This window comes from Brachycentrus maculatus, unplaced genomic scaffold (genome assembly GCF_059751285.1).
Source record: "Brachycentrus maculatus isolate JH-2025_06_01 unplaced genomic scaffold, ASM5975128v1 h1tg000173l, whole genome shotgun sequence".
Lineage (NCBI taxonomy): Eukaryota > Metazoa > Arthropoda > Insecta > Trichoptera > Brachycentridae > Brachycentrus > Brachycentrus maculatus.
This window is the reverse complement of record NW_028280926.1, coordinates 578,108-650,196: the sequence shown is the minus strand read 5'-3', so window position 1 is coordinate 650,196 and position 72,089 is coordinate 578,108. Positions and strand designations below refer to the sequence as shown.

The 72,089-nt window shown below is 30.1% G+C and overlaps 3 protein-coding genes and 2 non-coding genes across 5 annotated transcripts; 3 read left to right on the top strand and 2 right to left on the bottom strand.

Moving 5' to 3' along the window:
* The first annotated feature begins 8,801 nt into the window (after window positions 1–8,801).
* LOC148308186 (uncharacterized) lies at window positions 8,802–20,796 on the top strand. Its single transcript, XM_088262151.1, has 3 exons — window positions 8,802–9,293; window positions 14,911–15,115; window positions 20,545–20,796. Exons 1-3 carry the CDS (start codon window positions 9,092–9,094, stop codon window positions 20,690–20,692), a joined length of 555 nt encoding a protein of 184 aa, XP_088118277.1. The 5' UTR covers window positions 8,802–9,091; the 3' UTR covers window positions 20,693–20,796.
* A 4,826-nt stretch (window positions 20,797–25,622) lies between these two features.
* Window positions 25,623–30,363, top strand: LOC148308185 (uncharacterized). Its single transcript, XM_088262138.1, has 3 exons — window positions 25,623–25,888; window positions 26,962–27,867; window positions 28,703–30,363. Exons 1-3 carry the CDS (start codon window positions 25,755–25,757, stop codon window positions 30,039–30,041), a joined length of 2,379 nt encoding a protein of 792 aa, XP_088118264.1. The 5' UTR covers window positions 25,623–25,754; the 3' UTR covers window positions 30,042–30,363.
* Window positions 30,364–30,703: 340 nt separating this feature from the next.
* Window positions 30,704–30,775, bottom strand: TRNAQ-UUG (transfer RNA glutamine (anticodon UUG)). Its single transcript has one exon. It is a non-coding gene; the product is annotated as a tRNA-Gln (tRNA).
* A 7,298-nt stretch (window positions 30,776–38,073) lies between these two features.
* TRNAF-GAA (transfer RNA phenylalanine (anticodon GAA)) lies at window positions 38,074–38,146 on the top strand. Its single transcript has one exon. It is a non-coding gene; the product is annotated as a tRNA-Phe (tRNA).
* Window positions 38,147–45,167: 7,021 nt separating this feature from the next.
* LOC148308182 (uncharacterized) lies at window positions 45,168–56,174 on the bottom strand. Its single transcript, XM_088262136.1, has 3 exons — window positions 55,528–56,174; window positions 46,378–46,700; window positions 45,168–45,606 (listed from the first exon to the last, which is right to left on the bottom strand). The coding sequence occupies exons 1-3, from the start codon at window positions 55,688–55,690 to the stop codon at window positions 45,451–45,453; spliced, it is 642 nt and encodes a 213-aa protein (XP_088118262.1). The 5' UTR covers window positions 55,691–56,174; the 3' UTR covers window positions 45,168–45,450.
* Between the last annotated feature and the right edge of the window lie 15,915 nt (window positions 56,175–72,089).

Below are 72,089 nucleotides of genomic sequence, written 5' to 3'. Positions count from 1 at the left end.
TATGACAGGTCATAATCCTTGTAATTACCAAGACTTATCTCATATTCTTTTTCATCTATGTTGTGATGTCAAAAAATATTAGTCTTAGACTTAAACAGCCAGTCTATAGAAGAAATTTAATATTAGTCTGTAAGTATAAGATTTTTTTTTCGATATTTAAATCCAAATGTGATATGATATATGGCAAAATAGTGTTAACATACATGATAACTTGATGTTTCCGAACCTAAGCTTTAACTACTAGACAACCTTTCCTTACACAATACTATACGATGAAGGATATAATACTTTACATACAGTAATACATTACTAAAATCTTGGGATGTAAGCTGATTTTGATTATTTTTATATAGGTGTTATTGCGACTGTCGTCCACCCAATTAAAAAGGTCCTTCTAGATCTAGACTTCCCCGGTTGACAATTTTATTATCAGTATACATGATAACTAACATTTAAATAAATAAATACCTAAGTATTTATTCTGAATACTTAATAAGTAAAAATTACAATAAATCTTCAATAATCCTTGGGGCATCCATAGTACAATCGTGTGATGTGTGTTAAAGTACACCAATTATTTGTAGTTTATACTATTCTCGTAGCGTAATAATAGTTTTGTTCCTTAATGTGATTGATCTCCAAGCATCGTCTTGAAATAATTAATGGTTCATTATAGCCAAGGCATCTACGTTTATTTGACTTCTTTCAAGGCTAGTGGAAAAATAGAATTGCTTTATTTATAAAACCTCAGAAAATAGAATATATAGTTAAAGATGACTTGAATAAGCGTTACAATAAATATTGGTAAAAAAAACTTAAGAGAAATTATTCGTATGATTACGGGCAGGTTTATATGACGATGAAACAGCAAGCAACTGAACAAATTGTGGACAAACGAGTATATTTATTTAAAAAATGACGCATTAATAAATATGAAATATTATTTACAATAAATAAGATGCCTTATGAAAAAAAACGAAGCTTTACCAAGGGTTTGTATTAAGAAAAAATATATTTATATAAATATATATATATATATATATATATATATATATATATATATATATATATATATATATATATATATATATATATACATATATATATATATATAAAAATATTTAACCTATATATATATATATATATATATATATATATATATATATATATATATATATATATATATATATACATATATATATATATATATATATAAATATTTAACCTCATAAATGGGGTTCTTCTTCTACAACTATGCCTAATATGTTGCATGTGATGTGATACAAATTTTTTTCAGGAAATTTCATAAAGGCAATTACAATTTAAATTATTGTCTCAATCACGATCACGGACATAATGAAAAAGGAAAATGTGTTTATCCATAATTATTTCATATCAATATTATTTTCGTAAATCACCCATTTTGGTATATCACTGATCTGACTTCATTAAAATATTAAAATGCTTTTTATATTGATAGCTTGTGGACAAATCACCCTTTTAAGTTAAAATGAAAACATACTATACAGGTTATAAAAAAGATAAAAACATGCTTCATATCGTATCACAGTTTGTCCTGCATACATAATAGATAAATATCGACATTTTTCTTTTACTGTAATTTGGTTGTTAGTATAATTATTATTTTTCTATTGTACATTGTACCGAGAGAAAAATATACAATATACAATAATTAGTCATTTATAAATAAAACCAAGCAACGATTTCCTTCTTTCGTATAAATTTCATTTTTAAATAATCGGTTATTGCAAATTGGTACATTTGCCGACATGATTTGATTTTAAAATAATCTTGTGATAATAATCTCACTATCTAAATGATAATGGAAAGAAGTCATTATTTTTAAGTACTTGAAAACACGTGTAATGCAACACTTTAGGGTTGAAATAGGTGCATTTATTAATGTACATATAGTGAAATAAAATGGATAACGATTTTATATTAAAAGACATTAATGACGTTATTTATTTTGAACAAGAATTAAAAATGAAATGTTATTTAAATTTTTATCGGAATATTGTATTTCATTCTGATATTTTTAGAAGACATGTCATTTTTATGAAAAAATACATAAAGATATACAATGAAACTAAATGATCCGCAAATATATTTCCCCACACATACACTTTACATTCCCTTTTTATAGCGAGTGCAAATGAAACTTGTTTATGATTTTCCCTTTCCCTCCTTATTACTACACATAATACACGCCTTAGCTTACTAACTCCCTGGTAATTTTCATAAAGAAAAAGACATTGTAAGGGAAGTAAATTTTAACAATTAAAAAAAAAATGTAGATTTGTTGTGTTTTGTTGATTTTGTTGATTTAAAAAATTAATTGCAATAATCGCACAACCTCTAAAGTAGACCGCTAAAAACGCACTGTTGCCAGAGTCGAAAATTCGACCCTCCGCAGTTTTGAAGTAGAATTAGAAGTCGAAAATTCGACTCTCAGCACGTAAACGGTTAAATAATGTCCGAATATTCTTAGCTCGTAATTTATTTAAAAGTTATTTATTTATGTTAATCGTGTTTATGTTTAAGTTCATGTGTTTAACAAAATTGTCCTAACATCATATGTAAATATAGTACACAATACTAATAATATTTTTAAGTTAATTTTTTTTTTTTAATCAAACACATTTTTTTAGTCTACTAAGTTGTATTTCATGAAAAAACACATAAAAAATTATATTGTGACAATTCAAACAAATATTAAGATTAAATGGACTGACAATCCTTATATGGCTATACAATTCTAGGTACTTAAGAATTGTATAGCCATACAAGGATCGTCAGTCCATTTAATCTTCACATTCGTTTAAAAATGCCATAACTAGGCGAAACAATTGTCACAATATTATTTTTTAGGTTTTTTTTGTTGGTAAATATAACTGTGTAGACAAAAAAATCTGTGTTTGATTTAAAAATTAATACATGGATCAAAATGAAGTTCTACAATTTAAACGCCAAATCAATAAATAAAATTGCAAAATGTTAACAATTTTCATGAAACATTTTTTTAATCGCAAATATATTTAGCGCCATCTGTGAGCCTGAAAATTGTTAAGGCTCTGTAAGAAAGAGCGACACCTGCTTGTTGAATCTCACAAGTTTTCTTGTTTGTAACATTAAAGACAATGAAATATAGTTTCGTAAATTAGTCAAAAGAGTTCAAGAAGGTTGTCTGCAATTTATAGATATATATATAAAGGTAATTACTAGATAAAACCAAAGAGTTTCATGTTTAATCAACAGATGTTTTTTCAACTAAATACATATTTGTACATAATAATGTAAAATTATTTAATTAGTATGATGATATGTTACATAAAGTTTTCGATGCATTTATTCCTGAACGAACCAACCGACCATTACTTTTATTTAGTATTTCTGTTAAAAATATGGCCTTTTATTGAAAATTCCATTAAAAAAAATAACTCTACATATAAAATCATAATTATTCAAGTCAATTACTATAATTGTAAATTTTCAAAGGTAATAAATAAATATTTTAAGAATTTAAATTTTATTTCTGTATTTTCTTTATACTTTTTTTCCTGTGAGAAAAGTCAAATTGACTGTTAGTTTTTATGATTAATACAAAATACTGTTATTATTTTTAGGTTTTTCGATTCCTGACCAATACTGGACGAAAATAGATCGTTTCACTCGCTGAAAATGTCAATCACTCATGATATATGTACATATGTATATATTACATTAAGGAAATCCTTTTTCCTAGTGAGAATTTTTTTAAATGAAAAGAAATATAAAAAATGGAAGAAAACAAAAAAAAACTCTTTTCATATATTTTTTTAAATTAATTGTTAAAAATAGTAATATCAGAACATTTCTTCAAATTTAAGTCAATTGATTTAAATTGCATTGCGAATTAGAACGGGAATCTCATCGATAAAACTTTCTCTGTATTCATCTGTTAGATAAATAGTTACATTATATTTTAATGTATCAATATATTGTTACCGGGTGATCACAACATATCCATTTTTATTTTATTTTTATTATTAATAATAATTTGTTTATAACATACATAAAGTTTTTCATTGCATTAATATATTTAACGATCAGAGATGACACTTTTTATATCCGATGCAGTGTCCTGTGCACTATTGAATACGGATGAGGGCTTGAAGAATATGAATAACCCCTTTATCACAAAATATTTTTTAACCTCGTTGGCGACTAAATTAAACATATATGTAAACGTTGTATTTTTTTCGTTTCTCATGGTACAAAAAAGTATCACGATTTATTTTATTTAAAAAGTATATACAAACATACTATGTATTTAATTTAATATTTTACATATGATCAAATCCAGCCATATAAAATGATGATTTAACATTAAAAGTTGAAACCTTAATGTAATAAATGTTTTTTTTTATCTATTCAGTAGAATCCGAATCAAATACAAAAAAATTGTGATCACCCAGTATATTCGTATCCATTTCACAAGCATTGATGACAGCTTCAAAAATTGAAGCTGTTTATATAAAAACGTCATACACGCATAAAAAAAACTAGGTATTTAATGACAGTTTTTAAACACTCGTCCGTTCCTCATTCAATTCAAAATAAGTATTAGCTTTATATTTTTTTACTGTTATTTTGTCATAATTTTATTCATACTTATTGACTCAAAATATTATGCACCAAAACATCTTAATTTAAATAATAATTAGGTTGACAGTTTTCGCATAGTTATATTTAAATACTTTAATTTAAGTGATCACTTTATACATGTCGCTCACTCCTTTCAACAACGTCATATATGAAAAATCGTCAATTTTCAGTGGGGCATGTTTTCGGAATGCCCAGAAAATGTACTAAATCTTAGCAAAAGCGGTATATTTTTAACTTAATATTTACCCGCTACAGGGCAGAAAGTGTTGTTTTTGCATTTTGAAGAAAAGGTATTGTTAAATATTTTTTTTTTTAAATACTTAATATTTTTCAGAAATCAGGAGAAAAAAATTTAGGTTTTACTTAAAAAGATCTGTTACATAGTAAAAAGTTCAATAAATTGCTTGATATTTATTTTTAATACATTTTATTATATTTTTAAACTTTCAAAACGTTAACGATCTCTTGAAACATGAAGTTTTTTTTAAATATTTAACGTTGTTAAAAGGAGTGAGCGATGTATAACATTCACCATTCTACGTATTCTAAAATCACACTACTGAAATTTCGGATATTGTATACATCATTAGACGTGTTCATGTGAGTTTTCAGCTCGGTCTTTGATTAAGTTAAGTAAGCTTTTTATTTATCTGAGACCTTCATGAAATGTGTTGGCATTGACATGATTTTAGCTTTCATTAGGAATTATGAAATATATTCTGTAAAAACACAATCTTCCATATTCTTTTACAACTATTTTTGCTTGAGATGTCAATATAAATAATTCCTATGCGGACTAACCCAGATTTTTTTTCTTCAATTTCCGTACATAGTTATCTTAGTTAAGATTTAAATCCCCCATATGTAGGCTTGTCTTATTTATGTACATATGCAAATATGTAGTAATATTCCCATTTAACTTGCATTACAAAAAAAGTACTGAGAAGTTTTTCCACACTCGTCGCTTCAAAGCATTATAATATTCAAGGCAAACAAACATCCGTAGAATTCTAATTAGGCACTACTAATACAATATTCAAAAGAAAGTGAGGATATGTGCTTATGTTACGTCATTACACATACATAACGTAAGTATTGTGTCACTAGAACTAACATAAGTGTGTATGTAACATATATAACATCGAGGCTTGAGTATTACATAGTCTAGAACCGACGCGGAACGAATATCTTAGTGTTAGTGCAACGACGTACATTTTATAGGCACGATTCGATGGATATTGTTATTTATGTATTACGTAAAAATCATAACAAAAGATTCTTCTTCTTTTTTGTCTGGCTCCACAGTGAAGTGGTTTTCAAGTATGGTTTTTATGTATCGGACTCGATTCTCTCTTCCTGGCTCCATCCCAACTTTGTAGTCTGTTGGGGTCAGCTCTCCTTTATCTCAGGTTATAGGTCCTTCTGTTTTAGGCAACACCACCTAGGCCAGGCCTGGCCAACCCAAATAGCATCCCGGGCCGCATCGATGACTTAAAATTTTCCCAAGGGCCGCATACAGACATTATAATTTTTTATAACAATGAATTTCATAGTAATTGATTTTTTGTAAGTACATATTATAAATAATTTGAATGCGGAGGTAATCAGAAAGTAAAATCATGGTAATTGTGAAGAAAGAAAAAATTACTAAGAAAACATTAAAGAAGTGAGTAGGAAACATACAATGAACCAGCAAAAAAAATATTGGTATGGTAATAAACATTTTGAAAAAAATGTACGATCAATATTATTAATTAGGACACATATCGCTCACTTCTTTCAAGAACGTCATAAATCAAAAATCGTCAATTTTCAGTTGTGCATGTTTTTGGAATGCCCAGAAAATGTACTATATCCCAGCAAAAGTGGCATATTTTTGACTGAATATTTACCCGCTACAGGGCAGAGTGTTGCTTTTGTATTTTGAGGAAAAGGTTTTGTTTAATTATTTTTCTTATAAACTAAATATTTTTCAAATGGAGAAAAATATAAACTTGTTGACTCTATTAAAAGTGCATTTAGAGAATAGGAGAATGGATGGCTGAAAACAGATTGACGTTAAACCCGTCCAAAACGGAACATCTCTGGATAGCCACACCTAAACGACAGAATTTGATTGATAACACGACACCACTCAATCCAAAGAGTACCATTACACCGGTTGTCAAACTGCTGGGCGTGTTCTTAGATTCTGATCTCTCCCTTGAGACTCAAATTAGCAAAACAACAAGTACATGTTTTTGAATCTGATGGAAATGATAAATAAAAAAAACACATTCCATTATGTTTGTTAATCAATAAAAATATTTGAAATCGACGAAACAACAATGCGAATGAAACCTTTAAAATTTTAAGTGATAGCGGCTGTCAAGAAGCACTCTGAGACCATGAGCAATGTTTAGTATTGCGCGTGTTACTGTTACTTTCAACAGATGGCGCAGCCATTGTGACTAATGTGTGTTTAAAAAAACATGTTTTTGACTGCTGCATCTATATAAAAACACGTATTTAAATGCAACGATGTCAAAATTTCCTACCAATAAGTGTATTACTCTGGAAGATATAAGATTTTGATGCCCTATGCACTATTGGGTGTGCATAAAGGTTAGAAGAATAGAACTACGTCTTTTTACGTGCATTGTGCATTTCGATTCCTCAGCCATACATTCGTTTACACATAAGTGTATGGTAGAGGCGTGTGTTGTTGTGGTGTGTATAAAATCGGATATTATGAAATATATTTCCCATTATGATACGTGTTGTCCGGATCAACTGGTTCGACCTTCTGCATTAGTTGACCATTAAGTTGGGAAACTCTTTGGAATCGGTATGTCAAAATAAAGACCAACTCGCTCAGTGGCGTACGGTAAAAAACAATCATATCAATAAAAATAACGTTAAAAAATAGCATAACTAACTTACTAACTTACAATGACGCCGCTTAACCACTGGGTTGGCAGAGAGAATAGAACGCCATTCTACTCTGTCTTTGCAAACATTCTTCGCCTCTTCCACATTCATGCATCTCTTCATACATCCCGCCGATTATTGCGACTCCTGACTCGGCCGCATTCAAGTATTTGACATACCTGATCGTGCCAAGTTTTCCTCGGTCTTCCTCTGCTTCTTTCCCAACTACATTCGCCTCATAATTTTTTTTACCATTATTTCCGTACTCATACGTTCCACATGTCCAAACCATCTCAACGCACCTTTCTTAATTTTATTTATAATGCTTGTCTCAGACTTGCACTTTTTCCTTATTACACCATTGAACATCTATCATACATAAGGGTTGGAACCAGGACTCTGTGTACTGCTAGTTTAGCTCTCTCTGATAGGATTTTATTTGCCGTAACTGATTTCAGTGCACCATTCACTCTGTTCCCAGCATTCTCTTTCCTTTCTATATCTTCATTATTCTTTCCATCCCTAGAAAACATACTACCCAAGTATACGAAGTACTCTAACTGTTCCAAAAATAACATCGTTAAAAAAATTAAAAAATAACGAAGTTGTTTACAAGTATATTTATAATACTTGGAACAAAAGTTGTTCTGGATCCAAACCATAATTTATAAAAGTGAAGCATTATGTGTAAGCCAAATTAGTTGGCTTTCTATTGTCACTGCCTACCCCTGCTGAAAAGCGGCGCGATAGTTAGCTAGTTAGTTAATTAATATAAATAATATCTGCATACTAAAAGACAGCTTTTCTTAAAATATTACGCTGATGGTTTTTCAGGTTATTCAAAGTGGTAAAATTCCCGTATTCACAGAAATATCACATAACTTATCTATACAAATAATATGTTGGCTTTAAAAGTTAGCCTTACAAAAAAACTTGTGTATTTACTTCTACGTCATTGGAAACCTATGGTGAGCCGACGAAAACATTGGCACGTAAAGTTTTTACTTTCACCTACCAGCCAATGCAACATATTGTACCGGCAGGAAATAGGCTCCGAGTAAAAAGCTCAGTATATTCATTACATGGATTTTTACAACCGTTGTTTTAGTTGAAACTTTATGAGGAAGTGGCAAATATTGTATGCGTTTATTGAGTAACTCACTCCAAGGAGTACAGCTTTGACGCCGGTGCTTGCGTTCAGTAATTTGTATGAATCTTGGATCAGATACTCTTGCATTAGCTCTGCGTATGAATACTTCGTAAGGTTCTGTTCGCCTGGTATTAAAGAAAAATTGCGGTATTAAAACTACATTTTTTATTATTTAAAAAATTGTCAAAAAACAGAAACGAGAATTTTTGAAAATAAATGAAAAGAAGTGTAAACTTGTAACCGATAAAAATTTATAACAGTTTTATGAATGTTTTTTGTCTTTTTATGATTAAAAATCTTAAAAAAGCGTCGAATAAAATATAAATTGTGCATTGAGTGAATTCCAATTTTCGTTTTTTCAAAATGAAAGTGTCAAGCGTGGCTGTGTTTTCTGTGATCGGACTCCAGATGATAATGGTGTTCCTGGTTTTGGAAGTGCCACAAACTGCAGTCGCCCAGGATGACTCCTTTGCACTTCCTGTGCAAATTGTCGGGTTTCCGGTTATCATTCTGGCTGTCAGATTGTCAAATTTTGTGAAAAAATTGGCATATTCGCTTAACCCGAGTAAGTGTTACTTAAGTACGATAAAAAATTAAACAAATACATATACTCGTATGTACAAATAATGTTTTGATGCGAAGTGCAAGAAAAAGCAGCTGAGGTAACCATTGTCGTTATGTCAGAAACAGGACACCTGTCTTGCGTTTATTTTAACTATTTAATATATTTTTTATTGCTAATTAATAAGTAAAGCTTTTGATATTCCATTTTTATTTTATGTGTATATTTTTTTTTCTTCTGACCTATTTTTATCATTACCATTATTTAGCACTTTTTAGGCTTAAAAATTATTTTACTGTTTTTTTATCCTTATGGTGATTAATATGATATTTTTAGCAAAAAATTTTATGATTTTTTTATTTATTCTACCGTATATTTCTGACTGCTTTCAAAAGAGGAAATATTCTTTTCTTAATTTCATATTTGTTTAAAAAATAAATAATTACAACGATTTATTGTACTTGAAAATAAAGTTATTGTATTGTATATATTTTCAAATTAAGTATGAAAGTATTTAAGCTTATAAATATTTACAAGAAATTCCTAAAGATACGAAACGACACTATATGAGTATGATATTTATCAAGAATATTTTTCTATAAAATGTCACTGGATTTTGTAACATAACATTTTGTAACACATTTGAAAAAGAGTTTAAATGTCAGGCTCAAAGAACTTATTCTACAAATTATATTGCATTTTATGAAACAATATATTTGATACCATATACAAATACATGTTTTAAATTTTCTTAAATCTCATACAAGCAATGAAATGTTTTTGGGGGCAAATTTACTTTTTTATTCTGCATTCATTGCTTGAAGATGATTTCGTTTTCAGAAGATTTTCAATATTCAATATACATGTTTGTATGTATGACATAATAAACAGAAGTGGGCAATAAATAGTTTACATCAAAATACTCAATGTTAACGATGTTTTATACAAATACCTACTCTAAAGTATTTTAATTGATTATTCAAAATAAAACACCTTGGAATACATTTTATTCAATTATCAATAATTCCATTCCATGTGCACATTCCATTAGGATCCTTGGACAAAATTTTGGTATGGAAACTAATCATTGTACTGTTTACATGCATTTACAAGAAAATCAGTCGATTAAAAATGAGCATTTCAATTTATTAATATTCAATGGTTTTTACACCACATTATGGCATTCTAGTAAAGAGTCACTCAATATAGTAATTATGTGAATTTCTCACATATATACTATAATATATATCAGACTTTCGATTAGTTTCTTATGCATTTTGATCAAGTAGAAACCAATGCTACTTTCTAGCAAAGATGCAGACGTCTGAGGTTTGTTGTGTTAGCAGAGATTACTCGGCTGGGGAAAATATCAAAGAATTATGCTTATACTTATATATATATATATATATATATATATATATATATATATATATATATATATATATATATATATATATATATATATATATATATATATATATATATATATATATATATATATATATATATATATATATATATATAATATATATAAATATATATATATATATATATATATATATATATATATATATATATTATATATATATATATATATATATATATATATATTTATATATATATATATACAGACATACATACGTACATACTACATTAGCCATTTCATATATGTACCTACTCAATAATGCAGAAGGTACTGTGGACGTAGGATGGTGGAGTATTATTTTCACGAATTTTGTCGAAAACCTAATCCTTACTCAACACTTCCTCAACGATTCTGTAAACTGTCACTCCATTTATCCGCAAGGGTAGGCAGAGAGAATATATCTCCACGCCAATCTGTCCTTACAAACAATCCTCGCGAACATACATCTCCTCATACATACCCGCCGATTATTCCGACTCCTGACCTGACTACATTCAAGTATTTGAGACACTTGACCATTCCAAGTTTTCCTCGGTCTTCATGCTTCTATTACCAACCCCATTCAACTCATAAATATTTTTAAAAAAATAAAAAGTGAATTAAAATAGTATTTCTACTTTAACGCTATTAAAGTCATTTTAACGGAATTATATAAATCACATCACTCACTCATTTAAAGAAAGTCATAAATCAAAACACTTGATTTTTCAGGAGAACGTTTTTAAAGTTTCAAAATATGATACAATGTATTAAAAATAAATATCAAGCCACTTACTGAACTTTTTACAGTGCAACAGATCTTTTTAGGTAAAATCTGAATGTTTTTTCTCCATTTGAAAAATATTTAGTAGGTATATTTAAAAAAACTATCAAACAATACCTTTTCTTCAAAAAGCAAAAACAACACTTTCTGCCCTGTAGCGGGTAAATATCTGGGCATTCCGAAAACATACACAACTGAAAATTGACGATTTTTATATGTGACGTTGAAAGGAGTGAGCGATAAGTGCATTAAAGTAGAAACATTAGTTTAATACGTTTAATACCTAAATCAGGTATTTTTCATGTTTATGAATGCATATATTTTTTTTGCACTATGAGGGGTTGATATTACATCGTTTATTATTTGTCATACCTACGTAGAATTTCAAAAAATAATTTTTTATTGCATTTTATCATTTAAATATTTCAGATACTTAAACTGCAATCTTATAAAAATAAACATGTGCCATACGTAATATTTAAGGAAATTTATGCATTGCATTTGAGTTTTACAGATTACTCTGAAATATTTCGTAATATCTGTAAAACGTCGAAGGTACTATTGAAAATGTTGTAAATTGTATACAAGTCAAAAATATCAACATTTATTTTATTTATTTTATGGGACATTGGATTATTGACCCTACGGATGAGATGTCAATTAAAGATGTTTCTTGAAATGAAACATGTATCGTTCTTCCTTTTTTTATGAAAGAAGATGGAAGTCAGAGCAATCCAGGGTTTGCGACCTGCTTAAATGGCGACTTAAACGATCACTTTATACACTAGTGTAACGTTCACCATTCTGCCCATTATTCCATATCCGTATTGCATTCATTCTTAAAACCTGTATTTATGCAATGGTCTTTTGCCATGGGATGCTCAGACTTCCATCTTCTTTCATAAAAAGGGATGAACGATACATGTTTCATATCAAGTTGAGACACTTTTAAAATTTATTATACCTTTTATATGATTAAGTAGTTTTTATGATAAGGTTAAAATAACGCAACCAGTTGCAATATACTTTTTTTTTAACAATATAATTCCTTTTCAATAATTTTTATTTATGATACATACTTTCTGGCGTTTCTCATGTATGTGATTATAATCCGAGGATTCTAACTGCTCAAAAAAGCTTCTTCATCTCACTAATAGATGTCTCTTGTGAAAATTTAAGTGATTCTTGTTCAATGTTTCGAAATTGAATCATGTATATAGAACTTCTAAGAATTGTAGTAGTGTGGGGCGAGTGTTTTTGCCTAAAATTTTCACTCATAAGAGTAAATCCATTCACGAGTAGGCATAGGCTATGAAACTTAAAAAAGTTGAAGCCTGAGTAGAGTCACGATAAGCGGTGTTGCATAAGCCGTAACTAGATTTCAGAATCACTTGGACGTTAGGTAATTTTAAAAAAAATGTAGTAGTGTGGTTGTCAATCATGGGTAGAATTGGTGAATGTTACACGTATGTGAACTGAATTGATCACTTAAACTAGCCTTTGGCGGTTGTAAACTCCGTAAATTCCCAGACTTCCATATTCTTCTTTATCTATGTTGAGATATAAAAAATAATAAAATGTAATTCCCGCTATAAACGATGCACTGCAAATAACTGGCGCTAGTACTGCACTCTCCGTCGTGTGAAAACTATTTAATTAGTGAAGGTACGAGTGCAAACAATGAAATTTGATGTATTTATGATTAACATTCGCATTTAGCATTGTCCACAGCGGACATAACGGATGTTTAACCTTGACATAGTACTAACCAAAAACGAGTTATTCGTTTGTATTTTTTTTCAAACACTCGTATTACAAAAATTTATCGCTGGCCTGAATCTTTGTCCTTCAAAACATGAACGACCATAAATTTATTTGAAAATTAAAAGTTTCTCATTGAAGAATAAAATCTAAATTTATGTTTTTTTGCTTCATTAAATTAATTTGACAGTCAATTTGTGCTAATATTTTTATATTTTATTTGCAAGTTCACTCTGTAAATACCACTTTTTCTTAAAAATTATTTTGACAGGTGTTACGATGGATTCCTTTTTATTTTTAAACATCATGGTGGTTTTAAAAAAATTGTATAGTATTAACGAAGTGACTTTTTAATTTAAATTATGTAATTTATAAAGTTTATTAAGTTTAATATAAAGTAACACTTTCCTCGTTCACTTAATATTTTTAAAAGTGGTATTACACAAAGTGAACAATAAATGATTAGGTAAGTTTTTGATATTGTTTTCACTATTAAAATCATTGTTTTTTGTTATATCAGAAAATAATAAAACAAAAAAGTGCCTCATTACAGATTTTCTTTTAACTATTATATAATAAAAATATAAAAAGTGTCACGTAGAACAAAATATTTTATCATGCAAGTTTGTTAGTGCAGGTGTGTAATTGTAGAACACCAACATCGACATATAAACTCGTGCATAACTTGGTACGTACTTATAATATAATATAAAGTGAGGCAGTGCACAACGGAGTCCTGGTTCCAACTCTAATGTATGGAAGTGAAACATGGAGTTGGCAAAAGAAGGATGAAAGTAGACTGAATGCAGTCGAAATGCGATCTCTCAGAAGAATGTGCGACAAAACGATGTATGATAGATGTACGAATAGTGAAATAAGGAAGGAATGCAAAGCTGAGATAAGCATTATCGATAAAATTAAGAAAGGTGCGTTGAGATGGTTTGGACATGTAGAACGAATGAGTGAGGAAAGAACGGTAAAACAAATTTATGAGGCGAATTTTAGCGGGAAAAGAAGCAGAGGAAGACCGAGAAAAACATGGCACGACCAGGTATGCCAAATACTTAAAAGTGGTCAGGTTAGGAGTCGTAACAATCGGCGGATATGTATGAGGAGATGCATGAACGTGGAACAGGCGAAGAATGTTCGCAAGGACAGAGTGGTGTGGCGCTCTATTCTCTCTGCCTACCCCTGCGGGGAAGCGGCGTAATGGTTGGTTAGTTTTATAAAGTGAGGTCGATGCAGAAATTCCGGATTCAAGGCAGAATCATATAACTGACTGTTTATACTTAATACATTTCATTTTTAAATATTTTAAAATATAAATTCATTACGTGTATTTGTTTGTGCTTTACATTTGTTTCACATAACAGTGCTTTAAAATTTTGAACAATAAGTTTCTCTGTAAAAATTTTCCATCTCTTTTATCTAATCAACATATGACTTCTTCGATATTGTCTTGTTTTTTTGCCTGTTTTTATTTCTATTTTGTGAGTGATAACGTCGTCTTGCCACAAAACATGTCATTTCATTTTACATCCTTATAATTAAATCCTGTAACCTTCATAATTGGCTGTAGATTTGTTAATTGTTGTTGTATATTGATTTTTAGTGGCTGTAAAAATCCCAAATAAAATAAAATAATGACATTCCTACAAAACTGATTTCAGACACATACAAGCGGCGAGTACGTAGGGCGGCGATAGCGGGAGCATATGACGACCCTGACCAGCTGGACGTTGTAGAAGCGGAGAAGAAGCTGATAGCAGAAATGGGAGAGAACGTGTGCGTCTATGAAAGGATTTGCGCTCATTATGCGCAGAAGACCAAGGAACAAAGAAGATCTGGAAAAATAGACTGGGAAACTGTACTAAGGTATACAGAGTTAAGAAATTATTGGTATTATAATTTGGAATCACAATTGCCGCATTTTGTTCTCCTAACTCTTATCCGCACTTATTGGTGCATAGGGCACTGCATCATATTGACGCTATGTTATTTTGATTGTTACTTACATGAAGGCAAAGTGATAACTCCTGCCCTTCAGGGACGAGTCCATAATATTAAATAAATATCACAGTGTAAAATCACTACTTTTTATTTTTACCTCCTCTCCCCCCCCCCGGGAATCGAACCCGGGACCTCCAGCACTGTACCTAAAAACGCTAACTTTTACACCACGGAGGCGGACTCTTCTCAGCGTTCTTCTTCCATTTACTTTTTAAAAAATGGCGAATAGTAGTTACCAATTAATATAATTACACACAGAACCCATTTTTTATTATCATATTAAACATAACTATCGTGTAATGTATAGTGTCTTAATCGTGTCCATCGAGAATTGAAATATTAACGTACACTAAGGACGGGTGTTTTTACGCCTGCGAACCGCTGGCGACGAAATTTGACAATTGTGTACATGTAGTTAAGACCCAAACAAAGAGATTGGTACATAATATTCATATAATTACATTATTAATACACAAAAACGAGAATTCAAATAATCCGATGGGTACTCTTTTACAGCTTCAAATAATCATCTAGGTACTTTTGAAATAGAGAAAACAGTTATAATAAAATAATAAACATAAAATTTGCTATAAAATTTATACTTGTATAGTATACCTCATAGCTTTAACCGTTACAGCTCACTACATATGTATTAGTCAATATCTTCTGTAACATTTTTGTAATAATAAAACTATTTTTTTCACTTTCATTTTATTCGACCAGCGAACGGGTTTAATCGTTTCCGACATCATCATACTAGTGGTGCTAGTGGTGCTAGTATTAATTAAGTAATAAAATAAAACATTTATAAAATACGACGTTTGAGATAAGTTTTGAGGACTAGACATGTTCCCATCAACATGTGATAAAACAGAAAAAAGACATATATTTTTTTTAATGTAAAAAAAAAGCCTTTGAAGTGTTACGTATTTTGTACTAACAGAGAGTTCTTAATATCTTTATTATTATTTGTACCTACACAGTTCACAGATTTTTAAATCAGGGCAGACAGTAGATTTTAGTAGTAAGATAAGGTAGGCAATACGTAATAAGGCATAGTAGGCACTGGTCGTATTTCTATATAGAACGTGAGTAATTCGGGGTGAGCACTGCTTTTCTGCCTATATAGAAAGCACGCTTTTGCCTACATATGTTATTTTACCTGTATGTACAAATATAGTGAATAATGTTATAAAAAAATACGTTCTTATTATCGCTTCTTCCTTACAACAGATATGTTCTATTAATTAATTTTAACAACATATATCTTTAATTGTAAAACTTTAATTCAAATGGATAAATATTATCACAAAGTGACTGCCGAATCAATTGATGAAATATATATCTTATATGGGTTACTTGTTGTTACTTGTTTGTTGGGGTGATTGATACATTGTTTTCATGTTTAAAAATAATAAAAAAGCATGGTAATCTGTATAGCGTAAAAAAATACCGGAAGTAGGAAACAACAAACATAAATAATAATATTTATCATGTAACGTTAAAAAATGTTCTCAGTTAATATATTGTGCATAAAAAATATTACATCACCTTTTACTTATTCAACGTAAATTGCAATGAATTAAGGTAATCATCGGGAAAAAATAAAATTATATTGACAGCTATCGATCTGGCATCGAATCATTATAGAGATGGGACTGTTGGGTAACTGTTCCTTTTTCGATTATCCGATTGGAACGGTATACGTTATTTTTAATCATCTAAAAAAAAAAAGCATTCGCGAGAACCTGCCACTTGATGCTGCCCGTCAATTGGTAAAGGTGATATCAAGAATGGATTATTGTAATGATGTATACACGGGTCTACCGAACAATAAAATTACTCGACTGCAATCAGTATGAAACCCTGCAGCGAAAATATTTTTTTGGAATTTCTAAATTCAGTCACATCACCCCACTATTTCACCAACTGCACCAGTTAATTGAATAATTTTCTTTTCAACGTAAGTTTTTTGATGTCATATTATCAAATACATCAGAAGCTAGAAATTCGAAATACGTAACCTAATTTTTGTACTGATTGGCGTTATTACTTTTAAATGATCGAATACGTAACGACTTCTTTTAAATAAGTAGTTATTAAATTCGGATTTTTCATTCGATCTCCCATGCCTTTTACACCGTGAAAGTTTTATGAACTTGAGCGTGATTGACTCTGAAACTTGAAATGCAAAATAAAACCACAAAATATATAAATTTTCTCAATTTATACGATAATTTTCTTTTAAATTAAAATTTTATACACAATATAAATTTTGATTAAACGTAGATACTTCGAGAAATCCAATTTTCAGCAACAATCATATAACCGCAAGAAAAAATGTGTATTATTTTCTTCTTTTGAATAAGAATTGAGAATAGTTACATCAAGTAACGTTTTTTATACATTTTTTAAGGAATAAAACCCTCAAAGCGTCTATTTAAAATGCTTGTCTGCAGGTAGGATAGTAAGGATAGGGAAGGTTAATATGAATAACACATTAAAAAAATCCAGTTGAAATCACCTATTGAAAATAAATCATTCATAAATTTATTTTGCAATTGGCGGAAATCGAGCCCACGATGCCAGTTTTACAGTCGAGTGCCTAGCTAACTTAACCCCTAAGATAGCAAACATGTGAATTTTTTCAGTTAGCCCAGAAAATGTGGTTTATCCCAGCAAAAGCGGCATATTTTTAACTTAATATTTACCCGCTACAGGACAGAGAGTGTTGTTTTGCATTTTGGAGCAAAGCTATTGTTTAATTATTTTTTAAAAATACATTAAATATTTTTTAAATGGAGAAAAAACCTTCAGATTTTTCCTAAAAACATTTGTTGCACAGTAAAAACTTCAATAAGTGGCTTGATATTTATTTTTAATACATTTCATAATATTCTTAAACTTTTAAAACGATCTCCTGAAAAATCAAGTTTTTTGATGTATGACGTTGTTGAAAGGAGTGAGCAGAATATTGAGTTAAAAATATGCCGCTTTTGCTGGGATATAGTACATTTTCTGGGCATTCCTTAAACATGCACTGAAAAATGACGATTTTTGATTTATGACGTTCTTGAAAGGAGTGAGCGATATGTCGAAAATTTCTTTTTTTTGACTTACATGATTTTTCAAGTTTCCACGAAAATCTTTGAAACGAATTAATCACATAAGAAGTGGACCTTCTATACATAGATTTATTTTTCTTTAAACCAGGTTTATACCGTTTTCAAATCAGCATTGCACGAAAGTGTGTTTTACACAGAGTTACCATTAAAAACAAGTTTCAACGTCGTTTCACTACTGAAATACAAAATAGCAGGAACACGTTTCCGTAGCATTATTATATCATCGAAATAACCAGTTTACTGAAAGTTAACGATTTACTTTTTAAAATACTACACTTTTACTTACTCCATATAACTCTTTACAAATGCAATGGTTACTAGAGAAATACTCATACAATAATACTTTTTGATGCACTAATGAATTAGGGATTTAACTAGATTTTAATTTGTTTTTAATTGAACATTTGTATAATACAAAATTTTGAGTATATCCAATTTTTATTTTTTTATTTATTTATTAAATATATTTACATTTTTATTTATAATATATTACATTTGAATCATTTATACATATGGAGAACTTTATATTTCGATTCGCTGTGCCTCTCCATAAAAGAGACTGAATAAAAGTTTACTGATATAAAAGTTTCTGCTCAATAAAAAGCTTCTTTTCATATCACCAATAGATGTCTCTAGTAAAATTCTAGTGATTCAAGAAGAATGTTTCTGAATTGGTTCATATATATAGAACTTCTAAGAATTTGAGTAGTGTGGTAGTCAATAATGGGTAGAATTGTGAATGTTACACGTGTGTAAAGTGATCATTTAAACCAGCCTTTGACGGTCGTCAACCCCGTAAATGCCCAGACTTCCATATTTTTCTTCATCTTTGATGAAATGTCAAAAAATAATTTGTATAATACCATTAATTGAGTTTTATTTCATTGTACTCGACTAGTTTCGAAAACTACAATACAATTGTTTTCATCGACTAGTGATTAGTAAAACTAACGAGCAAAAAAATATCCAGGTTTTTAGAGAGGTTCTCAGAGTAATAAATAGAGGGGGGAGGTTAAGGAAGGGACTTTTTGTAATAGGAAACGTAGACAATAATGGTGACGTATTTTGGAAAGGCATGATATTAATAAACGTTTAATAAAAAAAATATATTTTTACGAATTTCTGCATTTTCTAAATTGTTCATGACTTGACCGTTGTTTGTAACTGAGTTTAATAATCTAAGTGTATGTCAGTTGGATGAGTGGTTGATTTTTATTACGTTATCCGCGAATTCTAAAAAATAATTACCAGTAAGCCCACGGCGGTGTTCTCTGATTCTAATAATTACATTTTTTGTGGTTTAACCAACATATTTTTCCATCGCAGTCTCCACAAGAAATTTTATAAACACCGTTCAATCTAATACATTTACTTTTGATTTCGAGTTTCCAAGAGCTTAATCTAATTTTTTATTTAAATTTTACTTACTAAATAACACTATTTCTTAAAATCTACTGTGACACCTGTTTCGATGTATTCCGCATCATTTTCAAACACTAGATGTAGTGGTATTTACTATGTAAAACTTATATTAAAAATTAAATAGATTTTACCACAAAATGACTGCCGAATCAATTAATGAAATTTTACCCAAATTGTTATTAATATAATACTCAGGTTGCATATAATTTATGAACTTTGTTTTTTAATCGGGATGTGGTCCAGTAGTTAATTTCGCAAACTTTGAGTTATTTTATGGGTTTGGTCCTAACTCTGCTACAACCCGATTCCCATTTTAAAAGTAAAACGCCTGGGTTTTCATAATTATTAGTGTAAACTATAGAGCGCCATTGAGAAGATTTATCACAAAAGAGAGCTTCATAAATTGGCCATATTTATTATTATTATAATCATGTTTGTGTTAAAATTTCAAACCAATCGGTAAATAACTTAACTAATAAAGGACATTTAAGGTTTTGAGCAACGAAAATTAGCATTTTTATTTAAATAGATTTTTAAAATTAATGATTTTACATTGCCTTCACAGTTAATTGCTTAGTAATTTAAAATTACCCTAGATCGGTAGCTGAAACGCTTAACTGATGACCGTTCATTCAAGAGATATATGATTAAGATAATGTTACATTTGATGCAGTGTAACCTATACACCCATGAGTGCAGATGAGGATAACAAGAATTTTAACAATATATATTCCTTGTTTGTTGCAGCCAATACAAGCGATCACCTGACAAAAACAAGGAATTCTACCTTCTCAGCGTGTTCCTCGGAAATATAGTCGGTTCACCAAATCTGTGTCACCAGCTAGCCAAGAGAGGAAGAGCGTGTCCCCCTCTGGGCTCCTGGGAAGAACGATAAACAATATAGACAACTAGTAAATAGACTATACCAATTTATAGAATAATCCATGTGAATTAATTTTAAGTGTTTATTTTAAAAAATAAATGTTTTCTTACCCTGAATTGCTGATTAATTATTCATAAAAACAATCAAATAAAATAAATTTACGATTGCAAATATTTCATATTGTTAAACAAAAAATTAAAGTTAAAAACCTTATATGATATATCGCCCACTCCTTTCAATAACGTCATAAATTAAAAAAACTTGATTTTTTAGGAGAACGTTTTTAAAGTTTAATAATATAATTTAATGTATTAAAAATAAATATCAAGCCACTTATTGAACTTTTAACTGTACAACAGATCTTTTTAGGTAAAACCTAAAGGTTTTTTCTACATTTGAAAAATATTTAGTGTATTTGAAAAAATAATTAAACAATACCTTTTCTTCAAAATGCAAAAACAACACTTTCTGCCCTGTAGCGGGTAAATATTAAGTCAAACATATGCCGCTTTTGCTGGGATATAGTACATTTTCTGGGCATTCCGAAAACATGCATAACTGAAGATTGACGATTTTTTATTTATGAAGTTCTTGAAAGGAGTGAGCGATATGTGTCGCCTACTTTCAAAATCCGCCAGATTCAATTTTATAAGATTTTAAAATATATAATCTTTAAAATATATAATTTATATACTTGAAAACCCCGCTAAAAATACTTAAAAACAGCGTTGTATTTCAAATTCCGCAATATTCAAAACTTGCCTTCTGACCCATATCAGCCATTCATAGAGCAGGGATAGATCAAAAATTAAGATGACGTCATTATCGGTTTGTATCTCTACGTGTTTTTTTTTTTAATACTGAATAATTTTCTATAAAAATGGTAAAATCTATTTCATAATATTTTATCTAAAGATAAACAAATCTTTGAAACATAAATGTTACCAGGATAATTTTGCATTTTTGTAAAATCAACTTACCTACATGGATCTAGCGGATTTTGAAAGTAGGTGACACATATCGCTCACTCCTTTCAAGAACGTCATAAATCAAAATACTTGATTTTTCAGGAGAATGTTTATAAAGTTTAAAAATATAACACAATGTATTAAAAATAAATATCAAGCCACTTATTGAACTTTTTACTGTGCAACAAAACTTTTTAGGTAAAACCTTAAGGTTTTTTCTCCATTTAAAAAATTATTAGTTTATTTTTAAAAATAAGTAAACAATATCTTTTCTTCAAAATGCAAAAACAACATTTTCTGCCCTGTAGCGGGTAAATATTAAGTTAAAAATATGCCGCTTTTGCTGGGATATAGTACATTTTCTGGGTATTCTGAAAATATGCACAACTGAAAATTGACGATTTTTGAATAATGACGTTCTTGAAAGGAGTGGGCGATATGATTACTTACATATATCGTTTTCTAGTGGAGTTAAAATCGAAACAATAATTACACAAATTATTTTTGGCAAAAATATTTGTCATTAAAAATTTAATATAAGTAAGTATGTATTAACTTTGTACTGAAGGTTTCGATACGAGGATAGCCAATTACAATATTCAAAAGTTTCGTAAATATATGTAGAGATGGCGCTATTTAAATTATAGTGATTCCGTTCAACTCTTTTGTTCTTTTATTTTTACATTTTTTTTTTATTTTTACATCTTTAATATTTATTTTTATCTTCGAAATTTGATTTGATGACATATTAAATATGCATTATTTTTCTTTCCCTAAATATTAAATCTTTTTTGAGAAATGAAAAAAGCGAAAATTACAGAAATATGCAGGCATAAGAAAAATTATTCGATAATAAATTATGGTGACAGCTTTTGCCCCCATGTCGATCTCGAGAGATTTTTCAAAAGCCCTCATAACAGGGATGGCGAACCTATGGCACACGTGGCATAGGTGGCAAATGAGACGATTTTGCATGGCACGTGAATGTAGAATAAAATCAACACATTTAAAAAGCCATGTGAATTTTCTTCGTTCATCAATAGTTGCGTAAACTAAGTATGTGACGACATTCATACATTCATAGATCACACTGTTTAATACTTGTTTTACCGTGAGGGACTAGTCCCTTGAGATGATTATTTTTTTGTTTATAGTAAAAATCTGTAGTTTTATATTTTTTTCTATGGCATGTGGCACGCGAAATAATATTATTGAAAAAAATTGGCACTTAGGTTCAAAAAGGTTCGCCATCCCTACCGTATAAGGTTAAACAATAAATTAAGAATTTTTTGGCCCAAAGTACACAAAATTTAGTAATGTATACATACAAAAATTATCTCCTTATTCAGGATTCAAATAAGTGTGGCGTTGGGGCGATTCCGCTTAGAAGTTTTTCAAACGATATCTAAATGTGCTAACCACTGCACTATGGAGGCAGACAAATATTATTTTAGAAATATGCTAATTTGAAATAGATCTTTTTTTGTTTTTGTTTGTAGAAATCGCAAGCAGCGAAAGTGCTAAAACACCCACGTTTTGGGAATGACGTTTGAACTCCATTTAAAAGTCAATTTACTTATTATTACGACATTAATGAAATCATAATCAGTTCTGCTGATTAAATATACATTAGCACCTACAAATCGATGGCTCAGCGTTAAAATGTTGTATCTGCGATTTCAAGAAATGAATAAAAAAAAATGGTAAGTTGTAGGAAAGACGTAATACATGAAAAATAACGGATCGACAGCTGACTACCGAGTAAAAGGACAAAGATGCTTTTGAAATTATTTGGTGGTAGGTACTAAACATCAACATTTTTAATTTCATACGTGTTGAGGTGAAACATCTACCTTCTTTTTCAATATTGTTGGATGCGTCACATGCTTGGTACGTTCACACGAATGTATACGGCTGATCACTTAGTATTTTAATTGCAACCTGACAACCATGGGTGCAGTATAAATTGCCAAAGTGGCGCCATTATAAAAAAAATCACTTCACCTTGAGCCGCCATGAATAATTTTCCTTATTAAAAAAAAAGAAATATTTGTGTTCTAATTATGTATTTATAAAAATACTTTCTTACTATTTCTGTGAGCCTAAGGGTTCATTATAAAAAATAGTCATCAAATTGTGGAAGAGTGGGTTCGAACCCAGGAACACTAACTAAAAGTTTTTTTTGTCCACATTTAATCTTCACATTCGTTTGAAAATGCCATAACTAGGCTTAACAACTGTAATAAAACTGATTTTTATATAAAATTTATATTTGAAGCACTAACATGTGATTTCCCTTTTTATAATTAAAATGTAACTGTTTTAAAATCACTATAAATATTTCATTATAACTTGATTATAATATCTACCGGTTTCGAAGCTAACCGCTTCTTTATCAAGACTGATTAATACTGAAATTTAGTATTAATCAGTCTTGATGAAGAAGCGGTTAGCTTCGAAACTGGTAGACATTATAATTAAGTTATAATAAAATATTTAAAGTGATTTTAAAACAAATTTGCGTTTAAATTATTATATGATTTTTTTATGTTTTTTTTAAAGAATAAAATACAACTTAGACTAAATAAATCAGTGTTTGATTTAACATTTAATACATAAACTAACTAAAAGCTTGTTTTTAATTTATGTTGTGGATTACTTGTTTCTCTTGGTCATCTCAAACTATTTACATGGTACTAAAGTTATTATTCGAGTTGTATAATAATGTACTAAAAGTAAAAATACTATGACGTCAACAAGAGCCGTTATGATCTAGGAATTTCCAACACCTACGTAATATTTGCCAATACGTTTTCGCATCTCGCTTTCATCATAGTATGTCATCTCGCGCCAATATGGACAGGAAAGTTGTTCAGTATTCAACACATTCGAATTTGCAAGTTTGCAGAACGTATGTGTCAATAAACTGCGTAGGTTCGAATCCCAAACCTCCACAATGACCACAACGGGAAAACTACGATACTCTGTAAATACATATTTTTTACTAAAGAAAAGTGTAGTGTAGTAGTTAGCGCGTTCGGCTACAATACTGAAGGTCTCGGGTTCGATTCACACTGGGGTCAAAATAAATAGAAGCGATTTTTCAACCTAATATTTATTTAATATTATAGAATAAAATAACAACTACGTATTTTTTTCCACATGAATTTTATTTGGCCAGCAACCGACTTTCGTCGTAACCGATATCATCAGACCAGTTTGATGATGTCGGTTACGACGAAACCCGGTTGCTGGCCTAATAAAATTCACGTGGAAAAAATTACATAGTTGTTAGTTTATTATATAAAATGCAGTTCCACCAAGAAATGTCAGCATAAAACTATTAATATTACACTTTAATTATATTTAATATTACACTTTTTTATAGGAATTGAATTTATTTATCTTGCTTATTATGTACAAAGTTTATAGATCAAAAACGATTAAGTGGATTTTTGTTTCTTCTAAATAAATAAAGATATTTTATTAAAATCTGTGTTGGGAACAGGAGGGATAATCTAGTGTGGGCCAATCAGGAACTTCTCAGCATTTACTCATTGCTGGGAGAAAACCACATAAAACTCCCCAGGAGAAGGTGGACTGTGGACTGTTATCAACATACCTCCCATATCACTAGAAGAGGGTCCAGCATTTTCTGTCCTAGCTTGAAGAATATAACCCTGGCCCCTAGCGCGGCCGATATTTTTATTAAATAATATATATTGGATTTGACTTTTTTTAAAGAATGTTTACCAAGTGAAATTAAATAATAATAACGATTTTTTTCTTGTACATTATAGTTAACAAAAAAACATCCTATCATACTCTCTATTGATCAATTCTGTTATGGTTACGAAGTGATTTAAATGAAAAGCAAAGACCTTTACTTTCTCTCAAACTCTCTTCGAGACAGTGACTTAACCTCAATAATTGCCCGGCATCGGTGACTTTGCGTGTGTGGATCGTACCGGATCACACAAACAATTCGACTCTATGTGCGACTGGTTCATTTTACTTACTCAGTCTCAAAACATTAAATTAATATGACGGTTTCAAGTTGATTTCGTGTTTTATTTGTCTGTTATCTCTAACACTCTCGAGTGAAAATGACTTTAAATTTGTGGATAGTGTTTGTTTTGGTCTGTGGTTATCAAATTCGCGCCGAGGACCGTGATTCGGTCGTTGCCGACTTGAATAATAACACAACTAGAAAAAATTATACTGCTAGTGACCTTATACAGTGAGTACCCATTGATGTTTACCTACACACAATGCACACATGCATTTAGCTAAGTCATTATGATATATTATTTATTGTTATGGCATTCACTTTGTCGTAAGACATGATGAAATTGAAAAGAAAACACTTGTTTTTTTACCACTTTAGTTTTATGTTTTTTTAAAACTTATTAAAATAAAACAACTTTGTTTTAACCACTGTTAATGGTATACTTTATCCAACCGGTTTCGACAAGAACCTTGTCATCATCAGGGTTTATGTACTAAATTCTAAAACAATGTTTTAGAATTTAGTACATAATTCCTGATGATCACAAGGTTCTTGTCGAAACCGGTTGGATAAAGTGTTCCAATAAAAAGTTGTTAAAACAAAGTTGTTTTATTTTATAAAGGTTATAAAAAGTGCCACAAAGTATTTGCGAAAAACATTCAAGAAATTAGTTATACGTATTTATTTTATTTAAAAATTTTAATTTAAATACAAATAAATGTAACTCAAGTGGTGAAGAACAGGCGTTTTCTTTCAAATTTTAGGTCATTATGATTTACAATATTCATAAATAAGAATCAGTATCTTTTGTGAATAAAATAAGAATGGCCAAAAGTTGACTGTTAGATCCAGGATTTTTCAGAATCTGAAAGCTGTGTAAGAAAAAGTCACGAAACATTGAGATAATATAAATTAAACCTGTATTTTGTAAATATTTTAACTTCACCCGGAACAATAAAAAATTGAATTGAATTTCCAAATAATTTTTATGCTTTCAATTCTTCTCTGCATATCATTTGATTTTAATCATTATCAATAACTTGACGTATTTTTTCTGCTAAAATGCATACAAATTTATTATTTTATTATTTCGGCATTCACTTTGTAGTAAGATATGATAAAATTATAAATAAAACATTTGTTTTTTACCACTAGAGTATTATTAATTTTTTTTATCGACTAGTTTCGAAAGCTAGAGATGCTTCCATCTATGGATTTGAATGAAAACTATATTATATATATTTCACAATAGTATATCGTTTCCCAATTATTTTCTTCTCGCTTATTTAAAATTGTATTTTCAGGTTTCTTTCAAATTTAGCAAAACAAGAAAGCACACCTAGATTACGATTTCCAACTGACGACTACGATGAAACTCCCGATGACCCATTTTATGAAGAATACCAGAATTCTAATACAAATAATGATCAAGGTTCAAATGTAGTTTTTGACAGACCTTTAAAAAAACCATATCGGCAAAAATTCCCAGAAGATGCACCGCCATATGATCAGAATTACCCACAAAATGTTGATCAAAACATCCAATATTACCCACAGGATTTTGATGAAAGTGGGCCATATTTTCAGCAATATAAACCAGGAACCGTAGGTGGACAATATGCTCAGAGGTTTCCAGAACCATCTTATATCAACCAAGGACCGTTTTACAGGCCACCGAGAAAGAGAAAGCAAAAGAAGCGACCTAGTTCGTATCCTCCACCATTTCCCATCTCCCAAGATCCTCTAGACCCTTATTTCCAAAATTACCCTCCTTATCAAGATCAATATCCACAGGGTCCATCCAAATATCCAAATAGTCCTTATGAATACCAATATCCACAACGTCCAGGAAGTAAATTTCCAAATAGTCCTCCTTATCAAGACCAATATCCACAGCGTCCAGGAAGTAACTTTCCAAATAGGCCTTCTTTTCAAGACCAATATCCACAGCGTCCAGGAGACTTTCAAAATTATTCACCTTATCCTCAGGATCCTTATCTTCAAGGTAATTTTCCTCAAGGGCCGGGATTTGGACCAAATGTTGAGCAAAGTCCCTTCGGCAGCTTGATGAATGCTTTAAGCTCCATAGCCAAACACGATGACCAGAAATGTGTACCTAGGTTGCTGTGTGAAGTAGCAGCTGGTGGAAACCCAAGCTACAGACAAAATTCGTTCCTGCCTTCATTTGTCAGCACGGAGTCACTGTTTACGTAAGTTTCTATTATATTTTGAAACCATACCTAAATTATAATTTAGTATTTTTGTTAATTGTCCGACAACTTCTTTCTTATGCATAACCCAGTATATTTCATTGTATTGAAAAAAGAGTAAAGAATAATGAAAGTAATGTGTTTAAAAACATATGACCTGATTTTATATGTTGGTTTACAAACTGAACTTTAGTTAATACGATTTTTAGCTTTGGTTAAGACATTTAAGTATGAATGATAGATATCTAGTGTCATAGCTTTAAGTTTTGTAATCATTGGCAAAATTAATTTTAAAAACATGTTCCTTATTATCATGTTCGTTTGATTATCATTTTGTAGCCTTTAATACAATTTTTGTTGTTGTTGGCAGTCAACTTTATTTTAGAAATTTATATACCAGTCAGAATTATGTACATGTAATATTTATTGTACAAAACAATATTTTTCAATCCACCAAAAACATGTGTTTTATTTAATCGAGTATAAAAACATGTGTTTTATTTAATCATTGTAACCAAAAACCGGCTAATGTTTAAACCTTATATATAGAAATTTTAAAAAATAAGTAGGCAGATAGTGCTTGTCGATGCTCGTAAGTAAAAACGTAGTGAAATATAAAACAGCAATAAATTGCCGTGTAAATGATCAAATAATTAGACATTCATACTGTAAATTGATGAAAACAAAGAAGGTAAAAAGGAGTCATAATAGGATGATATAACGAAAAATTATGGTTTCAAGAATATATAGTAATGTTTCAGGCGTTTCTTAAACAGTCGAGTTAAATCGATTTATAAAAAATGACATTTAAATTTCATGACAATCTTGATTTCAGGCTTCTTTCGGCTTTAACAGGGGGTGTCTCTCCTTTATTAGTGTTTGGAAGAGCTGCACTTCTCGGCGTCACGTCACAAGGGAGACCTTCCTCCTGTCGCTATGCATATCCTGACTGCCCTAGAGATCCTGATAGACTTGTAGAATATCTCAATAATCATAATGGAGGCTTCTTCCGCTTCTTCAACGGTCTCACTAATGATCTACAAGACCAATCCAACAATCAAGGAACAAATAACAACCCAAATCTTCAAAACCTTCCTTTGGGTTCGCAGCAGCAACAATTCGGATTAAATCAATTAACTCAACTATTTGGTCAAACACTAGGTCAATTAAACCCTGGACAGTCTGGTTCCAACAGTAGACCATACGATCAAAGTGGAATATATAATCAAAGACCTAGCTACTATCCGAACAACGGAGAATTCGGATTCAACCAAAGATATCCTTATAGATTCAATTACCAAAATAGAGGCAATTCAAATGATTCCGACGATAGTCTACAGAGTGAAGCAAGAATTTTGAACAAACCTTTATATGGACTATATCATGACTACAGTAATGATCTCAATCGAATCCAAAATATTGGACTTACATCTTCGAATGATCTTTATTTGTCTCAGAGTTTTCACGATGTCAATTTTGAGAAACCTTCAACCAACAATGGCCAAAGCGGAGTACTAAAATTTCCCGATAACAGCAGGTATCAAGATCAGCTGAAATTTAACGGTCTCCCAGAATCCTTGTACACGAACCCTCTCAAATTTCCTTCAGGTTCGACAAATTTCAATTACGAAGATGGGAACCGCAAGAGGCCGAAAGCCTTACTATTTCCGACATCTGAACAGACGGGAATTCCTAATTTGTCCTTTCCGCAGCCGCTACCTTTCTATGACCACACGAAGATGATTTTCCCCGACCGGACAGGAACCGGAAACCTGAAATTTGATTCAGAAAAATTGACGCCCGCTTACAGACCGGATATTTACCGGAACGAAGGGGTATCTTTCAATCAGGGAGGGAGCTACTACCCTAATCAATACCAAGGAGGCAACAACTATCAAAACCAGGGAGGTACTAATTATCAAAATCAATACCAGGGAAGTAATAACTACCAAAACCAGTACCAAGGAAGTAGTAATTACCCTAATCAATATCAGTCATCTTCTCAAAAGAAGAGATATGTTTATATTGTACGAGGAAATGGAGATCCAAACCACCCAGAAATTGTCGAAGATAACAAATTGAGACGAAGCATAGAAGCCAAGTCTGCAGACGTTTCAGAAGACCCAATTGAAAATCGAAGAGATGGACGCTCTTGGACGTTTCCATCGTCGTGAGTGATTCATAATGAGAACTCATTTGATGTAAAAACATAATACCTCATGTATTCATATCTTTTATCGAAGTGTTTGTGTAAATATAACATATCTGATGAAACGCTATTGTTAAAAGATACGCGGTATTTCGTTTTCATATTTTTATTTTTATTTTTCAATAACTGAGAGCTTTCGCATTAATGACCATATAAAAAAATCCGCTTTTCTATAAAATCACATAAAACCATGCCCATAGTATTTTTTTTTTATTTATTTATGGTGAATTGAAAATATCAATTTACTGTTATACAGCCACCTAACAAGGTTTTTTATTTCACAAAAAGGGACCCCAAAAAATATGAAAATACCATAAAGTAATGTTTAATATAGATATTTTGTATTGCATGTTTATCAGTTTTCCATGTTTTTACAATTGTAATTATTTAAATAAATATTATAATAAATATTTAAAAAAATAAATCGAATCCATTTTATTCAGTGGAGGTGGAAAAAGAGCAAGAATATATAAATATAATTTTTTTAGGTAGTGCCTACCAAAACACAAAAAAACAATGATTTTTATTTTTGTTAAAACGATGATTTATTAATTTAGCTCAATTGGTCAATATTTATTACACTTCTTTAAAATAACACAGATTTCATAAATAAAAATAATCCCCAACAGGTTCCACCGAGATTTGAACTCGGATCGCTGGATTCAAAGTCCAGAGTGCTAACCATTACACCATGGAACCGAACGCCTGAGCTGCGAGAATTTTACTTCTGTTTATTTTGAGACGATTCTCTGACAAAAAATAAAGTAAGTCCTAGAAAAATATTGCTTGGTTTTGAAGTTTCTCGATAATAATGAACCGGATAATACTGATGAGATATTAGAAAGGTTATCGATTATCGGGAATTATCATTATTATCGGTTATAGACTGATAATGTTAGTGGACTACTTTGTTGACTGAAGAAGAATTAGTAATTTATAAACATACATACAGGTTTTGAGCATATAAAGATTACTTTTATTTTAATATTGAAACAGTAAGGTGAGACATTTAATAATGCATAAGAATACCTCTAGAATCTAGAATGAATAAATATTTATTTATTTATTTAAACTTCATGTACAGAAAATAAAAAGTACATTGGCGGGCTTATTGCTAAAAAGCAATATCTTCCAACCGACCAAAGACGGACTAGTGATATTGATCAAAACGTTTGATACCATATATAGCCGTTTGCAATCAGTGGGCAGATAGTACTTGAACATTTAAAAAAACATAAATTACAAATTGACATTTAAAAAGAAACATAAATTAACAAAAGACGAAATATCATTTTCGCAACGTAAAGAAACTTTTAAACATCAGTGTACTTTCGTGTAGAGACGTGAAAATGGATGGATAATGATCCTTTTCTATTAATATAGATTCATCAAACACAAAATTTAAAAAAAATTAAACACAAGACTCCGTTGTGAACTGCCATTTAAGCTTTCCCTGTTGGGTTTTTATTTGCTGTAACTGTAACTGATTTTAGTGCACCATTCACTTTGTTCCCAACACTCATTCGTTCCACATGTCCATCTCAACACACCTTTCTTAATTTTATCGATAATGTTACTGTTTTATGTTTTTTTAATGTTACAAGTGAAATTTTTTAAGGACTTTTTAACAATCGTTTTACGGCGGCAATAAGGGTCCTGTAAAGTGTGTATAATCCTTTAATTCTCCTTCAAAGTGCGACATTAGCATCAAAGGCGTCACCCTAACTTTGCGTAGGTTTGACATTAATAATTCCAGGATTATAGGGGATATCAAATATTAATAACAGCCCATTCTCATTATCCAACCAACCATCGCAAAAGAGCAGAGGAAGCAAGTGATTAAATCACACACGTGGTTAAACGACACGTCATATTAGCGAGATTAGAAAATTAAGAATTTTAATTAATCTTGAAAATAATGTGGACATTTTTTCTGCATTGTTACTTTGTAATTTTAAAAATTAAATTCGTTCAACTCGATCGAAAATATCTAATACTTTATCATTTTTATTAAAATTTTACTTGGCAAGTATCGTGGGTATACTGGCAAAAAAACGTTTACTCTAAAATCCCTGTTTGAATAATACCTGGTATTTAAAGCTTTTAGCCTGAATAAAATACTCGCTATCAAAGTTGAATTTGTTTTTAAAACCATATAAATGACATTTTATACTACTTAAAATATTTTGCCAGTTTAAAGAACGTTGAAAACTTTATATATTTATATATCATTAAGTGAAAATTTCATATTGTCGAGTTAACGTTTTTTGCTTGTACACCCATGATATAATACTAAATACTATGTATTTCTTAAAAATCTATTGTGACACATGTGCTGAGACATTCAAACACCGTATGTGAAACTAAGTCTGAATTTTATAGATGTGTCTTTGGGACGTTGAAGGTTGAAGAAGGGATAGCTGTTTCTTTTTATCAGTGGTAACATAGAGAATAGGACCTCTCGGTGATGGTTTATGACAGGTTTATTAATATTTATACTAATACTTAGATTACCACAAAATCAATTATTGAAAAAATATTCTACCTTATACATCTGAAGATGTGTCTATACATTGCTTTTAGCTTACTTTGATTTATGAATATTTTGTTCAAACAGTTTGTTAGCTCCAAATAAGTTTATGAATTTAAAAAGAATGAAAAAAAGGATTGATTGTTAAATTAAATTAAGTTTTATCCCGCCCAAAAAACTTTCATTGTTTTAAACGATTATCACTATTAAAGATGTGTCTGCATAATGATTTAAGGTCAATTGGATTTATATTAGTTTTGTTCAAACAGTTCGTTTGCTTCAATTAGCTTTACGAATTACGAATTGAAAAAAACTCATTATTAATAGCAAAATTTTTACAATATTCATCCTAATTTATATTTTGAATTTGTATGTCAAATGAAACTATATTTTTTAAGTAGTGATGGGAGATCGAATCAAAAAAAACAAATGGAGTATTGACTTATTCAGAAGTCGTTAATCAGAGCTCAAACATGGTTGACTGTCGCATATTTATTAGAAAATCGAGATATATTAACTAATATTATTTCAGTAGGGGGACCAAACAGAAACAGTTACCCAATAGGCACAATTATTTATACATATGTGGGTACATACTTTAATATTATATTTGTATTATACCTGTCATGAAGCGCCTGTTATAAGGCAATCGGTAACACAATAACATTTTTTGTAAAAATAGTTTTGTTTTAAGAAAAAGTGCTCAAAACAAATACATATACGCATGATCTAGATATTCTCGTAAAAATACCCTTATCAGCCGCCCTTAGAGTGTCCTTAGATAACATATATATATATATATATATATATATATATATATATATATATATATATATATATATATATATATATATATATATATATATATATATATATATATATATATATATATATATATATATATATATATATATATATATATATATATATATATATATATATATATATATATATATATATATATATATATATATATATATATATATATATATATATATATATATATATATATATATATATATATATATATATATATATATATATATATATATATATATATATATATATATATATATATATATATATATATATATATATATATATATATATATATATATATATATATATATATATATATATATATATATATATATATATATATATATATATATATATATATATATATATATATATATATATATATATATATATATATATATATATATATATATATATATATATATATATATATATATATATATATATATATATATATATATATATATATATATATATATATATATATATATATATATATATATATATATATATATATACAGGTAGTTATACTATTTTTATTTTTATTTATAATACACAAAATTACAAATTACAGTAATGTGCCTAACCTTACTGACTTTTTCCATGCTGATGACACATTTAACAATATTTATTTCAAATACTATATGAAAGAAAATTGCTAATGACATGCAGTCAAATACGACTTTAAGAAGGATTAGCTTCCTGCGGTGTTGGTTCCAAATCAACCATTATTTATGATTTTTTTATGAAACATATATTTTTTTCAAAAAATTATATCTTGTTACATTAATGAGGAATACATTTCAAGTAAAAATTGTAGAAAGTGCAGGAGCCTGAAGTATTTCATAAAGAGAGATAAATTAAATGATTTTTTTAAGACATGAAGTTTATTTTGACATAATTATATTGTATTATGAATAGCTATAATAGATAACGAAATACGCATAGGGCAAAAGCTAAAACAATGAAATCCTATTTTATATTAATGACAGTAAAATTAGTAAGAAGCTCATTAGTAAGTTGATAATTGCCTTGGGATGTTTCGAATATTATCAAATTCCTAGACATGGTTGAATTTTTTCATTGTTATAGACACTCCAGGGGGTTGATATTTAATTACTTGTACCACAATATGTAGTATATGAATTACATTTTTTGTTGGTAAATTTAACAACGTACCCACAAAAATATTGTCTATTTAATTGAATTCAAGCCCTATTGCGAAAGCTTCGCATATCAGTTACGTCTCATTTTCATGATGTTTTGTGGTGTTATTAAGGGGACCATTGTTAAAATCAGTGGGATATGTTTTTGGTATTGGTAAAGTAATTGCGCACAGAGTGGATTCGGGAGACAATTTAATATTATTTAACCAATAATTCAAGGAATAAAATAAAATATATCGTAGTCGTACAGGAGAAAGTGACCAACTAACAAAATGAAAAATTTTCAGGAAGGTCATTTAAGTCACTTTTGCTTGGCAAGAAAATAAACATCAATGCAGTTAGTTAATATATTATATTTCCAAGTTTAAAATCCTTTGGGATTTTTTCAGAGCAATATTAAGCTGGTAAGATATCAAATGATCACGTTTTTGTAAAAAATGAACTTGGTCACTTTTTTCTGTATGACTACGATATATTAAAGAAAAAAATCGTTAACTGTTTCACGATTACAATAATTTAGTATAAGAAGTAACATTTATTATTCTTCTTCTAACCCTTATTCACACCCTATGGTGCATAGGGTACTGCCTCGCATTGACGTAGTATTATCTTGATCGTTAATTGTAGAAAGGCAAGTTGGCCAGTCTAGTTTGATGTTAGATCAATATGATAGTAAAAATCACATACATTTATTTTGAGCCCATTAGGAATCGAACCTGGAACCCAAACGCGCAAAGGAATAAACCACAAAGCCCATACTTTAATAGGCTTGTATACAGGTAGGATAGTAAAGATTGGGAAGGTAATTGTGAAAAATACATCACAAACACCGAGACCAATTGAAAATAAATCTTTCTCGAATTTATTTTGCGAGTGGCGGGAATTGAACCCTTTCGTTGAACCCTTTCGCAGTCAAGCATCTACCCAACTGCGCCACAACGCCTGTCATAAATATTTATTTTTATGATGAAATTTATGAAAGACCAAGATGTAAGCTGTTTTGCCATGGAGCCAATAGTGTTTTTTGCACGTTAGTAATTTTATAATTTTTTACGCGATTAAAAAAATCTGCCTCCACTAATTCGGTCCTGGTAAGTACATTTTTCTAAAAGGAATTACAGGGTTTGCATAGACTTTAGAATAAAAAATAAGTTCACGTGCGAGTCACGTGCCTTAAAGGATCATAACACATGGGTTGGTACTAATCTACTAATTCCTTATGCCGTAATAATAGGAGGCTAAGTCTCTGTTTCTGGCAGTGTGCAGTCATTGGTCACCGTAATGGACATGGCGTAGTGAAATTATTTACCATTTTTTTCTTTCTTAAAACACTGTTTCTGCATTGAAAACATAAGTTTTTCTTCGAATTAATTATATGGTTTTGAAAAGAAACGAGATAATGTGTTGGGTTGTGGTTCGAACCGAGAAACTCTTTAAGTCAGTGTTTCTCCATGCATCACTTCCATACATCAGGGTTGGAACCACGACTCGGTTGTGTACTGCCAGGTAGCCTTCGCTGATAGGTTTTTATTTATATAGATTCAATATATTTAAATGTACTCGGTATAATAGAAATAAATATAATTTCTATTTGAAGCACTAACTTTGTGATTATCTGTTTTATAATTAAAATGTAACTTTGTTTTAAAATCACTATAAATATTTTATTAAAACTTAATTATAATGTCTACCGGTTTCGAAGCTAACCGCTTCTTAATCAAGATTATTAAGAGTATTAATCACTTTTGATAAAAAACCGGTTAGCTTCAAAACCGGTAGACGTTATAATTAATATTAACATTAACATTATAATAATATTAACATTAACATTATAATAATATAACTTAATTATAATGTCTACCGGTTTCGAAGCTAACCGCTTCTTTATTAAGATTATTAAGAGTATTAATCAGTCTTGATAAAGAAGCGGTTAGCTTCAAAACCGGTAGACATTATAATTAATATTAAAATATTTATAGTGATTTTAAAACAAAGTTACATTTTAATTATAAGAAATAAATGTACTGTAGTAATTGGGAAAAAACAGTAAAATAAATTAATCAGGCTAATGTAGTTGGAAAAAGAACCAGAGGAAGGGCCGAGGAAAATTTGGCATGATCAGATATCGCTCACTCCTTTCAAGAACGTCAAAAATGAAAAAAAACTTGATTTTTCAGGAGAACGTTTTTAGAGTTTAAAAATTTAATGCAATTTATTAAAAATAAATATCAAGCCACTTATTGAACTTTTTACTGTGCAACAGATCGTTTTAGGTAAAACCTGAAAGTTTTTTCTCCGTTTGAAAAATATTTAGTATTTTTAAAAAAATAATGAAACAATACACTTTTTTCAAAATGCAAAAACAACACTTTCTGCCCTGTAGCGGGTAAATATTAAGTTTAAAATATGCCGCTTTTGCTGAGATATAGCACATTTTCTGGGCATTCCGAAAACATACACAACTGAAAATTGACGATTTTTGATTTGTGACGTTCTTGGAAGGAGTGAGCGATTTGTGAAATATTGAATGCGGACAGGTCAGGAGTCGAAATAAGTGGCGAATATGTATGAGGAGATGTATGACTGTGAAAGGGGCGAAGAATGTTTGCAAATTATACATAATAATTATGAATTTCGTGAGAAGGCACTGTTTTATCCGCCGTGGAATAATATGGACTTACATATTTTAAACAAGTAACGACGCATGACGTTTTGTGCTCCTCATTTATCCGAACTTGCCACGTGACTTGTAGTTTAATTAACCATTATTATTTATTTGCAGCGGTAAAACGGTTCACCATTGTGGTAAGTGTAAGGATTATACCCATTGTTCGGTTTACTGGAATAATTTGCCAAATTGGGGGGTAGAGCGTTCTGTTTGTGAGCCCATAATTGCAGTAATGGGGACATTCTAAGTATTGATTGTAAACGGAATGTTAAAAATAGATTCCCGACGAAAATAAACATAATTCATAAATATAAAAGACAAATTTCTTGATAAAATAGTTCTAATAATAATAATAATAAATAATAAATTTGGATAACTTTTATAGCGCCATTTTCGTAAAAAAAATACCTCAAGGGCGCTTCAATACTATTACTAATACTAATACTATTAAAACTATCAATAAACTACAATGAATTGAAAAACCCTTAGTATATTTTAATATAAATATCCGGGTAAAGTAAGATTTAGTATAAAGTACAGAGTACAATCTGATTTTTATTTTTTTTTTACTATAACGACTGGGTATTTGTTTCTACTAATATTTATATCTTAAAAATAAACATGTTTAAAATGCAAGTTTAATAATACAATAATAATATTTTCAGTCGTACATTATGTTGATATTATAAAGTATGCTCGCACGAATAAATGTTAAAATATATAAATATCAATTTAATGTTGTAAAAGAAAGGAAAAGAAAAGTTAATAGACCGTACATTTATGTTATGTACAGTTTTTACGCACAATACGGTACGCCGAAATAGCTCAGTTGGGAGAGCGTTAGACTGAAGATCTAAAGGTCCCTGGTTCGATCCCTGGTTTCGGCATTCCTTTTTGCCTCTTTTTTATTTCGTTGTATTTTTATTGAATGTATAAGGTGTTTATTTAAAGACACGTCTATTCAAATTGTTAAAAAATGAATAATTATCGTTTCTTTGCAGCAGATTTTGAACATCACTGGAACATTGATGGTGATTGTTACATCTTATTCAAATAATTTTTTTTAATAAATTTGAAGGAAGATAAAGTTTTTTAAAAGGAGTGAATCGAATAATTTAAAACGAATGTTTAAAATGAAATAAAGAACTCACATACTACAATTAGTAAAAATACAAAATATTTTTCGAAACAGTTAATATAACAACTTATACGATAGGTCGCTAGGGTCGCTTTTCCCTAACGTATAAAACAATTTAGCAGGGAAATAAACCATTTTCCCCTTTGGAAAATATGCTTACGGCTACAGATCACAGGGGTCGCTATAAATTTTCATTGTTTTTTTAATGTTACAAATTCAACAACAGGTGGTGTAAGAATGTTTATTGATCAATTTACACACAATGTAAAATTAAAAGATAACTCACCCACAAGAGTTCAATTGTGGCGCCACCCTTTCTGCAGAATACCAGGTATGGTAATGACGATTTGGAGCCTCTATTGTACCCTACCGGTCACCCATTCTTGTTTCATAATATAATCGAAATTCGGTAGACAAAAAATTCCTGTCTTTTTTTTTATTTCACTTTGAGTTTTTTAATTAGAAAAATGACGAAACACGCTTAAGAAGAAACGAAAAAGAGTGATCACCTTTAAGATCAAGGCATATGCTACACTAGCGGTTAAAACACAATAAAATACGATAATATTCACCTAACGACTTCATTATTACACTAGGGAAAATACCAAAAAATAATTTATGTATGGGTGTTAATTGTTTATTTAACGCAGTACAATAAAACACTACAATCACACTATAAAAATACTTATATTATAACACAACACGCTTACATAATTACCGAACATTACATTTTTTATAATTTTGTATTCCGAAACGATCCAAATACGACGCACTTATGATTCCAATCGAAGCTCTAAACTAAACTGACAAAAATGTCCACTCGGAAAAACTAAAAAAATATACAACAATACTCTTAAAGTGAAAACAATACTTTTTCTTCATGTTTATGGCTTATTTAGGATACGAAAACAGTAAGGTAGAGGGTTTCTAATGGAAAGGGAATACGACAACTATATTAAGTAGGGTCTTAGTAACTTTTTTACTTCCGCCATCGCACAATAGAGCATGAATATGTAACATATTTTTTCAATTTAAATCTTATAGTAATGTCGCTTACTCAAGATAGTTCGGGTTGCCATTCTCCTTTTCCTCTCGTCTAGTACCAACTATTCCTCCATCATTTCCTCTTCCATTTAGCAGTAATGACCTTCACCCTGACATCTTACTTTTCTTCTTCGTCTTCTTCTAACCCTTATCCGCACTTAATGGTGCATAGGGCACTGCATCATATAGAAGCAGTGTTATCTTGATCGTTAAATACACGAAGGAAAGGTGATCAGCCTTTCGCTTCAGGTACCTACCAGTCCAGGGTTATATTAAATAAATATTAGACTGAAAAATCACAAATATTTATTTTGACCCTATTGGGAATTGAACCTGGGACCTCCAGCATGGTAGCCAAGCGTGCTGACCATTACACTAAGGAGGCAGACAAAACTTTACTTTTACTTACTTTTACGCCACTTATATCTATATATTTAGCGCGCGAGACCGAATCCCTTTAACTAATTAGTCTCGAGAAATAAGCGGTTTTCTTGGAAACCGTTCGATATTACAAAAAGCTTTAGTAAGATATAATCTAGAGGTGTGAGTAAAGGTGGAGACTGACCCGAGCATTTCGTCGTAACATAACGTCGTAACATCGCTCGCGGCGAGCATCAGCGAGCATCCGAAACTATGGATGGAGCGCTCGGCCTACTGTACCTACTGACTGCCTGAATGCTCGCATCGTTATGTGAACGTTACGACGAAATGCTCCTGTCAGCCTCCACCTTAATGGGTAACTATTACTTTTCGGTCACCCGATTGGGATGGTATTGCTTACCTTTTCTCGGTTAATATTTCCTTCCAACTTAAGTTTTTAATGTAAAATTAGAAATACATAGATAAGAAGCTAAAAATACAGTAGAACCCCGAAAATCTGAACTTATTGGGGCTGTTGCCTGTCTGGATTTGGAAAAGTTTGGATTAGCCGAGAAATTTGTAATACAGTACATGCATAATAGGTACTTTACACCAGTGTTTCGCAAAGTGTGTGCCGCGGCACACTAGTGTACCGTGGTCATTAGTTGGTGTACGGCGGAAAAAAGGGTAGTTTTGTGAAAATAACACAATTGCTCCAAATTTTGATTGCCTGTACTCAGTAAGTAGGCTCCCATTTCGCATTAAACATAAAATGATAAATATGTTACAATAATATGGTAAATATACACTTCTGAAATTTCTTAATTTGGTAGGTGTACCTTGAATAGAAATAGTTGCGGAACACTGCTTTACACTACAGCAATATGACGTTGTTTCTTTTAAGTTACATATCGCTCACTCCTTTCAAGAACGTCATAAATCAAAAATCGTCAATTTTCAGTTGTGCATGTTTTCGGAATGCCCAGAAAATGTACTATATCCCAGCAAAAGGGGCATATTTTTAACTTAATATTTACCCGCTACAGGGCAGAAAGTGTTGTTTTTGGATTTTGAAGAAAAAGTATTGTTTAATTATTTTTTTAAATATACGTAATAATTTTCGAATGGAGAAAAAACCTCAGATTTTACCTAAAAAGATCTGTTGCACAGTAAATAATTCAATAAGCGGCTTGATACTTATTTTTAATATATAGTATTATATTTTTAATCTTTAAAAACGTTCTCCTGAAAAATCAAGTATTTTGATTTATGACGTTCTTGAAAGGAGTGTATATGTGTTATACATTTTACAATTCAATGTACTTGAGTAGCAATACAGGTACAGTATATTATACTGTATTAACTTTTTAATAATTTTTAAATAAAATAAGGTTTAATATAATAATTTTATGTAATAATAAATGTGCTCTTTAGTCCTTACATATATATTTTTTTAAATAATTACCCACATTTTTTTTCTTTCAATTCTTTATATTTCCCGGGATTTCAGATTTCCGGGTTCCACTGTATGCAATACGCAACGGAATTTGTGCACTGATCGGCGTGATGAATTTTAAGTGATCGAATCTAAAAACCGAATTAAGTAATGACTTCTTTTAAAGAAGTATGAAATTATTTATTCGGTTTTCAATTCGATCGCATATCGCTCACTCCTGTCAACAACGTCATGTATAAAAAAACTTGATTTTTCAGGAGATCGTTTTTAAAGTTTAAAAATATAATGAAATGTATTAAAAATAAATATCAAGCCACTTATAGAACTTTTTAGTGTGCAACATTACTTTTTAGTTAAAACCTAAATTTTTATCTCCATTTGAAAAATATTTATTTTATTTAAAACAAATATTGAACAATACCTTTTCTTCAAAATGCAAAAACAACACTTTCTGTCCTGTAGCGGGTAAATATTAAGTTCAAAATATGTCGTTTTTGCTGGGATATTTTCTAGGCATTTCAACATAAACAACTGAAAATCAACGATTTTTCAAATAAGATATTGTTGAAAGGAGTGAGCGATATGTCTTATATAAAGTGATTTCATAATAATTATTTTGAAAGTTGCTAAATTTAATTTATACGAAGCATTTTGTTTATTGGACGATGAATTTCTCGGTTGTTTTTTTCTTCACATTTTCATATCATCACTTACGTACTTTATCCTGGTTCATCGACCTTTGGTGCAAAATTTACTGTCAAGAAACAGTCAGAAGGGTGGAGGAGAGGGTTACGAATAAATAATACACCGATTATTTTAATGTTTTCCATCAGGAAAACATTTTATTCGTGAAATAAAATTAAAAACGAAATCGATAACTATTTAACATATAAACATAATTATAAGACAATCATTTATATCTTTAAATACACAACATATTCAATTTCATATTATACAAACTATTAGGAGATACGGACCGCTTTGTTTAATCGACCATTTCTTCACAATGAAATATTTTGAAAGTTAAAACGAATGCAAAAATAAATACAGAAGCAAGTTACAAAAGAGTATTTATAAGGTACAGTAAAAAGCGAGGATTTTAAACATGAATAAACGTTAAACAGGCGGTCCTAAGTATGTAAAATAAAACAGGTCAGACTATTGTAAATGTACAATGCAGATCATCTTTCGTTTTTATTATTTTTCAGTAACATATTTTGAATCTGCATTTGCACATAACCGACCCTCGTAGAAATAATATTATAAGCTGTACAGTACAAAGAAGAAAGGTGAATAAAACCTATTATCGAAAGCATACAAATTAAAACAAGCTGTTATTTCAATTCAAATGTGTTTATTGTAAAAAAACAAGACGATATTTTATTTATTTTAAATTTGACTAAAGATACTGATAAATTATCAATATTGTGGTTTAATGAATTTAATAATAAATGAAATTAATAAAAAAAAAAAATTAAAAAAAAACTTAAATAATTTTAAAATAAAGCAAGCTTTCGTGAAAATGCATAAGAGCATAAATAAAGTATATAATTTCGTTGGGTAACATATTTCAAGATATGATAAAAATTTGTGTATGAATTATTTTGATTAAAGCGAATATTACTACTGCTTATTAAAAACGTTGAAAGACTTATCACGTTTGATTAATAATAAAATGAAAGATATTTATATGTTTTACTGCTTATTTATGGTAATGAAAATCACGTCAACGAATATAATAAAATAAAATAAACTTCATTGAATCTTTATAACTAATACTAGCCTTAAAAACACTCGATGACTAGGTTAAATAAAATATGTTCAGTTCAACTAATTAAATTATAAATGTGACGCGAATTGAAGTTAGGTAAAACCAGATGGAGATCAAAATTATATTAAATGCGTAATAATTCATTGAAGCAGTAAATGTCAAGTGTAGTAAATGGCAAGTCGGAGACATTAATAAATTATTGTAAGAAAGTAGAAAAAAAACAGAGTGTTTAAAAGTAAAACAGATAAGTATTACATAATTTTATTTAGTCCAATAAATATTGGTTGCTTGGTAATTTGATTTATTTAGAAAATGAATGCAGATTTGCAAATAAATGGGTAAGTGCTTCATTCATTAAATATATTTATTATTTACGTACAAATACATAATTAAATATATATTCATTTAAAAAAATATTTACATTTGAAATAAAGTCTTACACTATCCGAGATCATTAGAAAATAATTGGTTTTTTGCCTGGGGCATAAATCACAGTGTCGCTTTGATGCGCGAAGAGGACAAACAAAGAGACCCGGAAACGTTAAAAAATATTTTATCTTCTTCAAAATACTTAACTTTTTTAATATTTGCAAAATATACAGAGCAACGTCTTTCACTGATAAATACATGTAAAAGCTATTATTAATACGATATTTTTTTTGAACCACTTCTCCGCATAAACAATCATTGATCTTATATATATATATATATATATATATATATATATATATATATATATATATATATATATATATATATATATATATATTTATATATATGTATATATATATATATATATATTTATAAATATATATATATATATATATATATATATATATATATATATATATATATATATATATATATATATATATATATATATATATATATATATATATATATATATATATATATATATATATATATATATATATATATATATATATATATATATATATATATATATATATATATACATATATATATATATATATATAAATATATATATATATATATATATATATATATATATATGTATATATATAAATATATATATGTATATATATATATATAAATATATATATATATATATATATATATATATATATATATATATATATATATATATATATATATATATATATATATATATATATATGTGTGCTCAAATAATCCTTCATAAATACATTTTAGGACACTGAAGCATAAATAAAAATAGTCATAGCGTTTATGAAAATACAAAAATACAAAAGAAAACAAATGTTGATATTTTTAAAGAAAAATTAAATAATATATTAAAATTATAAAACAGTGGATACTCGAAACTACATAAGTACATTTATAAAAAAAAGTTGAATTATTAGATGTATTGAATGAAATATCGCCAGAAAATGGCTATATTTTGTGGATACGCGAAAAACAGCACTTTCAAGGGATTATGATAAAGTTCTAGATTTTTTCATTATTTACATAAAAAAAGGGGTGGAGCTGAATATAACGTCAGCTCTTCGACCCCCGGTGCCTAACTAAAGGAGATCAATGGAAAACTTTTTATAATATGTACAAAATAAGGGCCGAAAATGGAAAAAATATAAAAATTATTTATTTCAACTAATTGTTTATTTCAAAAATTATTTATTTAAAAAATTATTTATTTATGTATTTATAAAAATGCAGAAATTGACAAAAAGCGGTGTACTTTAACTAGAGGAAAGAAAAACTAAATTTTCGAATCGATTTTTTTTTCGGCCCGTATTATAAAATTTCACTAAAAAAATGGCACTGACATGCGGATTATATATATTTATAGATAACATAGGTATTTAAATGAATGTTACTAAGTAAAACATTAAGCAGAGTTTGAATAGGCATAAGTAAAAGCATTATGAACTAAGGGATTATTTACATTGTTAAACTAAAAACATGGCCAAAAAAAACACCGTGGGCACCAAAACATGTCGACTGTTTCCGTCTGACGTAAAAGCATATTTACATAGTGTTGGCACATCTATATTTTACACTCTCTTCATTATTTAAAATGAGATCAATCATTTTTTAGGCTTCAATCTTTGGAACACAGTCGATAAAAACACTTAATAGAGGATCAGGTTCGCATTCCCCATTTACACTAAAATCACATTACGCTTCTTGAGCTTTATTTTCGATAATTCTTTTATTCCTACACAACCAACCATCTTCTAAATGTTTACAAACAGCGGGGGGGTATTTCGATATAAAATAATTACAAAACCTTCTTTACAAATTACTTTCTTAATTGGTCTTAATGTCTACAAATATGATATAAAAATATTTCACTGTCCACAATGCAGTTCTGAGTTTCACACTTATCACACGCTAATCATATGGCCATCGAATCGGGTCTTCCTCAAAGAAGAAATATCGAAGCAACAAACGGGATCGTTCATCGTTTATTTGCTAGCAGCCTCCAGACTAAGACTATGGCTATTGTTGTCCATATAGTACCTTTGAGGCTCGTGGATAGTCTTGTGGACTCAATGGGGGACTCGGATTCGGACACCTTCTCGTCACAGGAAGATGAGGAAGAGTCGACAGTATCCTGAAACAAAGAAATTAATTCGGATTATCAACCTGCCTACAATCGTAATAAACTCAGTTTCAAACTATATAAAACGCGATCTACATAAATTAAAATTGCAAGCCTATAAATCTATCAATAAAATTTTACGTGAACCAAATAATATTTATTTGATGAATGGTCGATCTTTACATCATCTATCGCAACATATTGTTTAAGCATGAAGTACTCGTAACAAAATGTACAGAACTTTTTATAAAACCGGAATAAACAAGAGTCGCTTTGATTTGTCAACTAGTAAGCATTGGGGTGCGTAATCTTTTAATTATAACGAAATCTCTCGAGATGGGGGAGGTCGTAAGGGGATGCTAAGAATTAAAATTTCCGTAATGCAGGATCTTTTCGGGTAACGGAATTACCGCAGTCAATGAAAAGAATTAACGTGGCAAGGGAAATAGAAAAATACAAATTACATCTCGAACTTTAGGCGAAGGAAGATTAAATTGAAAAGAGACATCGGGGGAGGATTATAAGGTGAATTTTGTATTTAACGCCTATGAGCATGGCTTTAATCTAATTAAAAGGGCTATTTGCATTCTTTTTAATAGGGAATTAGAACGATAAGATGAAAAACGTCTTGCGCGGGTATCGAGAGATTTACAATAAGATCTGAATTGGTGTACACAAAAATTGAAATACAAAAAAAAAAGTTAAATTCCTTCACTTGGGTCAAATCTTGGAAGAAGTCGTAAAATACTAGCGTTGTTTGTATATCTAATAAAATGTACAAACCTCCTCCATGTTGGGGTCTCCCGAGTCATGGAGCCTGGTTTGGTTGTCGTGGAGGATGTCATCTGCAGGTTTTGTTCTCACATTGAGTCTAGATCGCTTGGTCCGCCTTCGCTGTCGGAGTGGGGGGGGTCTCGGCGGAGTGTCGAGGAAGACGTCGTCCTCCAGCGCTCCGGGGGCCCCGAAGGTTCTGGAGAGGTACTGGGCGCTGCAGCTGGGGCTGGAGGGGGGCGAGCACTGGGAGCAGACCCGCCGGCGGCCGGGCAGGGGCCCCTCACACACCACATCAGGCAGGCGAGGAGCTGCAGAGTCCGAGGAAGGTCGAACTGGGGAACAAAGAGACATTGCGTTCAAATGCGTGACTATAGTTAAAAGAATTCCTATTATTAATCAACAACAGGGCTACATAATCTCGAAACTGATTGGATTGAAACGAAATTACAACCAACATACGAAGAAATTCAACAACAGTGCAAATACATCCTTTAAAAAAATGCAGTTTGGATGTTCAATAATTGGCAGAACGCTTAACGTTGCACAAGGGTATGAAGTGATCACTTAAGAAGCCAGCCAAATGCCAAGTCGTAAGCACTCAGATGCTCAGATTCCCATCTTCATTCTTATAAAAGTTATCTAAATGCTTTGTCACAAGTTGATACACTAGTAATATTTAAAAAAATCAGTAAAAATATTTTCGAATACATGATTATTTTTTACAGTACATTAGTTATTCAGATTATTATCTCCATTAATACCTAGTGAGATAAGGCTATAAAGTTTTTATTCTATTTAGTCTTTTTGATTAAAAAAGTTATCTTTCAGTCTTAAAAATGATCACAGTCAATAGATGAACTAATATTTACTTTACGTAGTGTTTGATTTCTCTTCAAGTGCACCACAGGAAAGTATAATTGTAAAGTAATTATTATTGGTATCGCATTGAATGAAAGCCCTTCGAGCCAGTAGCTGGCCATTGTGCGTTAGTGTATCCAGGTTGCACCCACACTGAAGATAAGTTTGTTAGTCCAACGCACTAATGCTACTCGTCATAACAATAAATAACCAGAGGCAATAAGCGAGCAACATCTCGGGAAGCGTAATCTGTTCCAGTGAGCAATTGTCCCGATGCGAGTCGAACACCTGTGCTACACCCCTGTCCGCAGACAACTCGACATAATGGAAGAAAATAACAGTGCAGCCAATGCAGCGAACAATGATGTATAACACCAGAGGCAGTGCATAATAAACAAAAAAGTAAACGTAACACTACTGGAAAAAACTTGTTTTTTGTTGTTGGTTAAATCAACGCACAGGTGTAATCATAGAATCTTAGAGATAAAAAGGTATCTAGTGTGTAATCGGGTCTTAAAAGCGATGTATAGATATTATACCATACTGTCTTATCGACAAGTACGTATCGACTTGATGTGAATCATTAAAACATTAAGTTTAATGAAAGGCAAATCAAGGGATTAGAAGTTATTTTTTTTGGGAGATTTAATCTGAGAGAAAGAGAGAGATAGAGAACATCGCTAAAGAAATACATTACAAAATTTGCGAGGAAAAACTGTTTATTCATTATTTACAATATCATTGATTGGTGCTTCAATTGGTAATACAGATATAAATGATTTGTGATAACTAAAATATGACATACGAGTATGTAAATTTTCGAGATAACGAGAAGAATTCGCACCCATTTCCGGATTTTATTATCGATTCGTTAAAACATGATAAATATTACATACACAACGCATGGTATCTCCTGTTTATATATAGCATCTGACACACATCTACAACGACATTATCTTATTCTAACGTTTTGTATAGTATACGAAAGGTATAGCTCTCTTTCTCCTTATCTCCAAGTAAAATCGTTTTTCTCTCTCATGTAACGAAATATAATTAACAAACGTGACACGTCCTTGTAATTTCACTTTCAATTCTCGTCCAATTATTGACTATCGAATCGCCACCTAACAAGTTTCATTTAAAAAAACAATATACTAAAGAGTGTAGGAACTTAGTACCTACTTGTACGGATTTGTTATTTCCCACGTACGCAATATGACAATATTTTTAATCGATTGCGTTTTTGCGATTTTTTTTCTAATATAGCTTTACAGAACTGATCTAGATTTTTTGGCGATATAATAAGGAAGGGTCATATTAATTTTACCATGTATAATCTCGGAGATATGGCAAAAGAAGATAAAGTTAATATAATAATTGTTATAAAGGACAGATAACAAATTGCCGTCTAAAAGCCAATAGCTGATTAGAGTAAACATAACCACCGCTTTATTTTCGGTAGTGTTTCATTGTGCCTTCAGCAGTAGTGTTATTTTTCTTATCCAAACCGATAAAATGTTCTATGGGGAAAGAAAAAGGGACAAATGGACGGGGCACACAGGTGTTCGGGCAAATCTCGACAGGAACAGAGATGTAAGATACGACCGACGCGCGAGGGAAAGGGATACACACTGAAAGATCAGGGGACCTGTCAGTTGTCTTTTGTTCCCTTTTGGCGTATTTCGGGTTAGTTTTTTGTTGGACGTCTCTGAACTCATTGCCCTCTGTGGGTTTTATTTAAAACTGGGAGACTAATCTAAGAGTGAAGCATCGGCTTTATTACATTACCATTGACACAATTAAGATCTATGGGGTTTTCTTGCTCTGCTGAGGTTTCGAATAATACATTATAGTAGGTACCTACAATGTAGATATTATTACATCCGAATGTTATTTTCTATTACTTTTAATAAGCTGTGTTGTGATTTTTTTACTCTAATATTTATTCAATATTACCCTGGACTGTTACCAGAAACGGAGGGCTGATCACCTTTCCTTCATGTGTTAATGATCAAGACTGCGTTTATATGATGCAGTGCCCTATGCACCATTGGGGTGCGGATAAGGGTTTGAATGAAATGAATGAATGAAGTTTAATAAATGAGCATTTTAAATTAAAATAATTACAACTGTTTTTAAAAATAACAAATTGTAAAAACGTTTTTTTTCTTCTTCTCACAATGATTGATATAACCGTTACTGTAAATGTATACTTTTCATTGTTTTTGTCATGATATCTGTTGCTAATACAAATAAATTGATAGATAAAATTTAACAACACCAAATTAAATAAATTTGTTTAGCCCTAATCTTAGTTAAATACTGGATTATAATTATATTCAAGACTTTATTAGATAAAAGAAACCGAGGGAAAGAATTGAAAACTTGTATTTTTTTCATATGAATAACATTACGTCCATAATAGAATGGAAGACAGGTGGATATTTTTGTTTGAAATATTGCAAGGATAGGATTTAGGGTGAGTCTCATACAAAAGATTCATCGTACATGCGCTTTACTGACTATGAGAGCCCTTGAGTAGTAGTACATATATTACGAAAAGGACGCTATACAAATTATCAACAACAAAAAAACATTTTTATCTACAGGTGTTTTAAAGCCCAACATACGTTAAATATCAACTTATCTTTCTTCAAAGCCAGGTAACATTTTACGTAATTGTTTTTTTTTTAATAAAACATTGTTTTCGTATTGAAACAATTAGTTGTTCTTCGAAAAAAATATAGTTTTGAAAAAATTGAGAAAGGAATATTTTTTTTTAATGTATTTTCTATAATAATAATAATAATAAAACCCTTATCTGCACCCCAATGGTGCATAGGGCACTGCTTCATATAAACGCAGTGTTATCTTGATCGTTTTTATACATGAAGGAAAGGTGATCAGCCCTCCGCTTCAGGTACCAGTCCAGTGTAATATTGAATAAATATTACAGTGAAAAAATCACTTGTATTTATTTGACCCCCCCTGGGAATCGAACCCGGGACCTCCAGAACGGTAGCCGAGCGTGCTGACCATTACACTACGGAGGCAGACTAAAATGTATGTTCTAGAAAACAAAAACATAAAATTCAATACATATTCTAAAAAAAATCGGGTGTGAAAACACGTTCGGCTTCTAGCGTTATTGCGAGATAATAAGATAAATAGATTATAAGAGATCTGTTATTGCGAGGACGGCCAATGAAATGTTGACTAATACGGGATGATAAGAAATCTGCTTTTATGAATTAGTAGTTTCAAATAATATCCATCAAAGTTATAAAATTATCAAAAATATTTATTTTACCTCACTAAAATGTCATGTCATAACGTAAGATAGTGTATCGTTTGAACTGATAAGGTGTATCCAAATGGAAAACAATACATTTACATATATGTTTGTATTTTTTGACACGGGAATCGATTCCTCTATAATGTAACACTGCTCTAAAAATATTAATAAAAATTGTAAATTGCAAAAATAAAAGGATTTAATGTCTTCATTTGTGATGAAACAATATTTTTAATGACGCAATCCTAAAACGTTTTACATGTAGGCCGGAAACTTTTGTTCGTCACTGTAAAACGTAAAGACGTCAGTTTTATATGATAAACTATAAAAAACCGCATGTGTTTTTCCGGAAAATGCAATTCTGAATATGTTATAAAGACGAACAAAGAACTTCGCTAGGTATTTGCATAATTCACAAGTGCACTAACTGCAATTAAATTAGTACATGCGCATACAGAGGGTCCTTGGATCGCATAGGGGCGATACTCATAGGCTCGCGTTTTCACCAAGGTCAGAAAAAACGGTCTTAGAATTAATTCACACTAGTGCAAGAAAAGAATATTGGCTATGGAAAATTATTTTATTTAAAAAAAAATAAACCCGCGGTGTAAATCCAATTGAAAGATGAAGCGTACATTTGAATCGATAAACAATGAAGAAATAAAACAAAATAAATAAGTACTTCGATATTTTGTTATAGTTGCGAGATTCGCCGATAGGTGGCATTAGTAATACCGCTTGTGCCATATCAACAAACACAATGCTGTTATAATCTACAAGGCCTAATAAACAAATAAAATAAAAACTATCGTATTTACATTTATGTCACAGAATCAACTTTAAATTTAAAAATATTAAAAAACATACTCAGTTCATCAAATTTGATTGAAAATTATTTCAATTAAAAAAGTCTGTTACGAATATTAAAAAAGGTATTCAAAAGGCTGATTTTTTTTACATAGTTTATTAATAAGTTTATATTTATTGTCGTAGTATATTTTTTAAAGAATTGACACATCGAGTAACAAATTAAAATTATAATCAATAAAAAAATACACTTTTTAGAGAAAATTTTACTTTTTAATTCTATTTATGACGTTTAAAATCATATTTATCTACGATAATTAACCATAAAAAACATAGTATTTAAGGAGTGTACTAATTAACGTAAAATAATATTTTTAAATGTAACACGAAATAAAAATTGAATCAATCGTTAAGAAGAAATTCGTTATATTTTTAGTTTATGATATTCGATGAATTTATTGGCAACTCATGAGTTTTAAAATATATTTGGTGGCAATGTTACATAAGTATTTATTTCATTTTACATAATTTACAAGACATGCTATCTTGAATTTAAACCATTCTAATATCCAAAAACATCAATATAAAAGTTTTAAATAAATAAAATCAAATATACGTATGAATATAAAAAAAACACATGAAATGAAATCTAGTTTTTATTTATGCTTAAGAAGTCAGTGTCATTCACTATGTCAGTTTCATATATAAAAAAATATAAATTAATATAGCATACAAACCGAGGGAACTTTTTTAATTGTTCGTTTATCGATATACACTTGTATAAATAAATTCACTTTCTGTTTCACAGTAGAACAAGAGTCACTTAGTAGCCAACACCAATACGTTAAAATTTTATGAAGTATTATTTTGATTAATTCAATCACGGGAACGATGAAGGAGTCCGCCATTTTTTTATTCCCAACTACTTCATTAGGATGCCAAAAACACAATGATATAAAACATAAATATTTCATGTATAGATTACTGATAACGTACCGATAAAAAATTTGGAGATCTGCGCTGTTAGTTACACGGTTTGCCGATAGATGGCATTAGTAATATCACTTACGGCCTACGCTACATCGACAAAAATATTTCAAAGTAAAGTGCACCTACCCCGTCGTTTATCGGATGTCTTGTTTTTATATATCATATTTTAATAACATTTTTTGTCGTTTATTTTTATTGTATTATGAAAACACCAACTAAATGTGTGAACATACACAATTTTTTGAATAATGTTCTGATTCGAGAGGCGTGTCTGAAATGGGTGCTACACGAAAATAGCTCTTATGTCGTGTTAAAAACGTTTCACGCCCAAATTTGGACACACCTCCAGAAACAGAGTAATTTAGAATTGAATCTACTAGCTTTATTTTTTTTTATCATTTTTACGCTATTTATTATAAATACAAACATACCATTAAGTCAGTTCTCTTAATATCAAACGTGTATTTATTTATAATTAAAATCTATAAAATTTTAGAAAAATGTATGGGTTTCAAATTTAGATTAATTAAATAAAAATCAATCAATATAAATAATTAAAAACATAAATAAAATTTAAATTACACTATGTTACATAATATTTATTTCTTTTCTTTTTATTATAAATACAAACATGCCAATAAATCACATCTTCAAATATTGAACGTGTATTTGTTTGTATAAAATATCTTTGCAAAATTATTGGAAAAATTAAAATAAGAATAATATTGCATAAAATATTCGAGTTTCGATATAAGATTAAAATTACGCGGCGTAAAATAATTATTTATTTATTTTGATAATAACGAAATATGACGAAACAGAAATTGATATTGTAATTAAAATGTAATTTTGTTTTAAAATCACTATAAATATTTACTGTGATTTTAAAACAAAGTTACATTTTAATTATGTAAATGTGTAAATGTCTGTACCCGACGGATTCTCCAGTTCTTTGGACACGTTGCGCGTGGCAAGGAGGAGGATAGCCTGGAACGACTAGTTGTGGTCGGTAGCCTGGAGGGAAAGAGAGGGAGAGGAGAGGAAGATCCCCACACGATGGACCGATCAAGTTAAGGCAGCAGCAGGCACCTCGGTGGTTAGAGCGCTACGTGCAGCGCAGTCAAGGGATAACTGGAGAAGAGTCATTGCTTCTGCTAGGGTCACAACCCTCAGCAATGAGTAATAAGACGGAAAAGAAGACATTTTAATTATAAAATGGAAAATCACAAAGTTAGTGATTCAAATATAAATTACAGTCGAACTCGGTTATAACGAGGATGAAGGGACCGACTGAATTTGCTCTTTATAACCGTTCCTCGTTATATCCGAGAATAGGTTTTTTTAAACATACCTATCACATAAAGTATATTATCTGGAATGGTCCCATGACACAATATGTCGCAAATGAAACAAAATTTATACAATTCATCCATTACACACATGTCATATTTTTCTGTCAATCCAGGTTTCCTATAAAAATTGGAAAATCCTGTGCTGCTTGAGTACGAAACCATTTTAACAGTTTCATCAAAATTCGTACCATCACAGTTTCTATTTTTTTTCGGGTCCGTAAAGTTCTTTTTAAATGCAGAAAAAAATACACGTATGAAATTGATATATTTTAAAACGTAAGATTTTCAACGATAAAGTAGGCAGAAACCTAAGTAACTTATAGTGCAAGAAAAAACATAAAAAATATATACAAGTATAAATAAATAAATAACAAAGATGCGTTGTTGAAAAAAGTTAAATATTTTTTTGTATTCCTCGCAAATAAACGCGGAAGGTGTTTGGTGTGTTTCGAATTCACGACATCATGAGAAACGTGTGTGACCGAAGTGAATCACGAAGTCAATACCGAATTGATATTACATAACAGTATGAACAAAATTGCGTGATTCTTCATACTAACTACGCGATCACGAACTATATCAAGTTCATTAGCAAACAGCTAATGTAGAACAAGGATTATGATCAACAACATGGGTGTAAAGTGTAAATATATACAAAATAAACAAATAAATAAGTATAAAATAAACTCACACCTTATTCGATATTCGGAACTTCTCCAGAAATTGGCACAACTGCCGTATTAATAAATTTATGTAAAATAATAAACTTTTAATTTTAACACATGAAAAATACTACACATATCAGTAAATTAAATTTGATTAAAAAATTATACGAAAACAGGAAAGCGAATATATTTTTGATATTGACGGAATACAAAGTCTGAAGTATTTTATTGTGGATTGTGACTATCGAAATATTTTTTTTAATGAATTGTCATGTAGAGTTACAAATTAAAATTTATTTTATTTTATTTTGGAAAATACATACCTTAAAATAAAATATAAAAAAAATGCATGTAATAAATGTTGCCACCTTTTTTTTATTAATATATTTTATATAAGATATTTTTCGGTCCAAAATTCATAATTATATTTTTTTGCGAGGGATTAAATACATATTATTTATATCCACCCCAATAACAGAAAAATTTCAATTTATTGTGTTTAAAGTAAAATAGTGTTTTTTATGTATAAAAAAATAATCGAATAATCAATATTTGTTTTTATATTCTTTTTATTTTTTATTATTATTTTTAGAATAACGAGTTCAAAAAATATTAATTGATAAAAGTTTTTGAGTTGAAAAATGACAAACAACTTTTAAATGTTTAGTAAATCAAGAAGTTTTTAGAATTTATCCAGTAGGTATGTTCTATATTTATAAGTAATTTTATTTTAGTTTTTCAAAATGCGCGTATCTGAATCGCTGCTAAAATTCTTTATCAAACGCGAAATGTTGTAGTAAATTGACGAGAATTGAGTAATACTGATCTAAAAAATATGAAAAATATCTAGATTCACAGTCCTTAGAGTATTTTTTTTAATTTGTTGTTTTTTTTTAAACTAAATAAACAGAAAATAAATTATATTTATTTTCATTAATTTTATAATAATTATTATATCAACTCTTGATATTGTTAACCCATTCTTTCATTATGCCTTTGCTCCATATTTTTGTTTGCCCTCTACCTCCACCGGCAACTACTCAGAACTCAGAACTATATATTATTGTTTTAATTCCATGTTTATTTTTCACTCTCGGGGACATCAACCCTTCGCTGTGGGTGAAGCGGGTATCATAGTTGTGCACAAGACAATTTTTATACTTTTTAATAGAGAAATGTAATCTACACTTACCTCTCGTTTGATTGATGGCAGGCGCTGGTGGAGAAGTCCTCGAGGTGGCCTCACGTCTATTCCTCAGGTGAAAAGCGATTCCCACCAACTCCTGGAGGATCCTGTTCAGCCGCTCGTAGCTGGCGTCCGTGTCTTCGTCCGAGGGCAGGAAGCCGATCGCCATCTTCAAATATATTGGCTGTCCAACTCAAGACAAAATGTAGGCTAAAATCTTTATGTATTCTCTGAGTATCTCGTCCAGATAACCGCGGAAATCATCCACGTACGGCGGATTCATGTACTCTGGCAAAGGATTCTGGAAGACAACAGCCATAATGTTTTTTTTTTCAAGATAAATTCACTAAGTTTATTTGTCTGTCACTGATAAGTTTTTTTTGCACTATATAGCACGCACAGAACAGTAATCTTCGGTAATATTGTTCACCCGACACAAACTAAAAAGCGCGAAGTAGCAAATATTCTATTTTTCAAAATAGCCAATCTCAGTCTATCTCGAGTTAAGTTTCTAAATAATTTAGAATATATTTTGAATTTGAGCGCGAATCTGCTCGATTTAAATCTCGTCCGTTAAGTATCAAACAATAAGCGCACGACTATTTAGAGATGCGAGCAGTGCGACTAGCCCCGAAGAGCTCGGAAACACGAATGAGTCGTGAGTTGTCGGAACAACCTACCGTTCAGTTTCAGTGTGTCTGCCTCGCTCGGCCGGTAAGGAGGGGGGGGGGATTGTGGTAGAAATGTCGCGGGTAGAAATGTGGATTTGTACTCTATTGGCTCCAGTTTTGGCGGCCAGGAATATTTAGATTTTTTATAGCCTGAGCAGGTGAAAGATGTAGGTCTAATATGGAGATGAAAACGCATACAGGAGATAATAGACGGGTCATGGGTGAATACGGGATGGGGTAAACAGAAGCCAACAGTAGGCAACAGGCCAGAACGGCTGTCTAAACTTAAAACATAGTGAGGGACATTTTTTTGTAGCACTTTTTTTGCATTTTTGGACCAAGTAGAATCTACTTAGTCCAAAAACAAACAAAAAAAAATACTACAAAAAAAATGTCCCTTACTGTGTTTTGAGTTTGGACAGGCGAGAATTTCTGTCACTTAGGTTGACCCCCTCCAACTAACACGAACGGAGATTTTTTTTTAAATAAAACTTTGCTTTAAATCACTATAAATATTTTATTATAACTTTATTATGATGTCTACCGGTTTCGAAGCTAACCGCTTCTTTTTCAAGACTGATTAATTCTAGTATTAATCAGTCTTAGCTTCGAAACCAGCAGACATTATAATTAAGTAATAATATTTTTTAAATTAATGTTTTACATAGTAAATACCACTATTTCTTAAAATCTACTGTGACACGTGTTTCGATGCATACCGCATCATTGAAAATGCATTGAAACACGTGTCAGAGTAGATTTGAAGAAATAGTGGTATTTACTAAGTAAAACATGAAACATAAAACATTTACTAAGTAAAGCAAAATTGATAGATTTTACCACAAAGTGACTGCCGAATCAATTAATGAAATTAATAATAAAATATTTTTAGTTATTTTAAAGCAAAGTTATATTTCAAATATAAATTCAAAATCACAAAGCTTCAAATATAAATTATAAAAGAATAAGTGTTGATGTGACAGAATACATGAAAATATTAATAAAAAATATATATCGTCATTTTCGTAAAGTACTATCTACAATACTCGTATTTAAATTAAACTGCAATTTCCGTCTAAATGTTACTGTTTTTTATCAAAGTTTTTTTGTCCATTTTATTAACACGTCACTCGTATGTAATTTCGCTGCAGTATCTATTTGACACGCTGCGCGTAGCAATGAGGATAACCTGGAACGACTGGTTGTGATCGGTAGCCTGGAGGGGAAGAGAGTGAGAGGAAGATCCCCACACGATGGACCGATCAAGTTAAGGCAGCAGCAGGCACCTCGGTGGTTGGAGCACTACGTGCAGCACAGTCAAGGGATAACTAGAGAAGAGTCATTGCTTCCACTAAAGATAATACAAGCCATAGATTCTTCAGTATGATCTTAGTGTTTAAATATGTATGAATAAGAAAATTATTCACAAAATCCGATACATAAATAAAGGTTATGTTACCATAATCACCATGGTTGGGAAAACACCATAACTATTTCACCCATTTATGGCTAAGTATGTACCTAGTCATGTACACTGACGGCCAAAAGTTTATATCCACCACTAGCCTACAGTTGTTACAAAATTACATGGTCTTTACGTGTCAGCAGGCCAAATGGACATTATACAAAGAAATCTTGGTTATCTTTGTGCAATGGTTTAATGGTCTATCCCTTTTGTTCAGTAATGAATAATTTCATCAGACAGCGTGTCGCTACTGCTAAATATGTAATTATTATCTTTATACCTTTCATGAAATGTTTGTCTTGTTTATTTTATACTATTATTAAGCCTTTACAAGTAACTTTTACTATGTTCTATGTTATATATTTATGTAAAACTAACTAACATTGCTTCCTTATTTCACCATTCGAACGTCTATAAATTAATTGGTTTTACTGTTCTTTCTTCACTCATTCGATTCACATGCCCAAATTGTCTCAACAAACCTTTGTTAATTTTATCGATAATGGTTATCTCAGCCTTGTATTCTTACCTCACATGTGTCGCCTACTTTCAAAATCCACCAGATCCATGTAAGACGATTTTACAAAAAATCCAAATTCTCCGGGTAACATTTATGTTTCGAAGATTTGTCTATCATAAGATAAAATATGTATAGTGAAAAAGAGAATTTTCCCATTTTAATGTTTTTTTTTTCAGTATTATAAAAAAAACACGAGACACAAACCGATAATGACGCCATCTTAATTTCTGACTTATCCCCGCTCTCTGATTGGCCGATATGGGTCAGAAGGCAAGTTTCATGAATTTAGCGGAGTTTGAAATACAACGCTGTTATTAAATATTTTTTAGCAGGGTTTTCAAGTATTTATATATTTTAAGCAATAAAACCCACAATTGGCATTCCGAAAGAGTATTTATTTTTAAAAATTAAAAGATTTGATCTGGCGGATTTTGAAAGAAGGCGACACATATCATCTATAGAACTTCTATCGTACATCGTTTTGCCACATTAAGATATTGGATTTCGACTGCATTTAGTCTACTTTATTTTTTTATTTCCCTTTGTATCATAGCTCACTCTCAAGACCTACATGAGTCATGTAGCTCACGACCTGTCTTGGTGGTAGGAGCTTCACCTTCTCTTCCAGTTGTGGTCCTCCAAGGATGCGACTTCGTTTGCGAGCGAGTGCGTCACTGTTATAGAGATTGTGGATTAGTGTTTCGTTATCCTCGATACAAAATCTGCAAAACATTTAGTACCTGCCCTTATTTATATATCCTCTTATAACTTCAGGAAAGAGTACCAAGATATAATTCAACGACCCCTTGGTAAAATGCCCCGTTTACAGAATCATTACCCATAACACGTCATTATTAATAAATATAAACACCATTATCAAAAAGGCTTATCGAATATACCACATACATACTTGCAAGTAGGGCCTATTCTGGTTAGGCAGTCATACGGGTGGATTTTGATTTCAATTTACCCTTGTAAATGCGTGTTATAATTTTTGACATATTAGCTTGTGCCCTTTTCTTATTCTGTTAATGGCATTTTAACATTATAATTTTTACGATTAAAAATAACACACGTTATTCTCAAACTTTAATGGAAAAATATTCGCAATTTAAATTTTAATTTTGTTAATTCATTCTTATTATTAATTGATTATAAACCTATTTTAATTTGTATTTTCTTGTATCTTGCTTCGAACTTTTTCACTAAGGCCTTTTTCGCAAACATGGAATTCAGTAAGCGACCGGCTGCGCTAGAAGTCACACGTCTCTCCACGCCTATTTTTTTTAGGAATGCATGTTGTTTGTGTTTTTTTTAAATATATTTTAATTACTCTACCTTTCAACAACCCTTTTCTTTTCAAAACCATATGCTTATGTATTTATTGCGAAGAAAAACTTATTTTTTTAATACAAAAACGGTGTTTTAAGCAAAAAAATCAATTAAGTTAAATTTTACGTAGATTTAAAGAAAAATAATCATTTATTTATGGTTTTACAAACAGTGAAAAACACAAGACATGAAGTAAAAAACAGTGCAATACAAATTTAACTATACATTTAATTATAATAATTCGTTTAACTGTTTTTCATCAATTAGATGAGAACACAACTAACAATTAAAACATAGGTTAAATACATATAGATATAAAGAAATACTAGAAATTTGGTTGTAAAAAAGAGTAGCAACCATAAAAAATAATGAAATAAAAAATATTTAAAAAAAAGTAATATTTAAAGCGAAATTAAACTAAGCTTTGATTAAACTATACTAAGATTGAGGTGGAAAATTCAAAACTCTATTTCAGTTCGATATCACGAATCTGGTAATAGACGTCTTGTATTAATTTCTCAATGTCATCATTAAAAATGTCGATTAAATCGTCATTTTCTAACTGTGCAACCTAAGCATTCTAGATATAGAGTTAAAATATTGTTATTGTAAACTAGGAGAGACAATGTATTGTGAGTTCTCATTTGCCGATTATGTTTTTTTTGTGAGGTCAAGGGATCTTGCATCCCTTATGTCACTGCGACCATATTAGGTATATTGTGACCTAATTATGTGTCCGATTATCCTGCAATTTATCGTATATTGGGCCTTAATCATAACTGTATAGGATTCAATAGGATATTATCACTCGGGAGGAATATAATTTAACCTACTCAACCTGTAAAGGATTGTGTAAGACTCGTTTTTTGTTTATAACAGCCGATAAAATCAATATTTTCATTCATCATTTTCTTGTTCAAAATTCGCCTTCGTAAGTTGGTAACGAATGACGTCACAGAAACGAATCCATACTACTACTATAACAGTTTTATAAATCAGATACATAAAAAGATACGCCCCACAACACACCTGATGTCCGTTTTTCGTTTTATTCAAATATCTAAAGTTTAAACCTTAATATCTCCCTTACTTCTTTACAGATTTCAAAAATAATGCTGCCGATATTCTTGTGATTTTTCACATTAATTTATTAGCCAATAATAACACATCATGAGAATGATCCATTGAACGCATAAGCTGATAACGCTGTCAGTGAATATATTCCAAGCAGAAATGTATGGAGCACGAATTTCACAAAATATCGCTTGTTTTCAAACCGTTATCTCGTATACATATTATTTTTTGACATCTTATCAAAGATGAAGAAGAATTCTTCTTTATCTTTGATGAGATGTCAAAAAATAATATGAAAAATAACTCCTATATTTAGAGATAATCCAGATAATTCTTTACTTCTCACCAATAGATGTCTCTAGTGAAGTTCTAGTGATTCAAGAACAAGGTTTCTAAATTGGTTCATATAAACAGAACTTCCAAGAATTTGAGTAGTGTGGTTGTCAATAATGGGTAGAATTGGTGAATGTTACACGTGTGTAAAGTGATCACTTAAACCAGCCTATGACGGTCGTCAGCCCCGTAAGTGACCAGACTTCCATATTCTTCTTCATCTTTGATGAGATGTCAAAAAATAATATAATCCAGATTTGTGAACAAGTATTTGGACCCACTCAAAATCATGTAAAACTCTAATACACATTTAAATTTTTCAAACTTTGAGAAACATATCAGTGAACGTATCTCGTCATATCTTGCGAGTTTCAAATTCTGAGTTTTTACCCTTTGGTTATAATTTAGGGGCGTTCATAGACGCATATTCTAGCATATTCTAATGAGCTGCCACTCTTTATTGAAAATATGGAGGCATCCATACCATTTACATAATGTTCCTGTAATAAACGGGACAATTTGAAGTTTGATGTTTTGGGTACTTGAGAGCTGATTAAAACAATATTTATGCGCCGAGTCCATTGGCACCCTGTAATTTAATAAAAAAAATGGTAGATAATTAGTTCAAATGTCGTATACACATCGGTACATGCATAAATGAAAAACAAAATTAAATTACTAACTAACTAACCATCACGCCGCTTCCCGCAGGGGTAGGCAGAGAGAACAGAACACCAAACTACTTGCAAGCTGTCTTCGCAAACATTTTTTGCCTCTTCCACGTTCATGGATATCCTCATACATACCCGCCGATCATTTTGACGCCTAACCTGACAGCCTTAAAGTATTCGACATACATGACCGTGCCATGTTTTTCTCGGTCTTCCTCTGCTCCTTTTCAAACTACATTCGCCTTATTTGTTTTACCGTTCTTTCCTCACTCTTTCGTTCCACATGCACAAACCGTCTCAACACAACTTTCTTAATATTATCGATAATGCTTATCTCACCTTTGCATTCCTTCCTTATTACATGCATAAATAATAACAAAGTTAAATTACTGACTAACTAACCATCACGCCGCTTATCCGCAGGGGTAGGCAGAGAGAATAGACCGCCACACGACTCTGTCTTGGCAAACATTCTTAGCCTCTTCCACATTAATAAGTAAGATAAGAACCTTTCTTCAACAATTCGGTGACACTTTTACAAACAAACCTATTTTAAAGACGTCATATGAGGGCTTAATGTAGAAGAGGGTGGAATGATATTTTTATCTGCTGCCTTTCCCAATTCACGATTAGCCCCAGCTTCGGTTTTCTAATGGTAATCACCCTTATGTATGCAAATTATTTTTAAAACTATTTAAGCTACTAGCACGTCAGTGTCAGTCTTTATTAGTTACAACATGTTGTGGTTGTTTGAAATTAATAAAAAAAAAAAATATGTATATTAAGAGCGTGTCAGCGAGATAAATGATTGATGAAGTAATGTTTTAAACCTTGTTATCTTTTAACCTTTTGTCCGCCTCCGTAGTGTAATGGTCAGCACGCTCGGCTACCATTCTGGAGGTCCCGGGTTCGATTCCCAAGGGGGGTAAAATAAATGTAAGTGATTTTTTCACTGTCATATTTATTCAATATTACCCTGGACTGGTACCTGAAGTGGAGGGCTGATCACCTCTCCTTCATGTGTAAACGATCAAGATAACACTGCGTTTATATGACGCAGTGCCCTATGCACCATTGGGATGCGGATAAGGGTTTAATTTAAATTATTAAAATTATCTTTTAAATGATTAATTTGAAAATTTTTGTAATTGGAGCTAGGTACCTACTGACATTTAAAAAAAGCTACCTAATTTTTTTTAAATTTTGCTTAAAGTATTCATTGAAAAAACAGATCTACATTAGTTCCTTTTTCATTTAAACATTTTACTCATATCGCTCACTCCTTTCAAGAACGTCATAAATCAAAAAACTTGATTTTGCAGGAGAATGTTTTTAAAGTTTAAAAATATAATACAATCTATTAAAAACAAATATCAAGCCACTTATTGAATTTTTTACTGTGCAACAGATCTTTTTAGGCAAAACCTGAAGGTTTTTTCTCCATTTGAAAAATATTTAGTTTATTTAAAAAAAAATATTAAACAATACATGTGCTTCAATATGTAAAAACAACACTTTCTGCCCTGTAGCAGGTAAATATAAAGATAAAAATATTCCACTTTTGCTGGGATAAAGTGCATTTTCTGGGCATTCCGAAAACATGCACAACTGAAAATTGACGATTTTTTATTTATGACGTTCTTGAAAGGAGTGAGCGATATAGTACATACATATTTTCTAACTTTTTTCATTTTTATGTTTTTGATTTTTTGTTTTCTGTGAAAATCAAACATTTGTAATTTATATGAAAACTTTCTAACTTATTTTGTTTCTGATAACATCTACTGAATTCTTAGCAGTGCCCTTTACTAAACCTAAAATATAATGTATACCTACTTACACGCAGCCATGTCTTTGTGGGGTCTTTTTTGTATTATATCATTTGCTATATTTTCTCATTTGTTTATTTTAAATATGCTTCTCACCTTATGTTATTCTTATTTATTTATTTTATATATGCTTCTTATGCCTATTTATTATACCTGTTAATTGTTTTTATATTTTGCCATGTATTAGTTTTGGTTATATAAAAAAATCTTTTTTGTAACTTTATTAATTGTGTTCCAGTCTTGTTAACCTTAATTCCATGTCCCAAAACGAGAAATAGAAATTACTTATCGGGAATATTATATGTATGACTTATGTTTGTAACATGTTTTGGAAAATTAATTAATAAATCTTTTTTTTGTACTTTTATTTATATAATATTTCAAATGCATTATATTGACATGCAAAAAAATTTAGATGAAAAAAAAATTATAATAATGAACCCCACAGAAAAAAAGTTTTTTTTAAAATTTTTTGCAAAGGTAGAGTGGTGTGGTCGTGTATTCTCTCTGCCTACTCTTGCGAGTAAGAGGCGTGATGGTTAGTTTGTTATATTTTGAAATCACGGTCTCCGTATAGGCGTACCATGACTGTTGTACGTACTTGACTGTTGGCGGGTAAACCAATGCATGTTGTAAAATAAATAAATAAACAAAACATAAAAAAATTTTCAATAAAAGAATATAAGTACATATAATTTATATTTGAAGCAGTAACTTTATGATTTTCCATTTTATAATTAAAATGTTACTTTTTTTCAAATTACCATAAATATTTAATAAACCTTAATTATAATGTCTGCCGGTTTCGAAACCGGTAGACATTATAATTAAGTAATGATAAAATATTTATAGTGATTTTAAAACAAAGTTATATTTTAATTTTAAAATAACACACATTCTTCATAAATTTACAACATTTTGTGTTTATCCAAATACTTGTTCACAAATCTGGATTATCTCAACTTATAGAATTTATTTTTCACATTATTTTTGATATCTCAGCATAGACGAAGAAGAATATGGAGGTCTGGGTATTAACGGGGCTTACGACCGTCATAGGCAAGATTAAGTGATCACTTTAAACACGTGTTACATTCACCAATTCTACCCATGATTGACAACCACACTACTCAAATTATATGCAAACATAGAGTTTGCATAGAATCATTAGAATTTCACTAGAGACATCAATTGGTGAGATAGAAAAGCTTTATTTTGAGCAGAAACTTGTTCATTTGTATGTGAGGTCCGAATCCTGGATTATAATCACATGCATGAAAAACGCTAAAAATATCATTTTTTATTATTTTATAATTCTTCATAAATGTTTTTTTTTATACCCTCAAATATTTTCTTCTACAAATCTCAAATATTCGATAGGTAACAAGTAAGTTCAATAAGTACTCGGAGTGCACATAGTCAAACTTGCATCTCATTGAATTAATTTTTGTAAGATAACGTATGTACAATAAACAATAGTCAATGGAAAATAAACCTTATCAGCGGTGGCGTGATGTCATTAATACATATGTAATGAACATCATACGGCATACATTTTTTTAAGGTGCAATATGGCGTGATGCGTCGGACGAGCCTTATCAGATTGAAGAGGTTTGATATGGGATAATTTTAGCCGAACAAAACCAACCTCTTTTCATTGAAACATGCAATTGAATTGTGCAATACCAAAATCTCTCCAAGCATTGGTTTAAACTATAGTACAATTTTGAATATGGAATTTTAGGCATTTACGGGGCTAATGACCGTCAAAGGCTAGTTTAAGTGATCACTTTACACACGTATTACAATCACTCATTGCACCCATGATTGACATCCACACTACTAAAATTCTTGGAACTTCTAAATATATGTTTATATATATTTATATATATATATATATATATATATATATATATATATATATATATATATATATATATATATATATATATATATATATATATATATATATATATATATTATATATATATATATATATATATATATATATATATATATTTATAAATATGTATATATAAATATATATATATATATATATATATATATATATATATATATATAATATATATATATATATATATATATATATATATATATATATATATATATATATATATATATATATATATATATATACATATATATTTATATATATACATATATATATAAAAATATATATATATATATATATATATATATATATATATATATATATATATATATATATATATATATATATATAATTTACTACTACTACTACTACTACTACCATCACGCCATTTCCCCGCAGGGGTAGGAAGAGAGGATGGAACGCCACACTCTTCTGTCCTGACATACACTCCTAGCCTCCTTCACATCCATACATCTAGTCATACATGCCCTCCGATTACGCAGACTTTTGACACCGCCAGATTTTAGGTTCTGATTGATCTGATCGTGCCAAGTCTTTTTCGGTCGTCCACGTTCTGTTTTCCCTCTCACATTCGCCACATATATTTTCTTAGTCATTCTCTCGCTATCCATTCGCTCCACATGTCCATACCACCGCAAAGAGCTCTTTCTAATCTTTTCAATTATTCCTCGTTCAGCCTTACATTCCTTTCTTAATATATAATATATATTTATATATATATATATATATATATATATATATATATATATATATATATATATATATATATATATATATATTTATTTATATATATATATATATATATATATATATATATATATATATATATATATATATATATATATATATATATTGTTCAAATTCGAAACAAAGAGCTTGAATTCACTAGAATTCCACTAGAGATATCTATGGAGAGATAAAATAAGTTTTATATTAAGCAGAAACTCTTTCATTTGTGTGTGAGGTCTGAATCCAGGATTATAATCACATACATGAGCAACGATAGAAAATATCCATTTCATTTTTTACTCAGCATATAATTTTACCAAAATATAATTTACAACATTTTGAGTGCCCAAATACTTATTCACAAATCGGGATTATCTCCAACTAGGAGTTTTTATATAATATAAACTCCTATTGGAGATAATCCAGATTTGTGAACAAGTATTTGGACACACTCAAAATGTTGTGAATTATAATATTTTATGGAGCGAGCATTTTTTATTACTGGATATATCGCACTCGTTATTGGTAGTATTATATTTATTTAAATACTGTAAAGGCACAGAAACAAAAAGCCTTGATAGGACATCTGAAATAAAGACTCTACGACCCATTGCAGGCCTAACACCTCGCGACAGAGTAAGAAACTCTGAAATAAGACAAATCTGCGATGTTGAAAATGTTGTGCGATGGGGAAGAGAAAGAAGACGTTTCTGGAGAAATAATGTGGGAGAGGGAGTTCGGATCGAGTGGTGAGGATAGCAGCGGACAGCAGCATAAGCGGGATCAGACCCCCAGGACGACCACTTAAACGATGGAGAGATAGCTGGTCTTCTACCTCCCAGGAGCAGACCGGAGAATGACAGGACAAAGTCCTAAATAAAGAGCAAGAAGAAGAAGAAGAAGAAGAAGAATATTGTTAAGGATGATACGTGATGTAACGCAATACTGCATTTTATCAAATTATCAGACATATTATAAATAATGACCGTAAAGCTTCTGATGTTTAAGAAAATAAATGTCATCGATTGTTTTATAATCATCGGACCACATGTCTGTTAGAAATATAATTGGTGATTTTAATCACCTGATTTGAGTTTAATTTATAGCTGATACTTCTACACATATTGTTGTTATTATCTTTTTATACAAATAAAACAATTAACTGATAATCCTCGATTGATAATAATTGGTTCCAATAGATCGTAAGTTTGCTTCTTGCCTGTTGTATCAAAACAAATTCAGGAATTAGTTCTTCATCAGATTAAAGCAATTAATTTATTGGTTTGACGTTTATTTGTAGAACTTCATTTTAATTTAAGTATTAATTTTTTAATCAAACAAATTTTGTGAGTCTACTAGACTCAAAAAATTAATACATATATTAAAGCAATGTAAGCTTAATTAACCATCACGTCGCTTCCTCCAGAGGTAGGCAGTGATAAAACAACGCTGCAAAAACGTGTGTCTTTGCAAACATTCTTCACCTATCCGCATTCATCTCCAGATACATACACGCCGATTATTCCAACTCCTGAACATAAGCATATTATAGTCTTCTTTCTTTGTATCATTTTTGTAGTGTGGTTGTCAATCATGGGTAGAACGGTGAATGTTACACGCGTGTAAAGTGACCACTCAACCAGCGTATGACAGGTCATAAGCCGTGTTCTTCCATATTCTTCTTCATCTATGTTGAGATATCAAAATGTGTTTTTTTATATCAAAAACATCAAATTTATGAGGCGAATGTAATTGGAAAAAGGAGCAGAGGAAGATCGTGAAAAATACATAAAAAACAGATCAAGTTTGCCAAATACTTGAAAGTGGTCAGGTTAGGAGTCGAAACAATCGGCGGGTATGTATGAGGAGATGCATGAACGTGGCAGAGGCGAAGGACAGAGTGGTGTGGCGTTCTATTTTCCTGTCTACCCCTGCGGGGAAGCGGCGTGATGGTTAGTTAAAAAGTTAATGGTTAGTTTAAGTTTAAAAGCACACAAATTAAACTATCACAGCAAGTTAATAGGTACGTTGAGAATCATCATAGGTATAACAAGAGCTTCATTTTATAGGATGTTATCAAATAGAAAACAAATAAGAAAATGCAAATATATATATATATATATATATATATATATATATATATATATATATATATATATATATATATATATATATTATATATATATATATATATATATATATATATATATATATATATATATATATATATATATATATATATATATATTTATTAGAATTCGAAACATACTGAATATCGACAACCTAAAAAGAGTTTACTATGCTATTGTACACTCACTACTACAGTATGGCATTATTGGATGGGGAGGCTCATACAACAACATACTGAACTCTGTGAAAATAGTACAGAAAACAATAATTAAAGTTATTTTGAAAAAAAAAACATATCTAACAAAACTATTATTTACAAAATTTTAAGTCCCAAACATAAAAACCATTTATAAAAAAAAAACGCAATTTTTCAAATACTAAAAGGTGACAAATATTTTATAAATATATATAATACAAATATATCTTCGAGATTCTCAAATGATTTTTCAACTCCAAAATGCAATACTCAGCAATTTCAACAAAACTTCAAATATTTGGGAATTAAATATTTCAATAAACTCCCTAAAGAAATAAATAATATAGAAGATACAAAAATTCTTAAGAAAAAAATTAATGCTTATTACATATAAATAATGAAAAAATAACTATTATACCATTAATTATATAAAACATTTAACCATGAGTGTAAGTCCCTCTTCAAGCACAAGAGCTCACATCTCTTTTTTGGAGAGGCACAGCGAATCTAAAACTTAAGTTGTCATATGTATAATGTTTAGAAAATGTATTATATTGTACTTAAAAATGTAACTATATTAAATAAAAAAATAAAAAAAATAAAAAAAAGATGTTTAAAATGGCATTGCATCTCAGTACTAATAATAATGATCCCCCATAACCTTCGCAAATACTCTTTCCAGCTTCCAGATCAACGCGAGATGGTGCAAGTTCAATCTTGTCTAAACGGTGGATAAGGTTCGCTCACAGTAGAATACATGCGATACACCTTCCGCCTTCTCCTTTAGCAACCTGTTCCAACTATCCTTCCCTTTCTTCAAGTCCTGACTTGCGAACGAACAAGTGAGATAGCTTTTTGCCGGACATGACTTAAAATTGTATTGGGAATGAACAATTTTCTTGCGTGGACTTGTATCGAAATTTAAACGAAAATATTTATAATTAAAGTCTTACATAGAACTTATCACAATTTTTTCCATTCTACTTAAGAAATAATGGTATTTACTAAGTAAAACTTTGATAAAAAATGAGATTTTACCACAAAGTGACTGCCGAATCAATAATTGAAAATATTTAGAATAGATATTATCACGAGGTAACAAAGTAATATTAAATCAAAGATTAAGATTCTCAACACAAACCCTTTTCGCAAAATTCGCAGTACATACAAAGAGTATAATATACCATATTTACAAACATAAGCAACAATTATGCATAAACTGACCATTTATTTTTGTCCTCAAAAGGGGACATCTACTAATTTTTACGAAATAGTATGTATATTCAAGAATACACGTATTTTTTCATAGTTTTAATGTATTAATAAAATGAAAAGTTATGTTGATAAAGAAAATAACAGGAAAAAATAATGAAATGAAATTTTATTTTTAAATAACTAAATATTTAAAGTGATTTTAAATCAATGTTTTATTTTAATTATGTAAAGGAAAATCACAAAGTTAGTGCCTCAAATATAAATTATAAGAATGTAATTCTTAGCAGGAATTTTAAAAATTTATCTTATCCAACAACATCGCTTTAAGTACTACAAACTACCGTCGATTTTTTGCAATTTAAAAAAAAAAATGCAACCGTGTGTTGCTCTTTTTTGAAAACGGGACATTTCGACGTCCCGAAACATTACTCGGGGACAACGGGACAGTCTATCTAAAAACCTGTAAAATGTTTATATTTTATAAATATTATAAATTTTTTTCATAGCAAATTTCACGCACTGATGAAACGTCACCACCATGAGAATTTTTAAAAATAAAATATATTATTTTTAATATTTTTGTTAGTAAATAAACAAAGTTAACAAAACCACATACAGCTGTATTTTTTAAACTGATTCGTCACAAAAAAAATATGAGAAAAATATATATTTATATCCTACATGCATATTTAATATATTGACCTACATACGCGTATCTAATGGAAAATTGATTTAATTATGTTATTTATTATTGAAATAAAATTAATAACAGGATTTTAGTAATACTGAGGTTATCTGCATAAGTGTTAGTAATATTTCTTGTGGTTATATTTTTAATCTTCTATAGGTACCCATTGTTTCTGTCAGTTTAGTGGTTATAGGTAGGTATTGTATTATGATAAAAATGTGATTATCAGTATTTTGCTAATTATTCATCTCCGTGGGCTAGTGGCCAGTGCGTAGTATTGTTGAGGTTAGAATCCCGGGTTTGGTTCCTGTATGGCTCATCATATGGTAAACATCACGATGCACATCAATATTAAGCTTTAATGTTTGACCTTGTAAACAAAAATCCATTTAAAAAGAGATAAACAAGATTCTTACCCACTGTTTTCAACTAATATCCATAGCAAATTCTTAAAATTAATATGAACGCAATTCAATTAGTCATGTTTGACATTTTTTACGACAATATGTAGGAATTTGAAGAAACTCTACAATGCCTTTACTGACTATGCTTTTGTTCATCCAAGAATGATCGTTTTGACTGTTAGTTTAAGAATTCGCTCGAAACTGGCTAGAACACTCAAAGAGTGAAAAGCCTTTAAAAAGAAGAAGAAGAAGAAGAAGACTTTAAGTTTTTTTTGTTTTTAGAGCAAATTATTGCTTTTTATCGTTTATCAGAAAAAAATACCCTTGATAAAAAAATTACAAAAAGGTCACTATGAAATAGTCGAAATGGATGACATAATGACAGTACCTACTTACCAGCTTTGTGTGGGGAAAATGTAATACCTATCCACTTTCATTTAAATTTCACTTGGTTAATAGTACAATTTCTTAAAATCTATTGTTTTTTTTTTAATTTATTCATATTGATAATGGTCTATCATTGTAACTACATAAGCAATTGTTTTTTTTTAATTTTATTTAGTAGCTCATCCAACATAAGGCGTCGTTAATATATTGCTCAGATTTGTCTAATCTCTTGCCGAACACGTTCTGCTGCTATTCCTACTAGAAATTAATTAACTTATTGCGCAATTACCGCATCTGGACAAAGGGAACTCGTGCTAGGAATTAAAACAATAAATAATCTAAGATATTATTGAGGTCAACGTCAAAATTGTGCGGTTATTGACATGTGGAAAAAAATTTAAATAATGTATTGGAAAATATTGTAACAATTCGTATGGCGTAGTAAATTTACAATACAATATTCCATGCCCTAAGCAAAATTAAAGATAAATAAATATTATTATTATTTTTTTTTTTTCTTTATTTAAAATTCTTTTGCATTACATAAATTCAAAAACAAAAAATATTTATAAAAAATAAAAATAAATACAAAAAAAGATCCCACAAAGGCATGGCCTGTGTGTGGGTATACAAAATAAATAGTCATAGTACAGGGTATAAGGGTATAGGTTTCTAAGTATAATTAGTTAATACAAAATACAAAAAACTTAAATTAAATACAAAAAAAAAAAAAAAAAAAAACTTGACTCTCAGTGAGCAATTTTTTATTTTATTTTATTTTTAATTAAAACTTAAACATAAAAAAGATGACAAAGTAAAAAAGTAAAAAGCTAGCGATCATGTTCTAAATGAAAAAGGAACTTAAATCTGTCTCTTTTATAAATAATCTAAGCAAATTTTTTTTTTTATAAAATAATTTGATGTTCAATCCGCTATCACACATTAATATCGGTTGATTTCTTATCGTCTTATGACATTATTCTACCATCAG

Coding starts and splice junctions, on each gene's coding strand:
- LOC148308185 (XM_088262138.1), top strand. CDS start 25,755: ATGACTTTAAATTTGTGGATAGTGTTTGTTTTGGTCTGTGGTTATCAA. Junction 25,889..26,961: donor ACTGCTAGTGACCTTATACA/GTGAGTACCCAT, acceptor TTGTATTTTCAG/GTTTCTTTCAAATTTAGCAA. Junction 27,868..28,702: donor AGCACGGAGTCACTGTTTAC/GTAAGTTTCTAT, acceptor TCTTGATTTCAG/GCTTCTTTCGGCTTTAACAG.
- LOC148308182 (XM_088262136.1), bottom strand. CDS start 55,690: ATGGCGATCGGCTTCCTGCCCTCGGACGAAGACACGGACGCCAGCTAC. Junction 46,701..55,527: donor TGCCATCAATCAAACGAGAG/GTAAGTGTAGAT, acceptor TTTGTTCCCCAG/TTCGACCTTCCTCGGACTCT. Junction 45,607..46,377: donor GAGACCCCAACATGGAGGAG/GTTTGTACATTT, acceptor TCTTTGTTTCAG/GATACTGTCGACTCTTCCTC.
- LOC148308186 (XM_088262151.1), top strand. CDS start 9,092: ATGAAAGTGTCAAGCGTGGCTGTGTTTTCTGTGATCGGACTCCAGATG. Junction 9,294..14,910: donor GGCATATTCGCTTAACCCGA/GTAAGTGTTACT, acceptor AACTGATTTCAG/ACACATACAAGCGGCGAGTA. Junction 15,116..20,544: donor GACTGGGAAACTGTACTAAG/GTATACAGAGTT, acceptor TGTTTGTTGCAG/CCAATACAAGCGATCACCTG.